The 72,089-nt window shown below is 34.8% G+C and overlaps 1 protein-coding gene across 3 annotated transcripts; it reads right to left on the bottom strand.

The window, feature by feature from the left end:
- Positions 1–22,715: 22,715 nt before the first annotated feature.
- On the bottom strand, positions 22,716–34,434 carry LOC142335867 (uncharacterized). 3 transcript variants are annotated; one of them, XM_075384198.1, is made up of 5 exons: positions 33,796–34,434; positions 30,812–31,274; positions 28,903–29,005; positions 27,826–27,980; positions 22,716–24,719 (listed from the first exon to the last, which is right to left on the bottom strand). In XM_075384198.1, exons 2-5 carry the CDS (start codon positions 31,238–31,240, stop codon positions 22,899–22,901), a joined length of 2,508 nt encoding a protein of 835 aa, XP_075240313.1. In that variant the 5' UTR covers positions 31,241–31,274; positions 33,796–34,434; the 3' UTR covers positions 22,716–22,898. The 3 variants fall into 3 exon arrangements, with proteins under 3 accessions (XP_075240313.1, XP_075240315.1, XP_075240314.1); XM_075384200.1 differs by lacking the exon at positions 33,796–34,434 and adding an exon at positions 32,884–33,457; XM_075384199.1 differs by lacking the exon at positions 33,796–34,434 and having other exon boundaries at positions 30,812–31,428.
- Positions 34,435–72,089: the final 37,655 nt, after the last annotated feature.

Genomic DNA, 72,089 nt, shown 5'->3' on the forward strand with positions numbered 1-72,089 from the left:
GGGATACCCGCCAGAAGTTCCCAAAACAACTTGACTTGATAGTCTCACTGATTTTTTTTGGGAAACATTTAATTTCTCTTTAATCTACAGAAATAACTGAGTTTTGTGTCCTGTGATTTACAAGTACGATCTTAACTGTCCGATAATTGTGTTTATTATTTCGACTGTCGAATCAAACTGTCCAATCATTTAGGTCGGAAATGATTTCTGCCACAAAAAAAAACTTATTTTTTCAAGTTCATTGGACCGTTGATTTTTGGTACTTGTTGTAAATGAATTCTTTTCGCCGAATGGTCTGATGAAATACATTAATGACTCGGTTCGGCGAAAGACAGGTCTAAAATATGCTTGTTTCGAAAAAAAACTCTAAGGTGATATCGTGTGCTTAGATTTATTATCACTATTGGCGTTGTTATCAATTTTGAACTCAAATGTTTACTTTTGGCTTGTTGGTATTTTTATTTTTGCCGTTTTTGGATGGGTGGTTTGTGGTTTGAAGTTGTGCTCGAAGTTGAGGTTAATGTGCAAGTAATTTTCCAAATCGCAGAACTGTGCATCAAAGAAGGTTTCTTTCGTAGATGATGTGAAGGCAATGTTTCGCTGAGGCCATGGAGGTTTTATCTTGTTCAAGATGAACTATATTTAATTAGCCTCAAAGAGATGATGTTATCTATACCCTCGATGTTTCCATTGATTTTCTTCAAATTTTTTGAGAACAGCAAATATATATGCTACGATTGCTTTTTTCTTCAATCAAATTTTCACTTTTTGTTTACGCACCGTAGAGAAAAGAAGGACATCATTTGGTAGCTCTGGTGGTCTAGTTTTGAAAATAATTGCTGAGGAAAATTGAAACAAAGTGCAGTTAGATCTAGGAAAAATTTGAATTTCGTTTAAAAATAGTTTCCTAGCTCAATTTTTTTGTGTTCAATGTTCAGAGGCATTCGGATCCTAGAATATCTTACGGATTTCTTCAACTGAGTTTGGTTAATTTTCCAGCACGGAGAGTTAAGCTATTATGATAGTTTGACCAAAGTAAAATTGTTCTCAAAAGGGTTACAGGCCTGGCCAAGCAAGAAAGAATAAACGAGCGGGGACATAATACTCATTCAAATTTAATAGCGTAGCACAAGTTAGTTGAATTCTTTGAATATTAGGCTTCCAAGTAAGAGATGCGGGTTTTACGACAGCGTTTTTGAAATCAAGTACATCTCCTTGGACTTCTTAAGCGATTGAAGGTGTAATATAACCAAATCTTGATTTTGTCTAATCATGTTTTAATTTTTCAATTTGAAACGTAAATCCACATACATACACCCAAAATAGAAACAGCCTTTTTATCTCGCCCTGTTGTGTAACAATCAAGTCAGAAGTGAATCTTGAAAAAACGTTGACTTTTGTCTTATCGCAGCCAAAACGAGTTGGTATTTCCCGCAACTTAAAACAGATACAAAAACTTGGCAAACTTGAATGTCTAGAACTATGTAATTGAATCCTTATCTTTATTCTCTTAGACGCCCTTGCCCAGACCCCATAAAAAGAAAAAAAATGAGAGATATTTGAACTTTCCAGACAATTGTTGAATTTTAACGGCTGTGTTAATTTTAAACCGCGAAAAGTGGTGTGTTGGCAAGCTTTTTGTTTTTCATCACTCAATTTACGAGTCATATTTGCACCTGACGTTTTTGTTTACATTTTTATCGTAGCTTAATCGGAAATCCGGAAACCCTTTCAGTTATTTGGATAAACTATTGGTTTGTGTTGACGTTATTTCGATACTCTTGTTGTGATTATTTTTTATCGTTGTTGATTATGTGTTGATATTCCACGTATCATTACTTAACAAGAGACTTCAAGAAGTCGGGGCTAAAAGTGCCGACAACATTGCCGTCTTTGTTGACAAGGGTGTCAAGTGTAGTTTGATTTTTGTACAATGTATATTGATGACAATTTGCAAGTATGGCAATGTCAACTTTTAACCGTAACCCTGACGTTGGCGAATTTGTACAGGTCAAAGTGAGAGAACATCCATGTAACCCAAACCTCGTTATTTTTTAGATTTATAAAAAATTATATAATTAAAAAAAATTTAATGTCTAAAATTTAACATTGATAAAAAATTTGGATCAATATTTAAAATACTATATTCTTGTAATTGTATGCATATATGGATCATTCTTTCAACATCATTCCTCAGTTTTGTTTTGTTCAACTTAAATTTTTTAGAAGGAAATTTTTTATCTGTTTACCTATAAAAATTATCAATAGTCGGAAATCAATTTTTGACAGCAAAAAAGGCATTTAATGGTATTCATGTAACTTACCGAACTTTATTCATAACCAAGTAGCTCTGAGAACCTAAGAGTTGGAGATTCAATGTTATCTGACCGAACAGAATGCAAGTAAAATGAAATTTCTAGTTCTGCGGCCATTTAATTGTGTCAGTCTTTTTGTGTGTGCTATCTGACATTGACTCCAATCTTCTTTCTATTTATAAATCGGCGTCTGAAACAGAAAACATTTCAAATTTTGGCACCTGTGTTTTTTTCTCGCGTACTTTCACCGGATCTCACTCTTGGTGGAAATAGCCGAAGAACAAAAATAGTCAAAGCAGAGAAGTAAGTGACCCAAAGAGGTCATGCAATTTTTTTTTAGTTTTTCATCTTTCTGTAGATGATTTTTTTTCAACTAAAATTTGAAATAAATTAATTGTTCAGTGTGTTAGTTCTTTGGTTTGTTCCAATGATGGGTTCTTTTGTTAATATTAATTTCTTTGGATTTCGGTTGTTTACTATGCTCTACAGAAGTCACAAATTTTTCAGAGTTCAATCAAATTTTATACGCATTGTAGTGAATAATGTTGATGGCGAAAGAGCAAAATCAGAAGAGGTGGGATAAATTGATAAACCAAATCATAACATGGAGCAAGCTAAATGATACTAATTTTTTATTTTATAGTTTTCAAATTAGAAGTTGGGACTTCTTTGGGAAGAAAATTGTATGTGAATGTGTGTGTATGTGTGCGTGTTGTTTGGGCGTTTTTGTGTCAGTTTGTGTATCTCTGTGTGTATCTATGTGTTTGCTTTTGTGTGTCTGTGTTTGAGTGCGTGTGTGTGTGTGTGTGTGAGCGCGTGTGTGTGCCCTTGCGTGCGTGTGCTTGTGTGAGTGAGAGAGAGAGAGAGAGTGAATGAGTTTGCTGGCGTGTGAGCGAATGTGAGTAAAGGAGAAACTTTCTATTATCAATTATCTTTTATGTTAGGTAGCCTTTGAGCAAGCAGTCTTCTAAAGCTTCATCAAGATCTTGACCAAATTTTATTCCTAAAGTTTCTTCAAAATTGTTTCCTAGCTCAATTTTTTTGTGTTCAATGTTCAGAGGCATTCGGATCCTAGAATATCTTACGGATTTATTCAACTGAGTTTGGTTAATTTTCCAGAACGGAGAGTTAAGCTAGGAAACAATTTTCATTTCTCGCTAGCGTTTTGTTCACATGCGGCATTTTGACATTGATTTTCAGTTTTTTCTTATTTTTTTGATCTGATTTTTTTTAAAAATGGTTTTTGCAATTCCTTCATAGTCCATTCTAGGTCTAGTTTTTCTGTTTAGTCAATGAAGTTTCTTTGAATTGTACGTCAGGACTTATCCTGCTATGTTTTTTTTAAGATCTGTTCACACATTTTCATGATTTTTGAAGTCAAATTGGAGTAGTGATTTTGGTCACGCCGAAACAGGAAATGGAGCAAAAAAGCGAGTGGTTTTGCGGCGTGAACTTTTTTCGCTCTAATTTTAAAGTAGAGTGTGAAAACGGTGTTTGAACAAAAATTCGGTTTCTCGGTAGTGGTTTTTTGTTCATATGCGGTTTTTTGTTCATTTCACTCTTGTTTTTACTGTTTTTTCGATTTTTTGGATCGGATTTTTTCTAGATGGTTTTCCCAATCCATTCACAGCACATTCTAGGCCTAGTTTTTTGTTTGAAATAAATGTTCATTGTTTTTTGTTCACATGCGGTCTTTTGACTTTCATCTTCTGTTCTTTTTTTATTTTTTTGATCTGATTTTTTAAAATAGTTTTTTCAATTCACTCATAGTCAATTCTAGGTCTAGTTTTTTGTTTAGTCAATGAAAATTCTGTGAATTGTACGTCAGGACTTGCCCTGCTATGTTTTTTATTTTTGTAAGATGTTTTCACACCTGTTTTCATGACTTTGAGCTTTCAAAACGGGATAAACAGGTATGCTCAGCGGGCATCAAGTTTCATTAGAGGCCCCTGTTTAGTAGTCTCTCAAGTACACAGAGTGGTGAAGCTACTGGGAAGGCCGTAATTCAAGGTTGAAAGGTCATTTTTGGGAGTTTTTGAGCCTAAAATAATTAATTTTTTAGCACTTTTTCGTCATTTTTTGGATTTTTTGTTAGACCACTCTGAAATTGAGGTTTATTAAAGTTGATAAAGGTCCTTTGCAAGACGTAATTGCTTTTTTACGGCCACTTTAAGCGCTATATCTGTTGCTACTCCAAACATAAACCCGGTAATTTATACTAATTTTTTCAAATTGTTTGAAAATTTTTGTCATTTTTTGAGTTGTTTTAGATTTTGGTGTCAAAAAAGCTCCTCTGGGGTTTTTTAATAGGTTATTGCATGGTTTCTATTGGTAATGAAGTGGTTTTAAACATTTTAACTTCATAAATTTTACCAATTTTTTAAATCAAAATTGTGTTTTAAAAAGTTTTCTGACATTTATTGTCCTTTTTCTAATTTTCCAGCCCCTGGGGGCAAGAAGCCTCATCTAGGGTTTGCTAACAGTTTACTGAAAATATTTTTTGACCATGGAATGGTATTCAACATTTCTAATATCTTTTACCAATTTTTTGATAAAGTTGCAATTTTTTTCTTTTAGAAATTTTTATTCATTGGCCAGGGAACCTGCTATAGGGTTTGCTAGTATGTTACTACATAGTTTCTAGGGGCAATAAAATTGTTTCCAATTTTTTAATTTTGCAATTGTAGGGAATTTTTTAAATAAAGCTTGCTTTAATATTTTCCATTGATTTCAAATTTTTCAATTTTTTTGTCATTCTCGGAGTTTAACTCTTTACTGGCCAACGAAACTTTTTAAATGTTGTAGACGGTTTACAAAACAGAACTCCAGAGTCAAATAATTTTTTTCACTTTTTATAGCCGTATTTTTGGAAATTTTCTTTAAATTTTCTCTTCTCACTTTCTTGATGCATTTGTCATATTTGTCCAGTTTATCTAATTTTAGTGGCAGATTCATCTCCTTCAAGGCTTTTGCGTGAGTTAATGAGTATTTTGAAATAATTCATATATGGCCTTCAAGTTAAAAGCTTCAAGGGTTTTAGCAATGATCGTTTTTTTGGTTAGTTTGTTTGATTCTTTTAGTTTCTCAACCTTTGAGATTTTTTTGTTGGCTGGGATTGTTCAATTGATCTGCTGGTCAGGTTCATTAGGTCTGTATTTCATTCAATTACTTGGATTGTATTTCTGGACTTGTACTGCTATGTTTTTTTTACTTCGTCGAACTTTTTTTTCGCTTTACCCATTTCGCCGCTTTTTCGACATTTTGCGTGAAATCTTTTTGACTTCTCTAGGCTAGTTTCACTCTTCTGTAATTCTGCTCAAAGTCATTTTAAACAGCAGCTGCTCAGCAAAGCAATTCAAAATGAAGACAGTCAGTATAAAAAAAAAATCAAAGTCAGAAATAGAAACGGGATAAACCCATAAAGCCCATTTTTAGATGCCGGTATTTTAACTTTGTTATCATAAGTTTTAGTTACTATCTATAAAGCTTATTGGTATTAATACTAGACACTGTAGCCTCTCAGTGAGAGACAGGAGTATGTTCATTTACGAAATGACATCAAAATAAATCGCACTTAAAAATGTTATACAAAAATCAATTTTTGTTGATATTTTCTTTTCTTTCAATCCCAGTAGAGTTATGGGAATCAACGGGGGCTTTTTTCCGGCAATCTGCCGGGTATGTTTGATAATTTTTGTTTAAAAAAATTGTAGAGCATTAAAAAATTGCAGCGACCTGTTTGTTCTCGGTTTGTGAGAAAAATGAAACTTAAGCTTCGGAAATTTTCTTATTCGGAAAATTTCTCTGGTTTTTTTCTACTGAGAAATTCCAACTGAGAAATTTCTCTCCTGAGCAAATTTTTTTGTTCCAAACAACGCTTCCTTCTCAGCTATTCATATGCCAGCTTTATTTGATTTCGTCCAGAAAAAGCTGGTTGCTTTCAGAGGAACATCCCTCTGAAAGCGCACTGCTGGAGTTCTGGGGTTCGAAACCCTGTTAGTCGGAAAATTTTGAACCCACAAAAAAATTGTCTATGCTACACCGACCTCTGAATCATATGGCGCCGGTTGTTGTTCGAGAACAATTTTCCCGACATTAGTTGTTGGGTTTTGTTAATAGTCGAGCGAGTTTCTTTTATGGCGAGACTTTACTGCTTTTAGTTTTACGTGGCAGGGTTCCAGTGCTTAATAGCGTGATGTAAATAATTAATAACTTATTGATTTTTTAAGTTTTTTGTTTCTGTTTACCTTTCCTTTGTCGAAAATTTCTGTTAACTCATAGATGATATCTGCAGGTTGCGGTGGTTGAGGTCTATGTTAAAGACGAGTGGTTGCAATTTCTTAGCTGATTTTCATAGCAATTTCTTAGCCGAGATTCTGAGCTCCACGTCAAATTTATCTTTAATTTGTTAATTCTTGGTGAACTTTATTTTGGTATGTCAGAAAAAGACTTTTGTTCGAAATGTGTTGTTAAAAGCCGCCGCCAGGATTTCAAATGCTTTTGTTTAGCCGCTCTCCTTTTTAAATTTCGTTTTAATCTTTGATCGCGTTTTTGGTTTGCACATTTTAATAGCCGCGAAGCGATAGCTGAGGCTATTATTGGCCTTCTCTTGGTTTTTTACAATTCAAAGAATTTGAATTGTATTGGGGCGCTGTCTTTTTAAGATCCGTTCGTGTGAACGGATCTTAATGATTTTCATGATTTTTGAAGTCAAATTGGAGTAGTGATTTTGGTCACGCCGAAACAGGAAGTGGAACGAAAAAGCGATTGGTTTTGCGGTGTGAATTTTTTTTCGCTTCAAATTTAAAGTAGAGTGAGAAAACGGTGTTTGAACAAAAATTCGCTTTCTCGCTATTGGTTTTTTGTTCACATGCGGCAATTTGATTTTGATTTTTACTCTTTTTTCGTTTTTTTTTGGATCGGGTTTTTTCTAAATGGTTTTTCCAATCCATTCATAGTCCGTTTTAGGTCTAGTTTTCTGTTTAGTTAATGAAAATTCTTTGAATTGTACGTCAGGACTTGTCCTGCTATGTTTTTTATTTCGTCATCATGATTTTTGTTACGACCATATGACTTTACAACCACTTCAAATCTGCGTTTAGTTCATTCGTTCATACAGTCTCGACTGATTTGCGTGCGTGACGTCATTTTTGGTCACACGTGACTTACCTCACTCTTAAAAATCACTTCCTCACTCTAAAATTGACTTTTCTTTGCTTTAACTCAAAGAGATAAGGTCAAATGAGTGCTTGCCACTCTAATTGAAGGTTATTTAAGAGCAGCAAATAGAAACAGCAATAAATTATATAGATTTTTAATCAAAATTCAACATCTCAGCTCTTAATGAAAAGAATAAGTTTCTTTTTTGGTCTGTCTTTTTACCGTCTTTTTGAGACTACAGATCTATGAAGCTGTTGCGGCTACTCTCTGATAATTTGCCAGCTATGTTTTTTTTATTTTTCTAGTTATTTTTTGTAAGAGTAATTTGTCATTATTAGCAGCACAATTGTGTTTCTGAGGATGTTAGTTGCGACAACTTTGGCACTTTTGTAAGTTCGCCAAATTTCTGATCTTGTCATTTTTGCTTTTATTTGCCTCTTTTGTCCAACCGGCTTTCTGCTAATCTGAAAGTTAGTTGTTTTTTGGATTTAGTGAGGCAGAATTGATCTTGAAGACACAAGTACGGTGAAATTATTAAGATTTTTTTTAGTCATGTTAGTAAATTCTTTAAATTTTCAAATTTCTGTCCTTTTAAGTTTTCTGAGCTCAATTCATCAATTAAAACGTTATTTGAGCTTGGTGCTGCACTCATGCTTCGATTTTATATTTTCGTTTTGAGGACATTGATACGAAGAACCTAGCGAATACGAACTTACGTTTTTTTGTTGCTAATTTCCAACTTTTTCGTCTGCATCTGCTTCCCTATTACGTCAAGCAATTTTTTTCATTCCATTATTTTGATAAATGCCTGTACATTTTCGATAATTGGTATTCAACACTTTGATCCTAAATTAATCGACAAATTAAATGCTCTTCTTGTTTTTTTCAATATGTGAAATTATGTTAACTGTTTGGCTCGTAATGTCCAATTGGTCTGCTTGTCAAGGTCGAGGAGAATTTAGTTTCTCATTCGTGTCTTTGAATTGTATATTTGATTTTTGTTTTTTTTTCTTTTTTACATAAGTCACCACTTCTGCGTTTCACTTTTCGCATTGCCTCAACCGATGTTTGCACTGAATGGAACCTAGAATTCAAGCTGCAGATTTACGCAAATACCGTCGAGGTCAAGAAGCGAAATAAAAAAAAAACGAGACAAACAAATAAAGATCGGGCACTAAGACTTAATGAATTGAGTTAGAAATTTTTTTCGTAGTTTAATGTTAACTCGTGTTAATCGTTAGCTTATTGTCCTTCAATACAGAAGCTAAAATCACCATATTTGTTTAATCTTATGGTACTACGGACCGAAAAGGAACATTTTTTGACCGTCAGAAGAAATTAGCCATCTTCATTTTTTCTCTAATGTTTTTAATCCTAATGTCGGTCCGCGGCCGCGATTCTGGCAGTTTGCCGTCTATGTTGTTAATAGCTGTAATAGAGAGCTATTTTTGGCGCTCTCGTGCTTTCCTTTCTCAAAATTTCTGTTACGACCATATGACGTCACGATCTTTTCAAATTTGCTTTTGGTTCATTTATTAATGTAAATTCACTGAATTGCTTGTGTGACGTCATTTTAACTTTTATTTGAACTGTTTTTGCAATCCAAAGAATTGGGTTTGTTTGGTGCTCTGTATTTTTTGTATGATGTTTCCACATCTTTTTCCATGACTTTTATCTGTCAAAACGGGATAGAAAAGGTAACGATCCGCGGGCATTAAGTTTCCATAGAGGCCCATAGCTGGTGGTAGTAGTCCTTCAAGTCCTTAGAGTGCTGCAGCTGCTAGGAGAACTTTACTACAAGGTTAAAATGTCGTTTTTAGAAGTTTTGTGGCCAAAATGGTGCTATTTTTAACTTTTTTCGTTGTTTTTCGGTTCTTTTTGTTTCGTCAGTCGAATCTCGTTGTTTTCTAAAGTTCATAAATTCACTTGACATAATTATTTTCAATGACCTTTTTAAGGGCTATGTGTTTTGGTACTGACATTTTTGTTGGTACACTCAAAATGATATCAATTTTTGCTATTTTTCAAGTTTTTGTTAAAAAGTTTTGTCATGTTGCCTCAGGAGCCCAGGAACCTCCTCTTTGGTTTGATAATGGATTACTGCATAGTTTTTGGAAGCACTGCAGATGTTTTTGACTTTTGATTATTAAAATTCCTGCAATTTATTTTAATAAGATTTGCAATTTAAACTTTTTAAATTTTTTGTCATTTTTTGAGTTTGTGTGACGTCCGTCATGTGGGGTTTGATAATAGGTAGGGTTTGATGGTAGGGTTTAACTCCTGTAGAGTTCGGTAGTAGGTTACTGTATAGTTTCTAGTGGCACTGGAACGGCTTTCGACATCTTTATGGCACGAATTCTGAAAATTTTCGTATTTTGTTCTTCGTGCTCAGTGGCAGGATAACCTCCTCTAGGGTTTGGTAGTATTTTACTGAATATTTCCTAGGGGCATTTTAAATGTTTTCAACTCTCTAATATCATGAATTTTTGCAATTTTTTGATAAAATTTGAAATTTTTTCAAATTTACTGAAAATTATTGCCATGTTCCTAGTTTATCGATTTTATGAGCAAATGAAACATTTCAAGGCTGAAAATTGGGTGACTGCATGGCCTCTGGAGACAATAAATTGGCTCTGAAAAACTAATATCACAAGTTTTTGCACCATTTCAATGAAATTTGTCAAATTTTTTGAAAATTGTTTTCTGAAGTTTATTGATCTCTATAGGCCAATGAAACTTTTAAGGTCTTGCAGATAGGTTACTGGACAGATCATTCAAGAGACAAAAAAGTGGTTTTGAACCTTTTAATATTGCGATTTTCTGAAAGGTATTGCAGCTGTCTTCCGACAAGCTACCAACTTTTTATCATTGTTTTCTATCATTAATATTGAAGATTTAAATTTATTAGATTCTGAATGAGAATTTTTTGTTCTGTTTTTTTTTCTATGTGTCAATTTTATACGTTTGGAGGTTGGCTAATCCTCCAATCTCATGTTCACGTGTTTGATTGCTGTTCTTAAATTTTGCAGTGTCTCGGTTTTTTGTCTGTAATTAACACATCCTTCCGATACTACGCAGATGAGATTCTTTAAACGTAACTTCATTTGGTATGAATTTTTAGGCCACGTTTATGACAAGTTTAATTGGCTTTTGCCTCTGAAAAAGTGAATTGTGAACTACTTAATTTAGTTTTCACTGAGAAGTTTCAACGCTAATCGAAATTCAATAGTGGTTGTCTGATATCATAGGGCTCTGTTAATTGAAAACTGGTGCTTGAAATCTGATTTGAAAGTAGGGTTAGAATTGAAACTGAAATATACATTTTTTGAACAGTAGGTCTTTTTGTGTCAGTAGTTTACTTTAAATTGGGGTCTCAGCTGTCTATTTCGTGGGTAATAGGCCATCTGCCGGAATTTTTCACGGTTTTTCTTAAGTGAAGGTTTTCGAGTCGCTTATTATAGTTAGTAAAGTGAATTTCATTGAGCAAATCATTCGTAAACAGTAAATTGCAGATCCTTTAAGAGATCATCTATCTAAAGCTGAGATGTTTTAAGTCAAGGTTGTAAAATGTTGTGGATTTTTTTAACGTGTCAGAAAGTAGTAGTTTGTTATAATTAAAAGATTTGCCTTGAATTAAATTCGCTTACAGATTTCTATTGAGTTCCTTGTTGGCGCAAGTATATATTTAATACATCGATACTGTTTTTGTTTCAAACCTTCATGGAATGAGGCTGGCAACTTTATGCTAGCCGGATTTTTTTTTGAAGTCATTTTTTGGGAATTAAATCAATTGTTTCAAAGAGACGTTTTCAATATTTAGTTATTTTATGTAAGAGTTATGCAGACTTAACGTATAAAAGGTTGAATAATTATATTTAATAATTGCTCCCAAACAAAGTTTGTAGCAATTATATTAGTCCTCTCGGTCTTTTTTATGCGATTTTTCGCTTGACCGATTTTTCGTTGACTTTTCGTCCTCAAAAACGGGATAAACAGGTAGCGCCCAGCGGGCATTAAGTGCTCTTAGAGCCTCTCAGCTCTGTTTCAAGCTCAAAATGCTTTGAAGACTTATGGTGGGAAGGGGGGTTCTTAGAGACGAAGTCACCCCCACTGTTGACTCCCCCACTATTGCCCCCGTGTACAATATTCACGTCTTTCCTGACTCAAGGGCCAGAAAACGTCCTTAAGGGTTTGATAAAATACTGAAAAATTTTTTTTTGCCATGGAATTGCTTTCAATTTGTTAATATGACAAATTTTAACAATATTTTTTGATAAAACTTGCATTTTTCTCAAGTTTTTGAAATGTTAAGTCTGTTTTTAGTTATCCCCAGCCTCAAGAGGGACATAACCTCCTCTGGGGTTTGATTATAGGTTACTGCATAGCTTCTAGATGTAATGGAATGTTTTGCAAGTTTTAAATATGAGCAATTTTTTAAAGTTTTTTTCAATCTGTTTAAATTTTTTATCATGTTTTCCGGCACCAGGTTGCTAGGTTACTTTCTCCAAGGTGTAATGATAAGCTGTTGCATAATTTCTAGAGTTAATGGAATGGGTATCAGTATTTTAATGAATCCAGCTTCATTTTTTTGATAAAATTTTCTTTTCAAATTTTTGGAAAATCATGTTCCAAGTTTATGGATCTTTATGAGACAGTGCAACTATTTAAAGCCTGAAATAGAAATACTGGATAGTCTCTTGAGACAATGAAATGGTTCTGCAGATTTTGATGTCTTGAATTTTAGCAAGATTTTGATAAAATTTTTGATTGTTTTTGAATATTTTTTGTCCTTTTCTGAGTTTAACAGTCATAACTGGCCAGCGAAGCTTGTCAAGTCTTGCAGATGGGTTACTTGACATAACTCAAAAGACAAAAAATGGTTTGCAACATTTTCACTGCGAATTCTGAAAGCTTTTTTAAATTTTACAATATTTTGCAAATCTTCAAAATATCGGTTTTATAATTGGTTTATTTATTAACAAGGCTAGAATTCTAAAGGTTGCAGAGTCGAATCAAGCCAACGCTAGCCTCACTAAACCGTGGCTAGCTACTGACGAAGCCAACCGCTCGACGGTCGTTTGTAAGCAATACGCCCGACTTTTGTCGGTTATGTTTAATAGCTTTGATAGCGAGCTATTATTTGCTTTCTCTTGTTTTTTCTTACTATATAAAGGATTTAGATTGTATAAGTGCGCTGTCTTTTCTATTTGTTCTCGAATGAACTCTATCGCAATTATGGTAAGCATGTGTGTGTCTTTTGTGCGCAAAATTGTCGCTTGATCGTATTGTTTAAAACATTATTTCGTTTTCACTTTTCGAGTAAATTTTTCACGCTTGAATTCCTGATTTTTGTGTGACCTAGATTACTCAGATTCAGAAATTAAGTCAGTTGCTAAGAGAAAATCGATCGTATGATAGTATAACCCTAGAGCATTATTGAGGTAATTTTTCAGTCTGGCACGCCGGAATTTTTGCACCCATGAACAACTATCTAGGCTGCAACCCCTTCTGACTTAAATTGCCAGGCCTGTCCCTGGAGAGCTATTTGTCTGCCAGTTTGTTTTTAAGATCTACTCACTCTTTTTTCGACTGTTTTAACATAACATTGTTTCGGTTTTTTCAAGAGATTTTATTTCACAAGCGACAATTTGACATTATTTTGTTGTTTCTACTTTCTTTAGCTAAGGGTTTCAAACGGTCATGCAGGTTTTCTAGTAATGCTTAGTTGTGTTTTTGAATCTGACTAAATACAGTGAATAGTTTTTATGACTTAGACCACTTTTGTTTCAACCAAATATCAGTAATTTTTGTTTTTACCGTTTTTTAATGTTTTTCTATTTCTAAGTATTATTAATGACTGGTCTCAATGATTCTATCTCTCTCTCAGGAGGCGTAGTATGAGCTATCTAAGATTTTCAATTAATATCTGAAAGTTTAATCTATTTTTTATCAAAGCCAGTTTTCCAAAATACCGATGTTTTTTTAAGTCTTGCCTTGGTGGGTGGTGAGGCTTACAAAAATTCTGTTATTGAATTGAGTTTATAGCAGGGTTTTTAATGATTTTTGCATTGTTTTCTTCAACAAATAACAATTTTTGAGGCTCTCCCGTTCTTGGTGCTTTTCTCCTGCTGTCATTTTTGAGACTTTTCATCTTGAGGCTTCTTTTTTAGCTATCGCTTTCATCAACTTGGTTACCTTTTATTTTTAAAACATTTTGGGTAATTTTTGCGTTTCGCCTCTATTTTTATCTGTTGTGCATTTTCCACCTAACCGAACTGTTAATGATTGTTCTATCATCTCTAAAGTATTTCGTTTTTCTGACTTTGGCGGCACTAAAATGTCAAATTTCTGATTTTTGCCAATTTTTGTATCGTCTGCTACTGAATTCTACAAGTTTGTGGTTTTGTCTACTAATTACGCTCATTTTCAATATTATATAGATGTTGTTTTTGTTGATTTTTTAATATCTGTAGCTTTTGGAAACAATTTTGTCAATTTGTTTTAAGATTTTTTTGTTGAATTTTAAGTTTAGAGGATCATGTCCTTTTTGGCTGCAATGTTTTGTTGAGCCTGGAAAACAAATGGTTGTCAGGTCTTTATTTAAAGCCATTCTTCGGATTGTAATTTAGGACTCGTCTTCTTGTTTTTTTTCAGTCGTCAATATTTTTCATGCGAACATATTACGTCACGATCACTTAGATCTGCTTTTTGCTTCTTCGATAATTTAATTTCAACTGAATTGCGTGCATGACCTGATTTTCCACTCTTAGTGGGGCCGTTAGTGGGGGATTGTTTGGTTACACTTCACCTACCTCGACTTACATAGAAGTTTTTGGCCTGTGGTTTGAGCATTTTTTGAGAAAAGACCGCAGATCTCTTTTTCTAGAAATCTTCCAGCTATGTTTAGATCTCAACTATAAAATGTGAAATGAGTTTGATAAATAGCACTGAATATCTGATTCACTGATTGACGTGTTTGAAGTTGAGACGGGTGACCCACTTTGAAAAAGTGTTCAAAAAATTCTTTAAAGTGGCTCATCTGGACGTTTTATTTGTTTTGTGACGTGTTCATGCTGAACATACTACGTATACTTTGTCGCAATTTTTTTATATTGCTGTACTGTTAATCTTTTCTTCTTAAGTTATTAATGAATTTCATTTAAGAGCATTTTTAAAATCTGAGCTCTATCTAGGAACAGTGTAATCTTTTGAACTTCAGTTTCACTCTTTTACTCTTGGAAATTTACACTTCAATTTCAACTTACTCATGCAAAAAATATTCTCTGAGTTTTTTCCAAATCATCTGAGAAACGAATGTTTGCAATTATTTGACTTTTCGGGGAGGTTACGGTTCAATCAAAATTATGCCAAACTTTTGCAAGTTTTCTAGCCTATACCAGTATGCAGAAGAATGAATATGCACCTTTTTTAATTGTTTAGGCTAGGCTGCTCTAATTTCATTAATCCACTCTGGACCACGAATTTGTCGAAAATTTATTCTCAAGCTTCGTAAGATGTCTTTCAAGCACGTTCTTTGAGATGGCAAATCATTTCAGAGGGCATTTTAACTCTATGATTCTGTAAACAACCTATGCAACTTGAACTTCTTTGCTAACTTTGACTCCGCTGGTGTTTGCTTTTTTGCAGAACAGCCTAAACCTGAATTAATCAATAATTCCGGTTGACTTTTTTGATGGTAGCTGTGGATTAAAAATAATGTGTTAAATCTAAACGCCGGCCGCTCATGCAGACTACTATAAGTTATTAACAACTAAAAAGTAATCGTAAATTAAGTTGATTCGATCATTTTTGTATTTGCTTATTTTTCTCTTAATTTTCATCTTTTGAGCAGAAACTATGTCAAGTCAGTCAGATTAACTAGTTCTTAAGACTTTTCCAGTGGTCAAAACTGAAAATTTATCATTTGGTATCATAAGACAGCTTTTTCTATTTTTTTTTTTTGAAATTTTTATCAGATTGCTTTAGAATTACCAAAATGGGTGATACTTTTTTTCTCCAAAGCTAAGTGTAAGTTCAATAATTTTAGATTCTGTTTTGTTCTTAATTGACGTAAATTTTGACGTCGTGAAAACATAAGTCATGGGACTCGCAAAAATTATTATTTTTAAGAAAATGAAACGATTATTTGGAAAGCAATCTCTCTTTGACAGGATTAGATATAATATATGTGATAGATTGGTAAAATCGGTACATATGCACAGTACTGATTTTTGTTGCTAGTCTTCCGTTTTTTGAATTAGTGTTTACATGGTGATGCAGGTGTTTCAGAATGCTCAATTTTACCTATTATCAAATTTTGATTGAGATTATATTGATTGTTATGTTTAAAAATTTTGATTTTTGTATCGTCTGCTACTGAATTCTACAAGTTTGTTGTTTTGTGTACTCAGTCTGATGACGTTTATGTTCAATATTTATAAAACTTTATTTTTTGTTGATTTTTAAAATCTGCACCTTTTGGAAACAATTTTGTCAATTTGTTTTGAGATTTTTTCTTGAATTTTAAGTTTAAAGCATCATGTCTTTTTGGCTGCAATGTTTTGTTAAGTCTGGAAAACAAATGGTTGTATGGTCTTTAATTAAATCTATTGCTCGGATTCTAATTTAGGACTTGTCCTGCTGTTTTTTCAGTCGTCAAGATTTTTCATATGATCATATGACGTCACGATCACTTCAGATCTGTTTAGTTTAGGCTGCTCTATTTACATTAATCCACGCTGAACCTCGAATTTTTCAAAAGTTTATTCTCAAGTTTCGAAAGATATCTTCCACGTTAATTTTGACGTAAGAAAGTTCTTGACATTAATTTTGACGTCGTGAAAGCTGCTTGTAAGTGCATCTAAAATCTAGAAAACAAAAACCATGGGATTCGCAAAAAAATTTTTATCATTATAGAGAAAATGCAACGATTATAGAGACAGCAAGCTGTCGTTGACAGGATTAGATACTTATTGGTTGAACCGCTCATCAAATAGGAGAAAAACTGTTTTCAAGTGAACAGCTGTAGATTTGCATCTATAGCAATTAGATTTTTTTGTTTTCAAAATTTGTTAAATGACTTATATATGATGGGTTGGTAAAATCGATGAATATAAACAATACTGATTTCTGTTGCTAGTCTTTCAATTCTGAAATTAGTGTTCGATTGGTGATGCGGGTGTTTCAGAAGGTTCAATTTAACATATTGCCATATTTTGATTGAGATTATTTTGTGAGTTTTATTTTTGAAAGTTTTACTCCAAACAATTTTTTGGATACAGTTTACCTACTATGAATCAATCAGAGACATCTGATCAAAGTCAGATTTTGGGTAGGCTATAGGCATGTTGATATAAAGAATTGATATTTAATTTGAAGTTCTAGTGTTCTGTATTCTCAAGTTTATCGGTACCAACGGTAGTTCTTGAAGGTCAAAAGTTTTTAAAAAGTGAAAAGGATGAAGAAGACAAATCAATGTGTTTTGATGATATTATAAACTGACAATCAGAAAGAGTGTTTAACAGTGGTAAGCATTGGTATTGATAAAACTGTATTTTTTGTTGATTTTTAAAATCTGCACCTTTTGGAAACATTTTTGTCAATTTGTTTTAAGATTTTTTCTTGAATTTTAATTTTAAAGCATCATGTCCTTTTTGGCTGCAATGTTTTGTTAAGTCTGGAAAACAAATGGTTGTAAGGTCTTTATTTAAATCGATTCCTCGGATTGTAATTTAAGACTTGACCTGCTGTTTTTTTCAGTCGTCAAGATTTTTCATATGACCATATGACGTCACGATCACTTCAGATCTGTTTAGTTTAGGCTTCTCTATTTACATTAATCCACGCTGAACCTCGAATTTTTCAAAAGTTTATTCTAACGTTTCGAAAGATGACTTCCAAGTTAATTTTGACGCAAAAAAAAGTTCTTGACGTTAATTTTGACGTCGTGAAAGCTGCTTGTAAGTGCATCTAAAATCTAGAAAACAAAAGCCATCGGATTAGCAAAAAAATATTATCTTTTTAAGGAAAATGCAACGATTATTCGGACAGCAAGCTGTCGTTGACAGGATTAGATACTTATTGGTTGCGCCGCTCATCAAATAGGAGAAAAACTGTTTTCAAGTGAACAGCTGTAGATTTGCATCTATGGCAATTAGATTTTTGTGTTTTCAAATTTTGTTAAATGACTTATATATGATGGATTGGTAAAATCGATGCATATACTCAATACTGATTTCTGTTGCTAGTCTTTCGATTCTTAAATTAGTGTTTGCTTGGTGTCTCAGAATGTTCAATTTAACCTATTACCAAATTTTGATTGAGATTAATTTGTGTGTTTTATTTTTGAAAGTTTTACTCAACAATTTTTTGGTTACAGTTTACTTACTATGAATCAATCAGGGACATCTGATGAAAGTCAGATTTTGGGTAGGCTATAGGCATGTTGATTTAAAGAATTGATATTTAATTTGAAGTTCTATTGTTCTGTATTCTCAAGTTTATCGGTACCAACGGTAGTTCTTGAAGGTCAAAAGTTTTTAAAAGTGAAAAGCATGAAGAAGACAAATCAATGTGTTTTGATGGTATTATAAACTGACTATCAGAAAGAGTGGTTAACAATGGTAAGCAATGGTATTGATAAAACTGTATTTTTTGTTGATTTTTAAAATCTGCACCTTTTGGAAACATTTTTGTCAATTTGTTTTAAGATTTTTTTCTTGAATTTTAAGTTTACAGCATCATGTCTTTTTGGCTGCAATGCTTTGTTAAGTCTGGAAAACAAATGGTTGTATGGTCTTTATTTAAATCGATTGCTCGGATTCTAATTTAGGACTTGTCCTGCTGTTTTTTCAGTCGTCAAGATTTTTCATATGATCATATGACGTCACGATCACTTCAGATCTGTTTAGTTTAGGCTGCTCTATTTACATTAATCCACGCTGAACCTCGAATTTTTCAAAATTTTATTCTCAAGTTTCGAAAGATATCTTCCAAGTTAATTTTGACGTAAAAAAAAGTTCTTGACGTTAATTTTGACGTCGTGAAAGCTGCTTGTAAGTGCATCTAAAATCTAGAAAACAAAAGCCATCGGATTCGCAAAAAAATATTATCTTTTTAAGGAAAATGCAACGATTATTCGGACAGCAAGCTGTCGTTGACAGGATTAGATACTTATTGGTTGCGCCGCTCATCAAATAGGAGAAAAACTGTTTTCAAGTGAACAGCTGTAGATTTGCATCTATGGCAATTAGATTTTTGTGTTTTCAAATTTTGTTAAATGACATATATGATGGATTGGTAAAATCGATGCATATACACAATACTGATTTCTGTTGCTAGTCTTTTGAATCTTAAATTAGTGTTTGCTTGGTGTTTCAGAATGTTCAATTTAACCTATTACCAGATTTTGATTGAGATTAATTTGCGTCAGTTTTATTTTCGAAAGTTTTACTCCAAACAATTTTTTGGTTAGTTTACCTACTATGAATCAATCAGGGACATCTGATGACAGTCAGATTTTGGGTAGGCTATAGGCATGTTGATTTAAAGAATTGATATTTAATTTGAAGTTCTATTGTTCTGTATTCTCAAGTTTATCGGTACCAACGGTAGTTCTTGAAGGTCAAAAGTTTTTAAAAATTAAAAGGATGAAGAAGACAAGTCAATGTGTTTTGATGATATTATAAACCGACAATCAGAAACAGTGGTTAACAATTGTAAGCAATGGTTAACAGTAGGTTAGCAGTTCTTTTGAGAAATTTAGTACTTCATTTTAAATCTCCGCTGTGTTCTTTCAGACTGTATTTAAGCATAACTTATTGGCTACATGAATTTCATTCGTTTTGTTGATTAAAAATGGGAAATTTTCGATTTTTCTAATATAAATGCCCGAAACATTTCAAATTTTGCTTATTTAGCAATTCTGAGAAATCTTTTAATTTGATATATTTTTCAGATTTCTTCATAATTTGTTGCATTCACTAGAATCTTCATCGCGTGCCATTGAATCTTTCAAACTGTTATATTTTAAATTTTGTCTAAATTTTGTCATTTTCAGGAAAAGCATTAATTAAATCTCATTGTTTTTTCATAAAACATGTGTACTGCCTAATTAGCCCAATATACGCGATCTATATTTGAAAGTTTTTAATAGCCGCGAAGCGATAGCTGAGGCTATTATTGGCCTTCTCTTGGGTTTTTTTTTATTTCGTCGTTTAGATTTTTGTTACGACCATGTGACGTCACAATCACTTCAAATCTGCATTTTGTTCATTCGTTCATGCAATTTCAATTGAATGGCGTGCGTGACGTCATTTTTCACTCTCAATTGAGCGAGGTTTTTTTTCATTCGCGTGATTAAGTTTTTGTTCACACGTGACTTACCTCACTCTCAAAAATGACTTCCTCATTGTGAAATTGACTTTTCTTCACTTTAATTCAAAGAGATAAGATCAAGCGAATGTGTTTCACTCTAAATGATAGTTATTGAGAGCAGCTAATTGAGGCAGCAATAACTTATACAGATTCTTAATCAAAATTTAGCATCTCAGCCTTTAATGAAAATAACAACTTTCATTTTTGGTATATCTGTTTTCTTTTTTGAGACTTCGGATCTACGAAGCTATTACGGCTGTTTTCTGGTTATGTTTATTATTGTCGTTAGAGTTATGAAGACATCATGTATTTCACGCTACTTCGAAAAAGCTAGTTTTCAAGCCCTTGTTCTTTGAGAACAAACGTTTTTCTAATTGACTTCAATGTTTACCGGCAGGATTTTACTCAAGATATTTTAAGACGGTGAAGTTGGAAAAAGTAAACGGTTTTAATGACAAAAGTTATCTCTCAAAATTTTAAATACTTGTAGTTGATTTTTATACATCTTGTAGTTGATGGAAAACCATATCCACATAAGTAATTATTCCAACATTTTTTCTAAATAAGGAAATATATATGACAGGCTGCCTTTTTTCTTCAGTCAATTTTTTCTAGTTTTGATTTTTATCAGTTTCTAGTTTTGATTTATATAAAAAAGCAGTGGAAAATTGTCATATTCGAAAAAAGGTGAACACAATGAGATTTCGAAGGAAAAATCTAAAAGGAAATCGCCCAGGGGGGGGGGGGGGGTGGGGGGCTGGCAGATTGATGTTTCAAGCCTGAAAATTAACTCTTAACTATTTGACCATAAAAATCAACCATTGTTTTTTTCCTCAAAAATACTATTTTTGCCTTTTATGCGTCTCCCTGTTTTTTGCCAATTGAAAACTATTTTAAGAACCTATGTTTTTCTGTATCGAACAGATTTTTCTTCAAAAATAGAAGGCTTCGGAATTTTAGAGCTCTAAATAGCTAAAAATCAGTTTTGAAAAAGTAAGACTAAATAACTAAATGCAGAGAAAAAATTTATTTCTAAATTCTAGAGGTGCTTTTGCAAACAACTTTTATTTTATCAGAACTAGCCATTTCAGCATTTCAAAACTGTTTAGACGGAAAAATTGTTCAGCATCAAATCAACCAATTTCATTATTGAAAAGTGAAGATCTTTTTTCTTTGTTTGTATTCCTTATGTTCTCAGAGCAGATTGTCCAAACTAACCTCCTCTAGTATAATGCAATGCAGAAAGCACTTGAGAGTCGGAGATTTTAATGATAGGCAGATTGAAAACTTAATGAAAATGTTTACAATTTTCATAAGTAGCAGAAAATTATTTTTCACTTGTGTTTTAAAATTGCATTTGGAATGGACCTTTTCTAGAGTGGGCGTTTCTGATTAATGAAAAACTAGCTAATTCTTTATTTTGAAAACCTTAAAGGTTAGCAGAATTACTTAACAGCTGTTAGAAATTGAGCTTTTAAAACTGTTTTTTAGTTTTAAAACTGTATTTACTAAATTTAGCTGGTAAGACATCTGTGAGATTTTGAAAAAAAACCAAACTGGTGCATTGTGCTCATGACACATCAAAAATTACAAAATTTTTTTGGAAAAAAGTTTTTTAAGTTAATTTCAATTTTTAGTGTCAATTTTACAATTGCTGATGCAATTGCTTCATGAACGATGCGAATTTTGGGTAAAGATCGGTTGCAAAGAATGTTAAAAAAAATTTACTTTAAGTTTTTTTTTAAAAAAAATAATTTATTTGTCTGCTTGTGTGTGTACGTGCGTTTGTGTGGGTATATGTAAGTGAGTGCGTGCGTGTAACCTATGTGGTATGTGTGCATGAGGGAGAGTTAGTATGAGGGAGTTAGTTCCTTTTAATGTTTGACACAAATAGAAGCAGAGTACAAAAACTGTTAGAAATCATAAAACATTGGAAAAACTAAAATGGAGTTTTTAAAATCTCGCTGGTAGCACATCGAAGTTTCAGTCAAATTATAATGCCAAACGTACAAATACCTGATTTAATTGCCTCAATCAGTGCACACCCAGTTATATAGAAAAAACGAACAAGAAGACCTAAATGAACTTGAGTGACGAACCTTGAGTAAAGATCAGTTGCCAAAAAGAGTAAAAATTAAGTTTTTTTATTCGGTGTTGGGGATTGTATTTGTGCAATTTTCCTTGTGTATGTTATATGTTGGTTGTATTTGTCTGTTTTTTCTCTGTCTGTATCTCTCAGATTGTACTACTTTCATCTTTGTAGAATGTTCTAAGGAGCTTTCGTTTTTTTCTGCCGAAAAAAGAGCGCATATTTACTTGTTCAAACCGTACAAGTAACTCTCTACGATGCAGATAAGTTGATTTCGGATACTCCCAACGGTTTTTCTGACAGAAATTAATGGTTGCTTATGTAACCATGAGAGTTATGTTGGAACACTCGGTGCTGCGCACAGACTCGCACGAGCCAGCTTATTGTAGATATTTATCTTGATTAAACCCTTCCTGCTTTTTCAAGTTTCAACTGATTTGGTGTATGACTGGCAAGGAAACTATGCAAACTCGCATCACCGATCCATATTGTCTCCTTTAAATTTTTTCTCATAGAATTTGCCCTTTCTAATTTTCGTCTGTTTTTATAGTGTTTCCTAATGCTTCTAAAGAGGAATCGTTTTTATCCTACTCAACCGATCATTTTCTGGATTGCGAGCTCAATGAATTTATGTCTAACACGAATCCAAATACTTTTTAAACAAGCTTGCATGCTTTAAAAGAGATATCTTTGATTGCGTTACCTACTTTTTATTCCAACAGGTTCATTCAATGCTGCTTTTTTGACTCTTCATTTTTGTCAGCTTGAAGAAAAGATTCCGGAAATAAATATTTCTTTGTTGACCATATTGATATTTAGGTTTGATGCTACCAATGCGATATAAATATTGCACAGCAAAATAAGATTGGATAAATTTATGCATAGATTAAAGAGTTTTTACGCTAAAGGGGAAAGGAGAGAGAGAGAAAGTTGATGTAATACAACAAAGTTTGTCGAGATCAGAACTTGTCGTGATATTTTTTGATGTGTTTTTCTAGAGTTGAGTAAACAGAGAATGGCATTTTGCAGATGTCGCATAGAAATGTTTCCCGACCCTCTCTTCCATGTGTTCGCATGTGTCGTGTCAACTTACTGCTCTGGGCGCAAGCGTAATTGCACAGGGTACAATGGTAAGGTTTTTCGCCCGTGTGGGTTCGTCTGTGAACTGTTAAATTGCTGCAATTTTTGAACACTTTTCCGCAAAATTCGCATGTATCTGTTCGTCGACTTCCGGTGCTTGAGGTAGGAACTGGAGCGGGCGGCAGACCATTCGATCCCGGCTGGAGCCCCCCAAAAATGGGAGATTTTTGGGCGCTCAAGGGCATTTTAGCGGTCGAGTTGTCAATGTTTGAAGCAGAGATCCGATTGGGAAGGCTTGCATTTTGAGGGTTGCTGGAGGCGAACATTGGGTTGTACCCATTAAGCTGAGGTTGTAACATTGATGCTGAGTTTTTGGAGTTGAGTAACCAATTTTTCAAAATTTCGTTTGAAAGCGCCCTTTGAGCGAATTCGGAGTCCATTTCCATCCTGCGTTGACCCATTTTGTCGTTCATATATGACGCGGCGTGACTTAGCCCGGATGATGCAAGTTTACTGAACTGGGCTAAATTTGCTGGGAAGTTGCTGATGGGTGCTTTTGAGGTTGGTGTCTGTGGGAACAAATTGTTTACGTATGCTGCTGGCATGTTTACACTCTGATTGGGAATGTTGTGAATTTTCTTGATATCTGAGCTGTGTTCGCTCAAAGGCGCGAAGTTGAGCTGGCTCTTACCACCAGCTGGAACAGCAGAACTGGACGTACTGGTTGAAATTGGCTGGTAGGACAGTGGTGACCTCTTCACTGAGTTTGAATTTTGCTGTACAGAGTTTGCGTAATTCATAGCATTGGGACCTACGGGCAATGATAAAGAGGCCAAATTTGAGTAGTTCGGAACTGAATGTTGACTCACGACTGGAATCGTGGACGTCGAAGGAACCGAACAAGGAATCGGTTGTGCCAATGGTGTCGGCACATTCAAAGTTGTTGGGTTCAAAAGCCTGCTTTGCTGTTGGTTCAATTGGTTTTGAAGTTGCTGTTGATAAATTTTTGTCAACAACAGAGCGTCCAGACCTAGAGCGTTGGGAATTTGAGGCGCTGAGCCGTTTAGAATTGTTTGCTGTTGAAACAGTTGGTTCAGAGGAATGTTTCCGGCTGCTGCGGCCATCATTGAGCTCAGATTCATCAATTTGCTGTCCACCGTTTTTCCATTGTCAACGTGACCTACTTTGGGTTTTTCACTGACTGACTTGTTGAAAGCGTTGGGTATTTCAGTTTCGGGTTTTGAAACTGGATCTGTTGTTTCTGACTTGTTCTTGGATGGGGTAGAACTCTGCCAGTCCATTTTATTCAGCTCATTTTCTGTTGTTGTTTTTGACTGCGGGGCCGATACAAATTTTTCCTGCCCCTCATCCGCAAACCATCTATGGATTTTACCTGGGGGTGATTTATTGGGCTTGGTGGGTGTTTCAGGCTTTTGGGCTTTGAGAGGGTTTCCAGTTTGGGGTTGCGACTTTGTATTGGGTTGAGGCGACGTTGTATCGATATAAAGTGTGGCATTTTGTAAAGATAGATTGTTTCTGTGTGGTTGTATGATGTTCTGACTTTTGATTGGGTTTTGATTTATCATATTTTGTTGTTGTTGTTGTTGTTGTTGTTGTTGTTGTTGTTGTGACTGTTGTGGTTGTTGATAGTTGATGAGGTTTAGCCTGTGTCTTCTGAGGTGCATTTTGAGTTTCGTTATCTGAAAAAAAACAGTTCATTTCAAATTTAGTTATTTAAAAAAATTTAGTTATCTAAAAGTTACAGGAAAATATTTCATTAATTCGTTAAACAATACTTTTTACATATTGTCTATTGTTGTAATTGACCGCTGTTTAGCATCAAGAAATTCCCTGTAATATGATAATTATCGAATTTTAAATTTTACAAACTTTTTTTTCATCGTTTCATTTACACTTCTTTCTCATCCACTTGGCTGATATTTTGTTATCGGTGTTGAAACCAGATAAACGATTCATTGTTTTTTTTGCAAGAAGAGCAATGAATACTTTAATGTGAACATGCGTTCATTCGTTCATTCTAAAATGGACCCGCTAATGGACTGCGATGTACGTTAACTTATTCGGGGACAGTTCTAGTTGCCAATCATTGTTGAGGAGCTGGTTGTTTAAAATGGCTGCTACTTCTCGAGCCATGCTTGGGGATTATAATTAACGAAAGAAGGCAATTAGCTAGGCAATACTTGAGAGTTCGCTAAATGCAGGCCGACTTGTTAGGTCTCGCTTTGATGTTTCAGCAATATGAATGTATTTATTCAGCCTACCTGTGTTCATTCCCTCAAAAACCTTTTTAACGCTTTCCGCTCATTAAAATTGGGGGATTTTTGCTGGAGATGAATAAATTTGTTGTGGCTTTTTAGTTTTGTTGTTGTTGTTAGTTTTCACTTGTTGTTTTCCACTGACAATGTAGAGGGGCCAATTAAGATGGACTTTCAACAATGACTGACGCAGGAGTCAATTGTTCAAACTACCACAACAAATATTAGCAATAGCTTACAAATAGACAACAACAACAACTTCTACCACCTTTTTTGACTACTGTTGTTATTATTGCGACTACTGCTAATTGTGAAAAAGGGAATACTAACAAAGACTTGTCAAGTTTGTGGAAGATAAGAGAGAGAGCATCAGTGGTAGTGATTAGTGGCCGCAACTTTCCATTTTTGTAAACTTGGTTTAGCTTTTCATTTCTTATTTTTCTGATAATTCAAAACTGAATTTGCGCCCTTTTGTGCCCTAATCTATCTGTTTATCTCAAGAGATGTAGAATTCGAAATGGCTGTGAGTGAATGTTGTGCTAATGTACGTTCATTTAGAACTTTATCAAATAGGCAACTTTTTGGTACTCGAGCCGAACGGACAATCGGCCCTAAGGGGGGGGGGGGTAATCAAAAAGCAAAATCTGACAACAAACTCAGTCATAACTATGCAGTTATCTGATAAATTTTTAGCAAAACGGCTATTAATAAAGATAAGGTTAACTTTTGACTTTTTGCTCATTTTTTGTAACTATTACAAATTGGAGTGATTTGAAAAAAAAATACATGTTTAATTGGTATTCGTGCAATTTTTCTCGCTAAAAGTTGCCTTTTTCTTTTTATCTGTTTTCTGACTTTTATTCTGCATTTTTTGCTCAGTTTTGTTTTTATTTACGTGTGTGTATCGATGCCATGTGTTTACTGTAATCTAGCCGTCCCTTAGAATTAAATTAAAGCCCCATCTGTTCATAATTGTTCATTTCCCACTTTCTTAATAGATGTCCGCCACATTCACCACAGAGGCCATTAGGACCAAAAAATGTGTGCGTCACTGTTGTCAAGTTTAACTGTGTGTCAACTTATGACAGTTTTGTTCTTGTTGTGACAAATTGACTTTTAATTAGTCCTAAGATAAGTTTAATTGCGTCAATTAGACCGGAGCTTATTCCATCAAACGTGCAATTTTGGTTGCCAAGATAAGGAGCTTCAATTTTCGGGTCTTTCCCATTATACCCCCCCCCCCCATTGAAATTATAGCCCCCTCCCATTATGGTATGTTTACCATGAGGGGGGATATAGGTTATCTGATCGGTAAGCCGGGACTATAATGGGGGACTTCAACAAAAAAAACACACTTATTTGAACCTCTAATAAATGAGCAAAAACTTTTGATTCCGAATCAAAGTTTGATAACAAAGATTTGTATTAATTCACATTATTAGAGAAAAAAATAATGGGAAAGACCCCCAATTTTTTATGATGCCAGATGGCTATGTTGATATGATTCTTCTGTCGAGATATAGTACATTTTGGGTTAGCACTGTTGATATGATTCTTCTGTCGAGATATAGTACATTTTGGGTTAGCACTCACGGTCGGAATAACATTTAATTTAAAGATTCTTTTAGTTACGTAGAAACGTAAATTAGTTCATACTACAGCGTTCAATGAAATGAGTGCTACCCAAAATTTTAATAAAAACAACGTTAAAGAGTTTAAAATGAGAATAAAAACCAATTTAAGAATAAAAAAGAGAATTTAAAGAATTTTTTTGCCGTTAAAAACATCAAAAAGGCTCTTTGAAGGTCACAATATTTTCGCTACTGAAATAATAAAAATTTGTCATCCCTATATGATTAAAAATTCTGTAAGTCCTTAATAGGGGTGTCTGAAATTAAGTAATGAAGCCAATGGGGTTTAATGGGGGGGGGGGGGGTGGGGTAGTTGAGCGTGAAGCTGAATAGTCATTATGATGGTCCCCTTTTGCGTCAATGGGTGTCAGATTTCGATGCCTAATGGACTGAGGGGCTGGCTGGGAGGGGACAGGGCAGAGAAAGTGAACAATTAAGTTGTTGTCTCTTGTGTCAACTCCCTTCCGCTTCGTGGCTAAATTGTCCGTTCCTACAACAGGACCCATCGGATCCCATAACCCTATCTACCCGCGGACGATTGAAGAATACCTCATCAATTTAAGAGTTCCAACCCATTTAACTCAACACTTAGTTGTGCCTAGCAAACTGGGCGATTGGTTTCGGTTAAATTTAGAGTAATTTTTGTGATTTTTACTGTTTCTCGATCAGTAATTTACGTCCAAGAATAACGGATCTAAAAATGAAATGATCCGGAGTGAGGTTGTATGGTGTATGCACCAAAATTAGGAGTAGTTAATGTGGTAACTAATTTATTGTAACTCATAAGTGATAACTCATAAATGTTTACTCATGAGTTTTTAAACCTAGTATTTGTTATAGCCAGATATATTTGGTCTGGATTTCTGCTTCAATTTTAAAAGTGTGGTGACTGTTCTTACCGAGGTTACTGTCTGGTCGCATTTGTTGCAGTTGAAACAGTTCTCCGATTGTTGTTGTTGTTGTTGTTGTTGACGGGTGGCTTGAAGTGTACGGTACTTTGCAATTGTCGACATTCCCTTCATCTGTATGAGGTTTAGATTCTTCTTCACAAGCACTGAAATGAAACAAAACGTGTAATTGTTGAAAACATCACATTTGAGATAATCGATTTTGAGAATATCATATCCTTCAGATTTCGCATTGTTCAGATTTCAACTTTTTGACATTTTTTTTCGCAATATCTTTCGAATTTTTCTCTTAGATTTCGAATAGGGTCAAAGGATAACGTTGTCAACTTTTAAAAATTTGCTCTTTATTTTGCAATTGTGAATATAAATAGCATTTGGTTGAGTTTAGTTAGGAACACTTAAAAAGTAAGCATTATGTTAATTTTTATCATGATGACGGTCATTGTAATTAGTTTTGGCAAAAATCAGAAGCGAAATTTAAACATTAGAATTTTTCATTCAATACAAAATTTGCATAAGTGACAATTCGAAATTTAGTCATTGAAGTCTCACTCAATAAATTGAGAAATCAAATCAGCGGAGAAATCCCAGGGCAAAATTGGAAATGATACTGCTAGATTCCTTTTAATCAGAAAAAGATTGATTCGATCGATGAATTAAACCAGCCGTTATCTTTTTTTCCGGTAGCTTTTTCCCCGAAAACATTTATTATTACTTTTTCTTTTTTTCTCATAAACGTATTTAAATCTTGATTGCAAGTTTAGTGTCTCACTGGGGCAGGATTTGCGGGTACTAGTACCCCGTTACCTGTCCTCGTTGGTTGTAGTAAAGAATTATTTTGTTTATTATTAGATGTTAGATTTGTATTACTTTGTATTACCTGATCAAAGAAATATATTCTTTCTTTTAATTGAAGACTATGATGCTTTCGGCAAAAAATGTCCATTTTTCCCTCAAAAAGTCAGACCTTTCAATTGAACCAGAGTACTTTAAATGAAATGACGTTAAGCTTGTAATAAATTTTCTGGTAATGATAAATGATCAAAGCAGAAAGTAAGGACTACTCACGTTTCTTCATTCTGCGTGGTGTGATGGTGGATGTTGATGTCGCAGCTGTTTGTAATCTTCGACCCATGAGTGAAAGTGCTTTCGAATGTAGAGATCTACCCTTCTGAAACAGAAATGTATCCTTAATTACAAATCCTGTATCTGGCTGATGCTAAGATATTTTGGATCTTCTCCGTTTGTGCCCCCCCCCCCCCCCCCAGTACGTTATACAGCCCCCGGTTACGGAGAACGTGCCATTACATGGCAAATTGTTATGCAAAATATTACACGAGCGTCTGGGGGGTGCAAATAATATGCTCACACTAAGCGGGGGGGGGGGCACAAAAAATAAAAGATCCGATATTTTTATGTTATTGATGGGCTGTATCGGACTTCTTAAATTCCATGGCAAAAATAAGAGAAAAATTGGATCCATGTTTGTCCCACAAGCACACGGGATGTATTAAGATTGTGCTTGGCTAGGTAACAAGGCACAACGTGCTGGGGCATGGCGACAATACCGGGAAAAATCCTTACATTTTTGTTTTTTTTTGCATGGAGAAGGAAGTGATTTTAGGGTATTGGAGTATTAATATTTGTTGACGGTTGGGTTGTTGAGTATGTGTCATTTTTTGTGGGTATCGTATGTTGTTTATTTAACAGTCTACTCCGACAGATGTGTTTGTTTGTCTGTTTGTACTTTCTGTACCTCAAGACAGTTTCTGTTGACCTTAGGACCTAAGTCTCAATTAGTCAAAGACAAGTCCTCAGTTATCCCACAAAACTTCCTATTTTTGCACGAGTCGGGAATACAAATTGGGTTCTTGAAATACGACCGACTTGTTCTGTTGAGACAAGAATGACAGGATTTCATGAGTTAACTGCTCAAATATAAAATGTAAAAATTTTCTTATTTGATAGTAGATTAGATCCGAGTAAATTGGGCCTATATTTTTTCGGCCTCCCTCCCTACTTTAGTGAGTCTCAAAAAATTTTCAAACTCCTCGATCTCCGGGCTTTTTGAAAACACTAGCGTGCCATATATTAATTCAATGAGGGGGGGGGGGGGGGGTGTTGTAGAATAAAGTAATAGTCATTTAATCATTTTCTTCCAATAGATTTCCAAGATCATTGTTTAGAATTATATACGAGATTTTCAACCTTCATTGAAATTGTGCAGAATTTGCAGTAAATTATAAATAGCTGGGGTTTCTAGTTAATGAAATTGGAATTAAGAAATAATGGAAGTTAAAAGTGGGGAATGAAATGAGGGGAGGTAAGGGAGACAGAAGTGCAATGGTAGTTGTAGTAGTAGTAGGGGCACTGGATGACTTTGAAATGGGGTCCAGAAGTAGCCTGGCAGTGACAGATGGCCACCGGAGCAAAGGGGTCTTTAATCTTGCCACTAGACCTCTCATTGGCTATCAGCGCTACCTCGAGTACCAAGGCAACAGACCCAAATAGTGTATGTTAGCGTTGTGTATTCGTTAACATTGCTAGATATTTCAATTTTTTTTGGGGGGGGGGGGGGCTGGATTCTTCGTTTTAAAATCATTTTAAGTTGGACAAGGGGGTCCGTTGACGTAAGGAAAATTAGGGGATAATTTTTAAACTTCTTGCATCGAAGCCCCCCCCCCCCCTCCCCCTCCCCCTCCAATTAAAAGTACACAGCGCTACTACTGCGGCAATTAGGATAGTAAAATTATAACAGTAATATCCTATTAGTTATCGTGAAATTCATATAAACAAACTGTTTTTAGCCTTTTTGCACTTATAGTTGATTTCGGAAGCCTATTAAGAGCTACTTTTAGCCATTGTGAGCCTTCTTATGTGCCTGGAGCTTAGGAAATATCAATTTTAGATGATCAGTTTGTGTTCTGCGGATGAAGTAGGTTGAGGAGTGAGGTAAAAAGTAATCTATATGACTTACAGTTAAGGTGAATGGTTTCGTAATTTTCGTTGATTGTGTTTCTGAAGCAACTGCCTTGTCATTTTGAACCCCGTTACTAACTGGCCCACCTCCGATTTCAGGTGTGAAATGATTGGCAAAACCGACTGCTGTCGTGCCCCCGTTAGCCCCGGGTGCGTATATCTGGCTATGGAAATTGCTGAAATGTTGGACAAGATCCCACGCACTGGAACACATTTTGCCGCAGTGAAAGCACAACAAAACAGTCGGTTCCAGGTTCGGTTTTGGATTCAATTCTGTTGAAGGTGACATTTGTTGCAGATTTGTGACCTGATGACCTTGAGAAGGTACCAATTGCTGCTCTTTTAGTGGGCTGCTGTTGATTGAGGTCAATTGAGGGTTGTTTTGGAATAGAGTTTGAGTAGCCGATACCAGCATCGTTGTGTTCATGTTTAGAGATTATTGCACAGTTTATAATTTACACCTGAACAAAATGTTGCGATGCAATGCATGCTATGGTCGATTGAGTGGTTCAACTCAAATGAAATTTGAGCTATTAGCTTGGGGGAAATATTTGATCAATTATTTTGTCTCCGTAATTAAAAACGGACGTTTCATGAATCACGGCTAAAATTTAACATTCGATTGTACAGATAGATATCGTTTTTCAATATTCTTAATTGTCTAACAGGATGCTGCAAATTTCAATAGAAAATTCTAAATTTTTTAGTGCTGTTACAATTTCGGGGAAACTTTCTAGGAAAGTTAGAAAAGAAATTGATCCATCCAGCGTAATGTTATTGCGATTTCTGGCATTGGTATCAGCTTCTGTTATTAATATAAGTTACCAATTATTTAAATGGAATTTTCTATTTGTGATGAGTAATAATTGCTCTCAACGTTTCACTATAAAATAGTTTTAAAAGTTTTGGTTTAGAAAACTTTTGCTTTAAAGTAAAATTTATTTAACGCAAATTTTCAAAAATAATATTGGAAAGTTACTCGGGCGTGACTATTCTGCAATTGTTTTTGTTTTTCCAGACGGTTTGCATCGAGTTTATCACTGAATAGCTCAGTGGGTGATTACAAATATGAATTTATTTCTTTACAATGGGAGGGAGTAGTTCCAAAAAACCTAGAAAAGTTATTGAAATCTGTTTTTACACAATTATTTTATTTCTCAGACTTGTTTTTATTGAAAAACAGCACTATGGGTTTCTGAAAATTACTATTTCTCACCGGGAGAACACATCTGAGGAAGAAAATAAAGATAGAATTTAAATTGCATGATTTTTTTCTGGTTACGAAGAAAATTGAAATATGTGGCGTAGCCCGTTTTGCCTAGTCGGACAGACTAATTTGGGCTCATTTTAAATTCTGATCACCCCGCAGAACTGGGCTACACGGAAGTGACCCGTCTAAGGGGCGAGGGGGTTGAGTCTGCAGAACTGCTGAAAACTGATTAAAAAAATGGTGTGCCCCAATGCAATACAGTACCGATTGTTCCAGTAACTACAACAAAAAGGGGGGTGATGGGGGGGGGGGGGGCTTGTGTGTAATAGTTACCAATGTTTCTTGCTGAGTGCTGGTTAAGAGGGTTAGGAGATGGTGATTTTGGAGGGGGTGGGGGTTGTAATTTAGTGGCCCATAATTTGGGAGATAGCCCAGAATTGAGGAGGCTACTAAGGGGGTCAGCTTGATTTATGACACGTGTAACACTGTCCAAATTTAATTGCAACTGCCGCTCTTAACTGGGTCGAGCCACAACCTCCCTCGGGCAAAACAGACACCCCACCACCTCGCCACAACCCCCTATCCCCCTCACTCCAACATTACCACTGCACCCCCCCCCCCCCCCCCCCGTCTCGCCAGACGAACTGAAAATTATTTTTTTAAAAAAAAAAATTGAAAACAACTAACTATAGATGCAGCAAAAATAGAATTTTTAATGAACTCTGAGTACTTTTACTTATTTGGGCTATTGAATTTTTCTTTTGAAAATTCTTAATGCACTATTTTTTGTCAATTATGAACTTTTGAAAATTTAGTCTTAAGACTGTAAATTAATTGGTTTTGCGTTTTTAAAAACTCACCGTTCTCGAAACAAGATCTATTACCAGATCTATTCTGAGTCGCTTTTTCGCAGAGAAAGCTCAAAATGTTCAAAACTAAATTTAACGATTAAGCTGTAAAAATGAATGAAAATGTAGTGCAAAATTAATTAACCAATAGGAATGATGGCTAAAAACTGTGAGCAAATAAAACCGTTTTTTGTTCACATGCGCCGAAAATCTTACTCGAAGAAAAGAATAAGTCGTTCAATGAACCCAAATTGCAGTTCAGTAAAATCTACCCTACCCAGACAATCAAGGGTTGGGCTCGGCGGTGCTGGGTGACCGCGGGCGAGAGACAAGTCTGGTGTTCGGCCGATTTAGCCCACCGCAATTGAGATCTCGCGACTAGCCAATAATTAAAATGGCTTCAGGAGAACCAATGAAATAGTGGGGAGGGGACAGTTATAGTGGTGTAAGTTTTTTAAATGGCTATTTATTGCAATATCCTGATTTTGTAAGATAAAGGCAAAAGTTTAACTTGTCTGGCTTGTTGGGGAATTTTTTTTGGCCCCAAGTTATCACCAAACTTTGCTGTTAGAGATTTGGAAGTCTGGATAAATATTTGTTGATGTAAAAGATAAAACTTGCCGACTATTAGTTTATTTTGTCTACAAGAATTGAAGGTAATAGCCCACGTGAAGTAATTAGGGTTTCTTTCATTGGTCCCCTCTGGGCAGTGGTGGGTTTCTATCCCACTGGAAGTACCCTTCAAAGTTGAACCCAATCCAAGCTATAAACAGTTATAAACAGCCTGGTTAATTTGGCCCCTTTCGGCCCAGTTGTTGTGTTTAGTTAATAAACCAGAAATCCGGAAGGACCGGTTCTCGTGGCCTGTTTGTTGACTGGGGCCTGATCACGATTACAATCGTAAATATTAGTTTTAGCACTTACCTGTAAAATGGGTGGAAAAATGCTCAAATAGCTGCCACGCCGACCACAAATTAACTCACGCAGCTATCCTCTAATCTTCTTCAGACTAAAAGAAGAGGTTTCTGACAATCTCAAACTGAAGAGGTTTCTGGCAAACGTTGTAATTAGAAAAAATTAACAAATGTGCAAAATTTATGTAAATTTTGATGAAAGTGAGATATTATAGTTGTTAATTCATAAAATGGCTTAAAGTCGGCTGGAATTAAGAATTGTTTGGTTTTGAAATTGAGCGGTTAGTTTCGCCGCTGTTTTGAAGTTATAATCTGAAGATGTAAATTACAATGTTGTTCTCCTTGGAAGTTTTGGGAGGAAGAGGAGCTTAGGGATGTTGGATTAGTAGAGTGGAATTTGTTTGTTTATTGTTTATTTGTTTATTATTACTAGCAAGCTAAGCTGAAGTGCGAAAGTGTAGCGAGCATGAATAAATAAATGTACTTTTTAATTGTCTACTCACTGCTTTCTTAACTGCTCCGTGACTTGAAAAAATTTAGTAAAAATTCAGCTTCAATCGGAATCGAGCGCTGTGATTGGTTAAAAATATCGCCAAATGAGTGGCTAGAAAATGTGTGAAAATGACTGGAGCAAAATTAAGGATAACGGCGATTATTTAAACTGGGAATTAAATCGGATATTTATTAAGCTATTATTAGATATATCACTAGAAATATTGAGTTAATGATTGTTTCTTTTCAAATTTTAATTGGATAATGATCAGTGTAGAAGAACAGCAATTATTAATTAAAGATTTAAGATTTTTGTCAATGTGGTCATTGTTAGTAGATTGATCGATGACCTGAAGTTGAGCGAGGTGGGACTGGGACTCGGGACTTTTGCAGAAAATGTGATGAGGTCATCCAGACGATATGATTACGTAACGGTTAAAAGAAAGAACTTTCTCTAAGTTCTCTCTTTTAACCGTATCCCTGAAGTTGGCGAATTTTTGCAGGTCAAAGTGAGAGAACATCCATGTAACCTAAACCTCGTTCTTTTATAGATCATTTAAAAAATTACGTAAATAAAAAAGTTTAACATATCTAAAATTTACGATTGATAAAAATTATATCAATATTTAAAATCATATTTGTTTGCAATTGTATGCATATATGAGTCATTATTTCAAGATCATTTTTCAACTTTGTTTTTTGTTCAACTATTATTTTTTGGAAGAAAATTTTTTATTATCTGTTTACCTAAAAAATTATCAATAATCAGAAATCAATTTGAGAATGGCTGTATAATGGTATTTATGTAACTTACCGCATTTTATTCATAATCAAGTAGCTCTGAGAACCTAAGAGATGGAGATTCAATTTTATCTGACCGAACAGAATGGAAGTAAAATGAAATTTCTAGTTCTGTGGCCATTTAATTGTGTCAGTCCTGTTCTGTGTACTATCTGACATTGAGCTCAATCTTCTTTCTATTTATAAACCTGCGTCTGAAACAGAAAAAAGATCCGAATTTTGATACCTGGTTTTTTACGCTTACTTTTTATCAAATCTCACTCCAGGTGGAAATAGACGAAGAGCAAAAATCGTCAAAGCAGAGAATTAAATTACCCAAAGAGGTCATGCAATTTTTTTGAATTTTTCATCTTTCTGTAGATGATTTTTTTTCAACTAAAATTTGAACTAAATTAATTGTTCAGTGTTTTTAGTTCTTCGGTTTGTTGCAATGATGGTTGTGCATCCCTTTTAGATTTCAGTGTAGAAATTTTATTCAGCTAGAAAATCGTCTAATCGAACTGAACTGAACAAAAATAGAACTTGTTTTGGAAAATTTTTGTTTGTATGTGTGTGTGTGTGCGTGCGAACGCGCGTTTGTTGGCGTGTCTGTCTGTGCGTGTATGTGTGTGTGTGTGTGTATGTGTTTGTGTGTGCGTAAATGTGAAACTGTCTTTTTTTATCAATTATTCGTTATATTAGTTAGCTTTTGAGCAAACATTCTTTCTAAAGCTTCATCAAGATCTTGACCAAAGTTTATTCCTAAAGTTTCTTTTCAAAATTTTTTCCTAGCTCAATTTTTCGTGTTCAATGTTAAGAGTCATTCGGAACCTAGAATATTATACAGATTTCGGTAGCTGAGTTTGGTTATTTTTTCATTACGGAAAGATAATCTATTATGATAGTTTGACCAAAATAAAATCGTTCTCAAAAGTATAACGGGCCTAGAAAAGCAAAAGAGAATAAACGAGCGGGGACATAAAACACATTCTAATTTAATAGCGTAGCACGAGTTTGTTCAATTCTGTGAACATTAGGCTTCCAAGTAGGAGATGCGGGTTTCACAGCAGAGTTTTTGACATCAAGTACATCTCCTTGAACTTCTTAAGCCATTGAAAGTGTGATTTAAACAAATCTTTATTTTGTCTAATCTTAATGTTATAAGTTTTCAATTTGAGTGGTAGATCCTCAAACATACGCCCAAAATAGAAACCAGCCTTTTTTTATCTCGCCCTGTTGTGTAACAATCAAGTCAGAAGTGAATCTTAAAAAAACGACTGGTCAAACGACTGTGATGTGTTGTTGGCCCCCTTTTCCCCTGAAGAATGTTGTATAACAATCAAGTCAGAAGTGAATCTTGAAAAAACGTTGACTTTTGTCCTTATCGCAGCCAAAACGAGTTGGTTGTTCCCGCAACTTAAAACAGATACACAAACTAGGAAAACTTGAATGTCTAGAACTATTTATTTGAATCTTTATCTACACTCTTACATAGCGCTTGATCCAGGCCGCGAAACGCACTCTTTTGATCTTTCCAGGCTCCAGAAGAATGTCGCTTGATGTGTTCAGGACAATTTTGGTCGAGACAGAAGCTATATTGAACGCCAGACCACTAACGATTGTCACTGACCTTCCAGAAATTGACATGCCCATCACGCGAAACCATTTTCTGATCAACAGACGTTCAACTCCCCCCCACCAGGAAAGTTCGACAGCCAAGATCCCACCAGCTTTAAGTCTTGGAAGAATGTGCAGCAAATGGTCAACCATTTCTAGAAACGACTCGTCAAGGAGTATCTTCCGAAACTGTTAAAGATGTCCAAATGGAGCCATAGTGATCAAACAATACTCAGAGTCAATGACATCGTTTGGATTCGGAAAGATATGACTCCACGTGGAATTTTGCCCCTCGGACCTGTTCTCGGAGTCTACCGTGGACGAGAAAGACAACACCGTGCCTGTGGTGAAGGTGAAAAGGGCTCACGACACGTACGTTCGCCCGGTCTCCGCCCTCGCACGCGCTTTGGTTGATTACACCATTTTTTTCTTGAATTTTTCGGAACGGTTCTCTAGACGAGTTGGGTTATACTTGAGTTGGGTTTTACTTGGAGATATTTGAACTTTTCAGACAATTGTTGAATTTTAATGGCTGTGTTAATTTTAAACCGCGAAAAGTGATGTGTCGGCAAGCTTTTGTTTTTCATCACTCAATTTACGAGTCATATTTGTACCTGACGTTCTTGTTTACGTTTTATCGTAGCTTAATCGGAAATCCGGAAACCGTTTCAGTTATTTGGTTAAACTATTGGTTTGTGTTGACGTTATTTCGATACTCACTGTTGTGGTTTTTATTTTTATCGTTGTTGATTATGTGTTGATATTCCACGTATCATTACTTAACAAGAGCCTTCAAGAAGTTGGGGCTAAAAGTGCCGACAACATTGCCGTCTTTGTTGACAAGGGTGTCAAGTGTAGTTTGATTTTTGTACAGTGTATATTGATGACAATTTGCAAAATAACAGGATCCTTTGTTTAAGGAGGCTAAAAACAGAACAAATCGATTCCTCAGTCTTTGAGCCTTTCTCTTTTCCTGTATTATAATTGCTGTTTCCTCCTATCATAGCTTTGGCCGGGGCCCGCACGTGAACAGATTTTCCCCTTTGTACATAGAACCGGTGCAATGCTAGAGAGAGGTAGATAGTTCAAAGTTAATCAAAATTCAAAACTGCTCACTTCGCTGCTACTCGATTAAATTGAACCAATTAGTGCTAGTGTGTTGCGAATTCCAATCAATGTGTTTTTAGTTGATATTCTCAAGTTCCGATATTGTTTTGATTTTCTCGCTCTCTCTCATCAGCAACTGTCGATTGATTCTATTGCATACTTGGCCAGGTCCGTCTCTTACTCCTGCTCAACTTAGTCGAAAGGTCTCAAAGCCGACGACTGATGGGGGTACTTTGTAAAAGTGATTACCTTTCTGATTAAAATAATTTCTCTTGTCATTTTTGACTAGACTTTTAGGCTTGAATTTGATTGGTCAGCTGCCTTACTGCCACATAAAGAATTTTTTTTCAAGTTACTTTGTTTTTTCTAAACATATCAATTTTTTCTTTCGTTTTTATCTTTTTTTTGCATTTTTTTAAATCTGTTAAGTGTCCGACATTTAATTTGCAAACCATGTTGCGTTTTTTCGTTCAATAATAATTTTAGCGACAGCTTTTGAATTCAATTGTGAAAATATTCTTTTGCGTGTTTTTTCTTTTAGGTGTGTTCTTCCAGCTTTGTAAATTTTTAATGATAAATTGTGGTCAGGTTTTCGACTTGGCAGGAATTCTTCTAGTTGTAGCGGCCGATCACTTGCATATCAATTAAGCAGTGATCATTATTGTGAAATGAAAGTGATACTGCAAGTCGATTTTCCATCCACAAACAACAACAAAATAACACTTAAATGGATTTGAAGTGAGGAATACAAATTATGAGGGCCGCTTCCCTTTCTTTTCTTTTTTCTTTTTTTTCATAGTTTTCCTTATTTGTTCACTTCAGTTGCTTACTATTTTCATCTTTTTCACTGTGGAGTGTGAAAAACTTAAAACAAAAACTGAAAATTAATTTATTCAACTCTCTCTTTCGCTTCTTTTCACGCTTTAATCTAACAAGTTTTCCCCAATTAATTACAGTATTTTTCCACAAATGGATTTCCCCTCAGAGCTATGATCAATCAAAATATTTGTCAACAGTACAAAACACACATTGTTGATTTCTCTCAAATCAAAGCGGCAACTTTTCCATCGATAAAAAGTTGCACACGCTGATAAAAAGAACCCAAGACAAGTTATTAAAGATAATGGGAGTTAATTGATAGTTAACACTTGCAACCCCGCATAGCTAGTGGAATTGTTTGCGTCATTAACTAAGCACCGTTTGTGTTCATTATTTCTAATGTGACTTTCCTAGTGTTTTTACGAAGATCTGATTGTTCCTAATTGGTGACCTGGAGCAGTAATGTTACTAATAGTATAAAACAATCTGTCTTTTTTCAACTGTACAACCTACAGTTAATCAGAATGTCGCCTCTATTTAGCAGATAGACCCATCTATACAGCCTGTATGACTATTTCCTGTACAATTTTTGAAAGTTTTCCCAATTTTTATTTAAATTTATTTTTGAGCTGTCCCTTGATTCTGTTTGCGATTATTAAAATTTTATCGTTTTTGAAAATTTAAGTTGAATTTAATGTCGAAAATGGAACCAAAACACAAATTAACAAATTTATAACAAAGAATTAACAACAGGCAAATCACAACAAAAATTAAAAATTGTTAAATTTTTTTGTTGTTAAAAATTTTGTTTTATATTGTGTTATTTTATATAATGGTCTTTGTTGACGCATAAGTTTTATCTAAATATTCTTGTTTCAGATGATATCTCACACAGTATACAACTGTCAAAATAATGAAATACAGAAAAATATTCACTTTATCTCGTTTCCGAAATCCTTTATAGTCCATGTGAAATTTTGTACAAAAAATGTAAAAATCAGTACCAAAAAAGTGTCGATTATTTTAAAAATTAAATTCAAAATCAGCCGAGCTGGTCATGGGAAATCCTGTTGTCAAAAATGACAATGAACAGCATTTTTCATTTTTGTGATTTCTCATGGTAAATTTTTAAAAGTTTTTAAGTTTTAATTTTTCTAAATTTCTTTTTATTTTGGAAGTTTTTAAAAATTGAGCTGAGCGAAAAAGTTAGGCTGGGTGGATATTGAATTGATACTTGGTTATTTGTTTGTTTACAAGTTTAAGTTGCTAATTGGACTTGATTAGGCGTGAGCAGTATAGTTGCCGTAGGCTGGGATAAACTTTACTCCATCCCTCCTTCCTGCTAATTGCCTCGCCTTAGAATGAGAAGGGAAAAGTTGCGTTTAATCCAGAAATTAATTGAATCCCAGCACTGTCCCGATTATTTGTGGAGCCCAACGTCAATTTGCTACCTGACATTCTCTCTCTTCCTCTCATTATCACAAACTCACTTGCAGGCAAGCGAGAGCCTTCTACTGGTTTGAGGCGAAAACAAAATTTGGAAAGTTTGTTTTTCTCTCTTTTGATTAGTCGCAGAGCGGCTAATAATGCGGTGGATTTTTTCAGTAGCTCGTGATGTTGTAAATTAAGTCTTTGAATTTTTGAGCAACTTTTATAACTGAGGCTCTGGGCTTAGCGCGGCTTGCGATTTGCCCCGCTCTTTCGATTCTTTAATGTGAGGAAACTTTGATATAATACAAGTAATCAGTTGCAATCATCAAGCTAAATTGGCTGTTTCAACTGTTTTTATATTACCGCTGCTGCCGCTCAAAGTGGATTTAATATCATTCTGTAGACCTTTGCGTCACGCTGGGCTTCATAGCTTGTGTGTATGGAAAAATTTTCAAATTAGGAAGTAAAAGCATAAATGAGAATGTTTGAAACAACTCGAAACGTCCAGTAAAAGCACAGTACTGAAATACATGTTATCGCTAATTATTTGAAAAAAAAACAAAAAATATGGGCTCGCAAAACCTCGAGAAAATTTGGGCTCGCAGACGCAAATTTATCTGTCACCATCGGCGTTTGAAAAGGTGTGACTCTGATTGGTGGTTTCTAGCCCCTGCCATCTGCCCAGTCTTTTTAGCGGATATTTCAAATGCGACAACTTCTTTGATCCAGAACACAAACGCAGACTCTGGGAACCATATAAGTGGCTTTTCAAAATCCGGTACAATGAATCTGATCCGTGCACTTGGTGCGTTTTATGTGGCTAAAGCAAATAGAGATCTAGAAACTCAGTTTTGCTTAATAAAATTAGAAACCATAACTAAACCCGTTGTTATTATTGATGTTCCCACCCGACAAATACTTGACATTGTATGATTGAAAACTTGGGTTCGTAAAAACTGGTTATTCTTGATTCGTGTTCTAAGATAGTCATGTGCCTGAGCATAGTCATGCTGCTACTAAAAGACTAAGTTGACAAAAAAAATTATGTCAATGGTCTCGAGTGACCGCATTACATTTTGTTTCAGAACATAAAGATAAAATGAAAGCTTAAGTATCAGTCAATTTTTGCCCTGTGGCCGTTTTGTTTTCAATATCCTCAGCTCTTTATTAACAGCTCTGAAGGAAAGGGTGGACAAAATTGTTGAAAAAAAAATGTTTTCGCTTTAGTTGTCGTCGTAGAACAAAGGATGAAAAGATTTTGAAAAATTGAAACTTTTGGTTGGCGTAAGGATTATGTAAATTATTTTGTTACAGCTGACAAAATCTGCCGACTTTTAAGATTGAAATAAACCAATAATTGCATCCAATGGTCAAAATGCCAAAAACTCAAAATTGGCTAACAAAAAGCACGCTGGCAGACCAGACCGTCAAATAATTTTGGCTTGTTGAATAACAGAGTCAAAAGTTATCTGTCATGTAAATCTGATGTTTGTCAAGAAAGAAGCATAAATGAATTTAAAAATGGCGCGTCATAATGACCCACAAAAATATAGCCTCGTGAAATCACCAAATGCGCAATTAGTTGTGCTGAGCAGAATTTTCACAAATCCTCATCATTCGAACTAAAAAAACAGTTGTATTCACAGAAATTAGTCCTAAATTTTCACGCTAGAATTATAAAAAACGACACGAAAAATGAAGTATGAAACTTGCAGTTTAACTTTTCAGACTCAATCTTTTTAAGAGCTAAAATTTAATAGCTTAAGTTACAGATAAAATCAATCAATTTGAGTTCACGAGAGTTATAGAGCAACTACTGCTCTCAAATGTATCTATGCAATAACAATTATAGTGGTTTGTTATCCATTTTTTAACATATTTTTGATTTACGAACTTTTGGCCAACTGTTTTTTATATCAGTCCATCATTGTGATCAACAAAAAATGGTAAAAATGAAAATCAAAAGTCTGAAGAATGCAAAAAAATTTTCTCGCTTGTTGCCCCTTTTTTGTTCGTAAACTTGCTTAGAAGTTCCGGTATTTATTTCATGCTTTGAATTTGTCAAATTCGGCAGATGAAGTTGCAATGTTATAAAAACCATTGTATGCACCTCAGAATTACCATGTAAATATTTTGACTATTTTTGAGCTAGCTGATTTTTTTCCGACTTGGGATTTTATTGTAAGTTTTTGTCTCTGGTATTTGTGGCATATTGAATTTAGCTGGATGGGAAGTAGCTTGAGAGGTTGCGTTGTGAAACTCAATCTGATGTAGTTACGTAATATGTTTGATATTTCAGCTAAACAGCTTAATTAAGGTTTTAATGAACATTAAGTTTCATAAAGTTTCATAGCAGTGCTCAAGTACTAGGAGAACCTTCTATTGTCAGGGTTCCTTTGCTTTGAATTCGATAACCTGCCAAATTCTTTGCAACGTCGAGAAAAAAATTTTTCTGCTCCTCGCGCGCTCGCCGTCGCTTAATAATTTGGTGATAGTTTTTGGTTGGGAGTGGGGGGGGGGGGGGGTGACCGCCAAGAATGGATCCCGTCAAGAATAGATCCCATTGGAGACAGGAAATCACGCGACGATTTAGCGTACAAATTTTTTGTTTAGTTTAATTGCAATTTGGTTAATTACACAGACTTTTCCAGGGCGGGGAACAACAAAACTATCAATATATACATCAATATGTAATTATGTACGTCAATATGGAATACAGGAGATAAAAAGGGTTGGATTTTGCTAATGAAGGCCTTCAATTTTGTTTTTCAGTTTGATTTTAACTTCTCGATTTCAAAAACAACTTTGGCTCCATAAATTGCATGGCTGTATCGGCCTACCTGAGCAGAGCTGAAGATAATCAAAGAAGGGACCGATGTTATCGATGGGATGTTTGAACCGCCCCGTTTTGAAGTCACTCTTAATTGGTGATAGCTCTTTTTTAGTCACTTATAACTTTTTAGTTATAACTATTCTCAGTCGAGATGTAGCGATTTTCTTTTCGCCTGGTGATTAGACAATTTTATGCGGCCTTTTTAATCTTCAAGGCTTGAATTTCCAACTATTGACGCATCAGAATTTAGTTGTTACGCAACCAAACCCCCCCCCCACACACACACACACACACACACACACACACACACACACACTACGCCGCCCCTCCCCTTCATCTCAACTGAATTTGCTTCAGTTTCTATTTTCAGGGGAAACTTTGATACAATCAAATGTGATATTTTTGATTTCAGAGTTATTACAAAGATGTGAACAAAAATTTCTTCAGATACTTTTTGTGAAGTTTGTGCCGTTTTGTTTGTCAATATCTGTTATTCTACGACTAAAGAGTCTGAATTTTATTGCATAAAATTTGTCATCAGTAAATTTAAGGCGCGATGGGGAATTTGTGATGAACTATTTTTTCTTGGGTTGTCTATAAAAAAACTTTATTGATCATTAAATTGTGTTGCGGATAATTTCTGCAATTTTTCTGCTATCTAAAATTTTCGAAAATAAGCTTCTTTAAGTGTTTTCTCAACAGTGCTTACGTCGTTGGCGTTTTTTTATATCAACTTTTGTGGTTCAAATAAAGGATCTTTTCCGTTTGCCCCCCCCCCCCCAGTACGTTATGCTCCCCCAAGTTATAGAGTACGTACCATTACATAGTAATTCATTATCTAAAAATATGGCACGTGGGTCGAAGGGGAGGAAATATTATGCACCCACTAAGCTAGGGGGGGGGGCACAAATGGAAAAGATCCCATATGAAATATAAATAATCAATTGGGGAGTCAATAGTTGCACTGAATACCCGATTGTGTCGGGTAAACTTCTGGTTTAGTCTCGTGAAATAATTCCCCGAACTGTTATGGTCTGTATAATTGACCAAGATTCCCAAAACGGTCATGATTCGGAACCATGAAATGTTAGTAAACAAGCTTTGAAAAAAAGTTTTCAATTTTTTAAAAAAAATTTCGGTTCATGAACAGGATTTTCACATTATTTGAAAACAAATATGTTTAAGTCATTATAATTGCAAACTTTTTAGAAGTTCATTTTAAAAGGCGTGGAAATAGTTCGATGAGAAAAGCTAGAATCCTTAGCCAGTTTTAATCATCACTTAAACTAGTCAGACATTCATATGAAAAGGTCGGGAAATTGCCCGCTATCGGGACGACGTCCTAGATAGACGAAGAAATCACTTTTATGACTTGTGAAAAGATTTATGACTTGTGAAAAGATTTGTGAAAAGATTTGATCACATCTGCTCACTGTAACATATTTGTAGTCAGCTTTATTCCCAAATGGCCCAATGTTCCCTGCCAGACAGACTATTGTCATCTAATTTAAAAGTAACCATTGTGTGTGTGAACAACTAGTGCTAATATCACTTTTGTTATCCTCAAACTCCCTTCTTGTTCAACCCATTGTTTGTTGTTTAGATGTTGTCGACTTCGAAAGGTGTCTGATCCTATGTTATTGTTGTCTCTTTACTCTCTATACTAGAACAGGGTCTTTACGGAAATATTCTTCTGTTTAATTTCATTTAGTTATAACTCCTCGAGCAATTATAAGTTTTCGAGTATTTTAGATCGATTTACAATCGGGGCGATTATGATATGGGCATCTTTCTTGTGTTAAAAAATAGTAGATTTGATTTTCGAGAGAAAACAACACTGTTAAAGAAGATATATTGTCTCTTTTTATAGTAAAAAGTTATAGAGAAATCTTTTTTGTTGTAGTTGAACTAGCGAGAAATGAGTTGATGTCTAGACTAGTAAGAAACTTTACACAGAACGTGAACTAAATAATAAATGAGAAAAGTATGGACTAAAAATCCAGACATATTTTGACCTGATTCGTTGCGCCTTTCCGCCCATTTAACTATTTGTCCATTGCTATAAGTTACAATGTTTTTGACAGTTTTTAAATAAAATAGCCATCTGGGTCTTGTAAAGTTGTGTTTAACAAATTAGAATCTGCTAATTTATTGTTGACATTGCCTGCTGTATGGAAGAATTGTTTATTCTACAAAAATGCGTAGATTGCAAACTCAAACTATAGTATACGTGATCCAACAAAAGTGATTTTTTCAGTAGACGTGTCTGCATACGGTGAAAGTATTGATTGTCTGATTTGTTTTAGTTGGGCAATCGCGCGATCTTGTACCGCTCAAATATCCTGCATGCCGTTTGTATTGGAAATTTCAAAGATCAGTTATTTCTCTCCTTCTAAATTCTATTTAAAGTTTGACGATAGAATGTTCAGAAAGAAAGTGCTAATGAAAGTTTCAGAACATAAATAATAATAATAAAAGTCATTTATAGCGTTATATATATCAGGCTGGCGTTTTGAATCTTTTGAGAATCTGATTTTTGAGAATCTTTTTCAATGGTTTTTGATGATTTTCAGAATATAATTGTTGTGTGAAAACAACTTTTTTCCGTAGTTTGCAATGCCGTTCATGTGTTTTTCTTGAATTGCAGACAAGAATTAGACAGCGTTCGAACCTTATTAATTGCTCTCGACCAAAGTTTAAAGCAATTATATTAGTTCTGCGGTTTTAATGCGATAATTCGTTTGACCTATTTTTCGCCAAATCATTTAGACTTTTCGTCTTCAAAAACGGGATAAACAGGTAACGCCCGGAGGGCATGAAGTTCTGTTTCATGATTTGAATGGCTGTTCTTAGATTTTAACCCCCCCCCCCCCCCCGTCACCACATCCCACCACATCAGCCACCAATCCCCATCTGCTGGACATCATTCCACCCGTATCCCAGTGCGCATATAATTGATTTATGTGGCCATATGTCAGTGCTCCGCAAGATTAGATAGAAAACCATCGCAACCAAAACCAAACAAAGATAAAAATAACAGTGTTGAATGAGTATGATGATAATGTTGAAAGGAGCCTAAAATGTCACTAGGGAACTCATAATTGGAATTTTAAGAAATTGGATTCAGTGTGTAGTTTACTTGCTTGTGCATATGTTTTTCTGCTAATCAGTCATATAAATTGTGTCTACTGTTTTGAGTTGAAATCAGATCTCTAGTAACGCGTCATTACGCTTTAGCGTTTTCAACATCTAGTAAACGGTGTGTATCGTTTTCTGACAAGATTGTTGTGACATATGCATCAATTTTGTTCCAAATTTCCAGCATTTCTCTCCTTTTGTTTGATGAAATAAATTGAACGATAACTTTTTCTTTACGCGCTGGAGTATTATCTTATTGAAAACTAAGTTCTTGAAACTTTATACGTTTTTTGGAATTTCTCTAAATGTGATAATGAGATTTTTTTAATATTTTTTTATTTTACTTAGTTATTGTTATTATATTCATAGTAATTTTTAATATTCAGGGTAAAATTTAGAGTTTAGTTTATTTGGGCTCCTAACAAAAAATGTTGATCGTATTGCTCCCCAAAACATTATTGATCATTGGTCTGAACTCAGATGATCTTGTAGAGCATATTTATTCACCCTTACCTACCTTTCAGCTTCAATTTGACTTCGACCATGGGATGTGCTTTTGTATTTTTGTTCATATCGTAACAACTTGTCAAATAAAGGAAGAACAAAGCTGCTTTACGATATTTTCTGTTTAACTGGAGAAAACTAGCATATGACAATTTTTACATAAAATAGCCATCTGGGTCTTTCAAAGCTGTGTTTAACAAATTAGAGTCTGCTAATTTATTGTTGACATTGCCTGCTGTATGGAAGAATTGTTTATTCTACAAAAATGCGTACATTGCAAACTTACTTCCGAAAACTCAAACTATAGTATACGTGATCCAACAAAAGTGATTTTTGTTTCAGTAGACGTGTCTGCATACGGTGAAAGTATTGATTGTCTGATTAGTTTTAGTTGGGCAATCGCGCCATCTTGTACCGCTCAAATATCCTGCATACCGTTTGTATTGGAAATTTCAAAGATCAGTAATTTCTCTCCTTCTAAATTCTATTTAAAGTTTGAAGATAGAATGTTCAGAAAGAAAGTGCTAATGAAAGTTTCAGAACATAAATAATAATAATAATAATAAAAGTCATTTATAGCGTTATATATATCAGGCTAGCGTTTTGAATCTTTTGAGAATCTGATTTTTGAGAATCTTTTTCAATGGTTTTTGATGATTTTCAGAATATAATTGTTGTGTGAAAACAACTTTTTTCCGTAGTTTGCAATGCCGTTCATGTGTTTTTCTTGAATTGCAGACAAGAATTAGACAGCGTTCGAACCTTATTAATTGCTCTCGACCAAAGTTTAAAGCAATTATATTAGTTCTGCGGTTTTAATGCGATAATTCGTTTGACCTATTCGCCAAATCATTTAGACTTTTCGTCTTCAAAAACGGGATAAACAGGTAACGCCCGGAGGGCATGAAGTTCTGTTTCTTGATTTGAATGGCTGTTCTAAGATTTTAAACCCCCCGTCACCGCTTCCCACCACATCAGCCACCAATCCCCATCTGCTGTACATCATTCCACCCGTATCCCAGTGCGCATATAATTGATTTATGTGGCCGTATGTCAGTGCTCCGCGAGATTAGATAGAAAACCATCGCAACCAAAAACAAACAAAGATAAAAATAACCGTGTTGAATGAGTATGATGATAATGTTGAAACGAGCCTAAAATGTCACTAGGGAGCTCATAATTGGAATTTTAAGAAATTAGATTCAGTATGTAGTTTACTTGCTGGTGCATATGTTTTTCTGCTAATCAGTCATATAGATTGTGTCTACTGTTTTGAGTTGAAATCAGATCTCTAGTAACGCGTCATTACGCTTTAGCGTTTTCAACATCTAGTAAACGGTGTGTATCGTTTCCTTACAAGATTGTTGTGACATATGCATCAATTTTGTTCCAAATTTCCAGCATTTCTCTTCTCCTTTTGTTTGATGAAATCGACGATAACTTTTTATTTACGCGCTGGAGTATTTTCTTATTGAAAACTAAGTTCGTAAAAATGTATACGTTCTTTGGAATTTCTCTAAATGTTGTAATAATGAGATTTTTTAATATTTTTTTATTTTACTTAAGTATAGTTATCATATTCATAGTAATTTTTAATATTCAGGGTAAAATTTAGAGTTCAGTTTATTTGGGCACCTAACAAAAAATGTTGTCCATTTCGATCTTGGACAATGATCGTTGGACAATGAGAACTAGAATGAGATCGTATTGCTCCCCAAAACATTATTGATCGTTGGTCTGAACTCAGATGATCTTGTAGAGCATATTTATTCACCCTTACGAACCTTTCAGCTTCAATTTGACTTCGACCATGGGATGTGATTTTGTGTTTTTGTTCATATCGTAACAACTTGTCAAATACCAGAAGAACAAAGCTGCTTTACGATATTTTCTGTTTAACTGGAGAAAACTAGAATGAGATGTCCTTTTCACGCTTATGTTGACTTTTGTTAAATTCTTTTATACATTCTTTTTATTTTCTTCAAAAAAATTTCTTCAGATGATTGAATATATCGCTAATAAACAGTAATAGTTTTAATAACTAGAGTAGGAAAAGCTAGGCAGAAGAGTTATTAACTTAATAGCTATAAAAGTTAGATTTTAATTTGTGCTTTGACCCCCATTTCGCTCGTGATTATGCTCGTTTGATTATTTTTGATACACTGAATGCGGATTACGACTTTGTAAGGCTGAATGGCTAAGCGAGCTGGTGGTCATTTAAATCGCTTCGCTTACCTCACAAACTTTTGATCATCGATACTCTCAAAATTGACTAGTTAATTACACCCAATTTATATCATCAAGTTAACCACTCGTAAACACAAAGAACGCCGAGGCCTCTGGACATTAAAAGTATAATTGTAATGAGGCTTCAAAGTTCCGCCGTTTCAGCCAGTGAATAGTTTTGTATTGGTGCTGTTGGCATATTGTCTTACATTAAAATTGGTTTTTGTATCAAGCCATTTGGATTTACAAAGATAGATCATTGGTAAGATTTCATCATACAACTCTGTCTCTCTCGCTTATTGGATGTTTCTGCTGTTTTACTTCTTTACGATCACGTGCGACTTAATCGTGTGTTAAATTAGCCGAAACTGCATTCGGACGATTTTTCCGATGATTGTATCAATACTGTGTAGTATCAGCCATTTAGTTAAAAAAAGCCAAAAATTTTGATTTTTTAAGGAGTTTGTATTAAAAACAGAAAACAAATTATCTACATGCGAAAAGCTGCAAATGTGGAAATTATAATGCTTGAAAATTATAAGAGCGAATGATGAAGTTCAAAGTTTTAAAAGTAAAAACAAGAAAAAATATTGGAAATTATTTTAATTTCGATTATGATCTGATTAATATGCTTACTAAAAATCAAAATAATTTGATACCTGGCCTGTTTATAAACAAAATCAGGTTTCTGAGATCGGCATAGTCTCATAATGTATAAGTGTTTCTTGCACATCTTAGAAAAGTTCAATTCAGTTTGATGTGTTAGAGTAGTATAGTCAAGCGATAAAAATCACAATTCAAAGAGCGCAAAAAGACAGAGTTAACTGATTATACTAGTGGTACGTCAATGAGCTTAACCACTGAAAGATTCCGACATTAAATTTTTTAAAGGTCAAATCAGAGAGTGATTAGACTAGGTTAACAGTCGGCTACTTGAATGTCAATAGGTGTCAAGGGGTTCGACTACCGGAGAATCGCGACGTAAGCGAACCTGACCTTTTGGACATTGGGGAAGTTTATTCCTCGAAAAAAGTGGGCAAATTCTAGGGTGACTGCGCTAGTGCCAATGTCAATGAGCTTAACCAGAGAAGCATCCCTCCTAAAATATCATGGAATCCGTTTTTAGCTCCCAAGTTCAAGTCTTTTTAGTCCAACATGATCTTAGCTTTTGGATTCGCTAGAGCTAGAGGCAAGCTGTGGAATTGAGTGATTAGGCTAATTTAACAGTCGACTTGGTGAGTGCTGTTGAGATTTAATTTGACCAATAAAGGATTGCGGCTGAGTAGCCCCAAGGGATGGTCAGCACTATCAGTTGTTACTCGGTGTGTTTTGGCGTGTGTTTGTATCTGCGTATGATGATGATGATGATGATAATAATAATACTACTAGAGAGAACAACTCTATCAATAGTTCTATCGTGCACACATGAGCTGTTCTTGAGTCGTATCAGTGGCCAAAACAGCTCAATCAAGAAGCACCTCAAGTCCTAATCGTTGTTCCGGTCAAGCGCGAAATCAAAAAACAATTATCATAAACATACACAACACCACCACCACTACCACCACTAACATCTATCGCATCTACTTAGTATAGCTTGTTGAGCTTCTTTTCAATTTTGTCGATGAGATTTATTGCTTCTGCTCTTTTTAGATTGTATTTAATATCTGGTCTGTAATGGCGGTGGAACAGAGGTATTCTAGCGGCAATTAATATGACACAAACACGATAATTGTATTATAGTTAGCGAATAAATAAGAATCGCTAATTTCGCTTGGCTAATGTGATGCCAGGCCATTATTAATATGCGCTCTGGTCATTCGGTTGATTAAAGTGACTTGATCCGAGAGAAACTGAGATGCGCTTACTTTCTTTCTTAATAATTAGCTAGTTAATTTTATGTCATGCTATTACCAATAAAAAATTGGTGAAAAACTGAAATGTCAAGCAAGAAAGTGTGCGAGTTATGCGTTCCTGATCTCAGACTGAGAGACGAGAGAGAAATTGATGATAATATATTTTAAAAATAATGTCCGTACTGTTTTTTTCAAAGAAAATTGAAGGAAAAAAATGAAGAGAATTGAGTTGGGGCCGTCTAGTTTGACCAGTTTTTCCGATAGCTGGGCCGAGCCATTATTTCCTTTCTCTCTGCTTTGAAGTTTTTAAGTCGTCATCCTTTCATTGGTGATCCTCGACAACATGTTTTGTTCAATTACTAATGTCGTTTCAACTGACTGTCATTTTTGCAATCAAAGAGTTCAAAATGGAAGAGTTTTAAATCACCGCATAGAGAAACCCAAAATTGTTCTTTACAAAAAATGATAATCAAAGTGCAATGCAGTTTAAGAAAGTTTACCTGTCCAAATAACACTTGCCTCTCATATTTTATACCAAACTGTTTCGAAAAATCTTTTCTTTGAAAATTGACAGCCTCGCTTGCATATGAAATTCTGCTGCTGCAATTATTACCAAATTTTTGCGCCTATACCTACGCAAATTCCTTTGTTTGATAGTGATCTGTCGTCGTTTTTTTTTTAATTTTCAAGATTCATTTGACCATCTATTGTAAATACCACTATATCACGTTTTTGAGGCTACAAATTGGAGTCGTATGCTTCAATCAAAAACTTAATCAAACTTGAATTTTCTGTCAGTTTATCAGTTTTATTTCGTTTTTGAGTGTCATTTCTGTATCCTTGATGGTTTAAGTGATTACTTGGAACCATAAATGAAAAAAAAGTTTTGTAGTTACATCAGGATACAGTTTTCAAGGGCCTGGAAATGGAGAGAAGCCCTCATTGACAATTTGCCGACAAAATTCGTTTCAAATTGCTCATTTTCAGTGTCATGAGAGCCAATTTTGTGCTCGTATTATAGGTCAGTGCATAAGAAACAAAATAGATGCCAAATTGCTTACAATTTCGTTTTTTATATAAAAATATTTCAAAACCGAACCGTTGGGAGATCAAACATTTTGAAAAGGCGTTTTTGTCTCAAAAGTACGGGGGTTACAGTAACCTTCTAGGAGAAAAACGCAGAAAGCTAAAAAATGACACTATCGGTCACAATGGGTCAGTTTGATTACTTTTTTTTGAAAAAGGGAGCCAAATAACCCAAAAATTTTAGTTTTAAATTACTAATCTATTCACCCCGTTTGTTTTTTAGGCACCCGGTTACAAATTATGTGCTATTATACAGCACGTTACTATGTATAAAAACGTGCGCGTGGCGGTGTAAAAGATGGGACAGAAATCCATTTTTTGGTACTTATAAACATAAATTTTTGCAAAAACGAAAATCCTTAAGCCTGGATTTTGTTAATTGTTGATCGAGCGATAAGTGTGGAATAAAAGCAAAAGGACGTCAGCCAGGCACACAACCGACCCGCGTCTCAGAAATTTTCCACCAACCGTGTATTGAATAGTTTTTTTGCAATTATCTCAAAAACTAACATTCGGTACACCAATTTTTGCCCTCATTTATACTCTATTTCAACGCAATATTTTACAAATTAAAAATAATCCCTGAGAGGGAAAAATTTGTGAATGACCATATTGTTATAGAAAATGCCAGGAAATAACTTTCATTTTTAAAAAAAATTCACACAGTTTGCTATCGTCCCTTAATATTGAACCAAATTTTTGCACGCGATTTTCGCGGCTTGCCAAAGCAACTTAAAACTAGAAAATGATTTTAAAATTTTCAAATTTTTAAGCTTTTTCCAAAAAGCATTAAATTTTGTTTTCCCACAAATTCTATTATATTTAGATTAAACAAAAAATTTTCCTCAAACCGAATTTTGATTGTTTTTCACTTTGTTTTTACAAATTTCTGTTTTGCTGCGCACATTGCACAAATATTATTTGCCATCTTTTCTGAGGTTAAACATTGAAAAGTGAAATATTTTGAAACATTTAAGATGTTTTTATTTCTGATGAAATTTCAACTGTTTCTGCAAGCAAGTATCAAAAATAGCTTAGAGTTTTTCAAAACAATTGTTAAAGCATCGTTAACGTTGGTTTATATAAACAGAAGATACATTTTACTGTGGATCTTCGTGACATAAAATTGCCAAATCTTTAATTTAATTTTTTTTGCGTTTTTATCTCGTCCACCTAAATGTGGTTATCCGTCAGCTAACTCGATATTTGGTTAGTGGCTGATAGGCATCTAAATTGACAAAAATATCTTTTGAAGATTTGAGCAGTTACCTATTTTCCTTAATTTTTTCAGGAGAAAGGGAATAAAAAAGTACTTTTTTAAATGTTACTTGGGTCATGAACAGTTGAGTTGAGTCCTCTAAAATGGCACATGGTTCCAGTTTTTCAAAAACCTTCCTGTTTCTTCACTCCAAACTGCCAAACTCGACTTTGAGTTGTTTCTTTTAAAAAAAATCTGAATCCTATGTTGTTAAACTAAACTGCTCTCTTAAAATTTTTCTTAGATAGTCTTTTTTCAAGGTGTTGTAGTTGTCACTCAGCGATTGTCGGCGACTTCTTTTGCTTGACCTAACCTGATTTCGCGTAGAATTTGAAGCGCCTATAGTCAATTGGGCACGCGACGCGGTGGCAGGTTACTACAAAAAGTCAAATAATAAAATAACCGAATCTATCTTTGCGGCTCAGATTTAGTCGAGTGAGCGGCTAATAGTGCATCGTAATTATTTTATTTTTCAAATTATTCGCTCCCGCAAAGGTCATTTAACTCAATTTTAATGTGGCGAATCATCGGTGTTATATTAATCGTTATCGCTTGGAAATTACGACGCCTTGAAAAATGAAAGGCGTTTTCTCAACTGGTTTTAACGGTAAATAATTTTTTGCAAAAAAATTTTGAATTCAAAAATTTTCATTTTTTATCTGATTAAATTGAGTGCTATTAATATAAAATTTACCGCTACGATTAATTGATGAAAAATAATATTAACAACATTTTGAACCTATTTAAGGTCAATTTAAAGGTTTACCATGTCATAATTTTTGTTTTCTGATTTAATTCTCAAATTCCCTGGTTTTGAAAGTTAGTGGACATCTTAAGGCATACGCGAAGGTCTGTACTCAAACTATATGTTCTTTCCATTTGTTGTTGATTTTGTTGCTTCCTGTTTGTTCTTGTGGAAATTTGTTCAGCGATTTTTTATGACGCAGTGGAAGATTTGCTGACTGTGATATTTATGACCAGCGTTTGTGTTGTGCTGTTTAGTGTTACATTTTTAATTTTTCCTTCCGATTTTCACACCGCAAAGACAGTTTAAAAGGCCATAACCGAGTTGTTTATGACCCGCAAGCTGATATTAACTCAACTTCGTGTCCATAATTTGCACTTTGGGATGCTAACTTGTCTTAATTATTTATGAGGGAAAGCTTACAGCTTGTATACGTTTTTACTGACGATTGTAAAATGTTTAATGTTTCGCGTTTTTTCTTCGTGTTCAATCTATCGCTCAAATACTAATCAATTCTGTATGTGAATAGTGGAATTAACCGTGTTGAAGATTGAAGAATTAAAAATGCTCGCCTGATTTTTGTTCAAGCGTCATAAGTATATCTCAATTTAGATCAATTATTCATTATTTTTAACACTCTTCTTTTACAAGAAGTGACTTTAAATTACCGTAAACAAATAATGCTGATATCAAATTGTCCCGTTATGTAATAGTGAAAATATTATAAGTTTAGTGATGTTAGAAAAAAAGTGGGTAAAAAAAGTTGGTTTGTTATTTTTTTGGTCAAACTTTTCCGGGAAAATTTTCTGCAAGTTGAAGTTTCCTGTTTATCCTCTAAAAAGGAAGCAAAAAGGAAAGCGAAAGCTAACCTGTATCACCTGCTGGTTGTCATAAATTGATACTTTTTGTTTTTTGTTAGTTTTTATTTATAATATACAGATTCTGCCAAATTTATTAGCCCAAGTTGGGTTATAAACAAATGTTTTCTGAAACTTCCGCTTAAGCATACAGAAACTCAATTTTTAATCATTGTTTATGGTTCCTGTTAGATCAACATATCGCCTCCCATTTTCCGCTTTCGAATCTTGTAAATAGCGAAAAATAGATCCCTGAAAATTGTTAAAATTAAGACATAAAATATACACACAGTAGAGTAATTCATTTGAAAGATGTGTTTGGCACATTTCAAAATTTTCAAGATTTGGCAAAGAACCAAATCAACGAGAAAACAATTCAAAAAATTCGATAAGAGATTTAACTTTGGGATAACTTTTTTTGCATGGGTTTCTAGGATTTCTGAGTTTTGACAATTTTTAGTCCAAAAAGAACATTTGATTATGAAGATGCTTTTGAACTTTTTGAGTACACTCATTGTTTTTATTTTTGAAATAACTCGTTGCTGAAAATAGAAACATTTTAATGGTAATTTGGACTCCTGGAAAGTTTTCCATTTTGTGATAGCGGTGGATTTTTCAATTCTATTTTTCCATGATCATTTGCGACATTTGGGAATCATTCGAGTCCTTTGACAACTTTCCAGTGGATCGCAACTTGAAAGCTAATTCAATAAGAGCAGGTCCAAAGTTTTGAACGTTGATTTTAATTTTGCGAGTGGGAATAATTCTTCGCTTGGGTCGCCAATACAAGGTAGGGGCTGGCTGTACTATCCCCTGCGAAAAACTTTAGGACCCGATGCTTACTCGGGGGGGGGGGGGGGGGTATGGTTGAGATTGAGGGGAGGGTTATGGTCTCTGATTGACCGGGGAATAACCACTGATTAGTGGATGAAAGGTGAGAGGGTGGCGGGATGATGCTAATGAAATTGGGGAGCTTTTTCGACGCAATGTGTGAGGGCGACTGCACAAGGAGTGAAAGTGGATGTGTCCTAATTGTGGCATTGTCATGCTAAAATTATCCACCCCCTTTGAAGTTTCGCCGGCTCAATCGCCGCTCTATTACTCCTATTACTGCTCAATCAATCGATCGTCATCGCGCCTGTAAATAAATGGCCTGTATTTCTTTTGCAAGGTGCAACTTGGACTGAAATCTCGTCGAGCAAAATTTAAAGTTGATGAGTTTGTTTTCAGGTTCTAAACTGCGATGTTAAAATATAAAAAATTTGAAAGTTAACCGTACTGATTAAGAATATGGCTATGATGAATATTTAATTAGAATTATTGTCGCTGATGATTCATAAAAATGGGACCCTTTCAAGAGTTAGATGATTTGATTGATCTTTGCAATCAGCAATTTTCCAAAATTTTAAAAACCCAATTCTAAAGTTTAAATAGTTGCGACAATGTAAAAATACTTGAAAAAAATGAGGTGAATAGAAAGACACGAAATGGATCTAATATCAGAATTAATATCTCGAGTAGATTTTTGTTTAAATTTCATCTATTGTGTTGAAGTTCATTTCCATTCTGGCTATTCAACGTAAACAAAGGCGACCGTAGATTAAAGCGAATGCCCATTTAAAAAGTTGCAACTGGGCGGAACTGGTGGCCGGAGTTGGGAAGGGGTGATTGAGGTAGGGTTCGAGAGATCCTTCAATACCTTTGGCTTCTGTGAGGATCAAAGGATAGCCCGTGAATGGACTACCGTCAAGAACTTCCCTCTATTCAAAGTCATCTCATCATTCATCTATTTAGCTAAACCCTGCTCAACCCCCCCCCCCCCCCCCCACCCCCTCCCTCATCCCACCCCAGACCCTCCAACTTAAAACCTATCTGTCCTGCTCGATTCTTGTCCCTTTGAAATGGTCCCCTGACGCTTGTTTGGGATCTCATCCTCTCTTAGCTTTTGCAACTGCAGCCTCACTCATTCACACTTATCCTCAAAATAACCAACCCCCCCCCCCCCCTCACCTATCTTCAATCTCGCTCGGACCGTGTGAAAATAAAAGTGACTATATTGATTTGTCTCTGTGTAGTGGTACTTGTATGGACACGCCCTAACGCTAGTTCAAATTATTACTGAACTTAGAAAGTTTATTTAGAAAGAATTATCTAATCAATTTTGAAGCTGAAGGCATTTCTTTATTGAGCACTGAATGTGGTGGCTAGCCCTGGCATCTAAAATTAGGATTTTTGGGTAACCATTTAATGATAGATCGATTTTTAGATCCATTTTTTCTCTGCACGCAGGTTAAAATATAGATTGAATGCTTTAATTTGTTCACTAGCTAATTTGCACAGCCAATAATATTTTCTTGTTGCGACTGATAATTAAATGCAAATTAAGTTATGAATAAGAGTTTATAATAATGTGAATGAAAAGAGTCTCAATTGACGTATTCCTTTTACGTAAATAATGTCAACAATCTCTTTCCTTGGGGTGATGAAACAATAAAGGGTGTTCTGACCAGATAACGGCTCTTCAATAAGTTTCCGAAGTTATAACTAATACTAACTAGTTTAAACCACACCCCTTTTTAACTCCTATCTAATCACTCGTCGCGTGTGGGGACCTCTTATGTCAGATATCTGTCCATCTGCGATTCTCGAATTGACTGATATTTTGTGGAAAATTTGTGATAAATTGAGCACTATTGTACTTGAGTTTATCACAAGTGACTCCTTGCTTTGGGGTGGGGTGAAGTTAGCTGCATAATAAGTTAGAGTTGTAAATTAAGACGAGGGGGAGGGGGGCTTAGTGCCCGTAAATACTTGAAATTTAAGTGGGGATTACAAAAATCTTTCTCCTTCACTCTCCCTAAACAAATCCCAAATTCGTCCCAGCATCGATTGCCAAATTGCTCACGCAGCTCTGGCTCAAATTGATTTTGGAATCTGGATGGGAGAGAGGGAGAGAATGGGTGTGGTGGATAATCTGGAAATTCACCTGGAAAAGAGAGAGCGACTAATTTGAGCTGAGCTAATTGTACACTAATAGGACTTCACTACCTCTAAACACACCCCCCCCCCCCCCCCCCCCACTACCACCCTCATTGGCCTCTACCCCTGCATAAAAAGAAAATCTATTAGAAAGAGGTGAAAAGAAGTAACTAAATTACTACTATGGCCTAATTGTAAAAATAAACATGAAAACAACATGAGTCCGAATTGATGAGTTTATTTACTATCAAAAGCGAAGTTGATTTCGTGCGCAATGATAAAATTTTTAAATACTTGTTTGAAAATTTGATTTTTTTCGGATTAGTGGCACTTGCTTTGATATTGAAAGGCTAAGCTACAATCAATTGTCTTTCGACCCGAGTAAAAGTTTTCCAGACCCGATTACCAATGTTTCGAAATGTGCGATAAAATTAAAATGTGATGAAAATTCCAATTTGTCATTCACTTAATTGGTTTCCTCAAAAAATCAACACTTCTGATAGAGGATGACAGTCGATTAATTGCATAAAATTGAAAAGTTTTGCTCTGCAGTTTCTCAATGACAAAAGAGCTTTGAACAGAATTTTTGGCTATTTGACCAGGCTTCATAGTACTTTTATTTAGATGCAGAAAGTTTATATAACCAATTTGTCTCAGAGGAGATTGATTTGTGGTAATCATTTGCAAACTGTGTTAACTTTTTTGGACTTTCAATACTGTTGGCTTTTTTCCGATTGGGACTTTGGATACTGTTTGTTTTTTCACGCAGTTTTGATCATACTGCCTTTTCGTGTGTCATACTTAACTTCTAGTTTTGCATTACATTTTCATACGTGCCTTTTTCAGGATTTCTGTGAAACAGTTTCATACTGTAAGTCCCATAAAGTTGCAACGCAAGCGAATATTCGAAAAGCTCGGGGCATGCAAATAGGCAGTGTTTTGCTATATATCTGCATGTTTTAAGTCTGAACTTTGACCTTTGAAACGTTCGATAGCGTTGCAACTTTGCTACATAGTTTTAGTCGAAGAATATAATTTCCCTCGCGGGGCACTAGTGCCCTCATTTAAAGCCAACCCACCCACCCCCCCCCCCCCGCCCAATTCATTGAAAGACTTCTCTTGCCACACTTTAGGTAGAGAATAATCAACATATCAGTTGTTAAAAGGAAATTCTCCAACGATTATCAATTGTGTTAATTATTTTGGTTAAAAATTGTTATAAAAGGCACAAACTAGCTTATTAGGGCTACTGCAATAATAAATAAAGTGCAAAAATTAAGTCTTGCTTGAAAAAGAGGGAAACAACAAAACTACGCTTCACAGTTACTGCATATATAGCGAGTGAGCCAAATATTGGATTTGAATGTCCTTCCTAATTAGGAAAAATTGCGCATTGAGGTCAACCAATTTTTTTTTTTTTGATAATGGCCTCCATAACATTTTGAGATGGAAACTCTCAAGCTGAAAAGCATCTGTATCATCCTTAAAGCGTCTTTGAGTCTTGAAAAAAGAGGATTTTTTTTCCTATTTTCTGTATCTAGTCACCTTTAAAAAAGATTGAGAACATTAGCTCGATTTTCCTGTGTTTGTAAATGTTAGGCAGTTATTACTAAATGGCAGTGGCTGTAAATTACACCCCATTGCACGCCATGCCAGTTTTAAAAAAATGTTTAGTCCGCGGTTCCGATTCGTTGAGGTCATATTCGCTTCTCACTATCTTGTTACTGCTGTGCAACTATCATTACGAAAGGCGGCCACGTGAATTTTGTTTACATTTTCATTGACTGAATTAGAAGGTTTCCTATCAAAATATACTCTCTATTGATTTGAAGTGAACGTCGTTTGCTACTTTTAAATAGAGATGATTGAAAAATTCGCTTTAGCACAGATTGATTGGTGGTTAAGTTTAGGTCTATCCAACTACCTTATATCTATTAAAGCAGCTACTGTAACGATCGATTAAACCAGAATAAGTTATTTAACTTACTAGTGTAATGAGACTTAACAAGTTATTACAAAAACGGGTCCCAGCATCCTCGAGGCTCGCTGCTCAAAAGCCTCAGTTACTAACATTGTCATATCTTTTGTTTTGGTTTTGATTTAATTGGTTCCTAGTAATTTTTCAACGCTTACAATGTTATTTGGTTTTTTTAAAAAAGCCGCCGAAACAATATTTAGCAAAAGTTTTATTGGCGACTGATTTGAAAGCGTTACCTGTTTTTTTGCGGCCAAGCTATAAGGAAATGTGTGATGAGCCGAATTTTAGATTCATGCTTTCTGCTATTTTCTTTTGAACAGATAAATCAGTGTTTTGCAATTTTCTCAAATCCCGATAAAGCTATAATTGTAGCAATATGGTAGGTGACATGGCCAAGTCGAACTCAAGGTTTCGAAAAATTTACCCCCATGTCCCATAGCCAACCGTTGGCAGCCAGTGACGGTCTGAAAAATTCGTTCGTAAAAAATAGAGCAGCAACGTTTTTTTTTGCTTTTTATTAGACAAAACAGCAAAAATTTGCTGTTATTAACATTTTGTTCCAGTTGAGCTACTTTCTGTCTATTATCAAGTGAAAAGCATTCTGATCTCAAAGACAGTGCCAAGAGAGAAAAAAAATTAGTTGAAATAATTTTTTTGCTTTGCTGTTCGAAATTTCAGTATACCACTACAGTGTATGAAACGCTGTTTTCTGAAGCACTAGCAAGTTTTCGATTAATTGACCCAGTTCAAGATAATGCATTGGTAGTCAATAATTGTGGACATTTATTTCAAGAGAAGCTCAAATAATGACTTTTAAATTGACAAAAACAAGTCAAACGCGTATTTTAAAAGAGTTGAGCGAAAGTTTTTCTCAGTTTTTTCTGTTTGTTTTTTGATGCGGTTGAAGAAAAATTTCCGATAGAACAATTTTATGATGTGTTATGTTTTTTTGTTAAATTTATCGTTAATCAATTGACAGAAGTTTTCAAAGGTTTTAGAAACCCAGCAGAAAAACAAACTAAATGCAACCTTGTTTGGAACTAATTATTGGAGAATATTTGTATTGGTTGACATCATGATGTAAAAATAATGGTTTGAATAAATTGTAATTTTTTAAAACTGCTTTTTTGTTTTCGAGTTTAAATAAACTGGCCGAGTTTAAATTTAATCTGTTCAGAGAAAGCTTGTTTGTATCTTTATCGAGCCAGATCGCGACAATTTGTCTCAGAACTGATATCGGAAGAGGTCAAAACTCTCACAAAGAGCTGTATTAAATTTGTTATTGGCTGTTTCATTGGCCGTTATTGCTAGATAGTGTGTACAGTAATCCATTTAGAGCATCTAAGATTCCTATGATTCCTATTAATGAAGTAAACATCATCAGAAATCGCCAACCATTGAAAAAATGGTCAAATTAGATAAGCTAACCAGTTGATGGTCAACAATGCAGGCTTATGCAGAACCTAAATTGGATTCCTAGTAACAAGCTCTGTACACTTGAAAATATTTCTGCCTACGGGTTAACGCTTCTTTACAATTTTCAGAGCACAAAAATATCCCTGGTTTTTTTGCTTTATCAATTTCGTTCATATTGACTTTGTATCTCTTTGAGTTAAACGTATTTTAATTATAGCGAATCAATATATCAGATATATAGCGAATCAGAAGTTTTAAAAAAATAACGCTCGAAAGAATTTCTATTAGTTTTAGTTTAAAAATTAGTCGGCGAACAAACATTCCAGCAAATTAACACAGATATTCAAGCGAAAGTTTGGCAAATAACTTAGTTGGTGCTGGAAGTAAAGCTGACAAAATGCAGACTTTCGACGAGTAAATTCAAGTTTTTTCTCCAATCCAACTGTATTCAATAACGCATTAAGGCCAAAGGCCCCTCTCAATGGCCCGGCAAATCTAGCTTGATCTTTTTTAGCAGGTATTTTGTCTGAGTCGATTTTCGACTCAGATTGGTCACCGATACGTTTTCGAAACATAAAAATATTAAGCCTAAAAAGAGCGCAATCGATTCAGTATATTAGTAGGCTCAACGAAAATTATGTTTAACGAACTTTTTCCGAGCTTTCTATGCCAAATAGAACGTATTTTGTGTGCATTTAATCTTTTTGTAAGGCTTACATGGTTAAGAGATTATGACGTAATAAAGTTTCTCGCTGGGTAGATTCTCGCTTTATTTAAATAGCTCTTTAAATAGACTGCTCATTTAGTTTACTCGGTAACAGGAAGAAATTGGTGTTTAGGGTTAGCAATGTCCAAGAGACAGAATTTTTTGGTGCTTTTGTAACTTCATGTTTTTCATCTCGATAAGTTTCTTTCGGGTTTTTCCCCAAAAAATCGGGAGCAGTCAAACACTTATAGACCGCTCTCAATTGAATTTCGTCTTCGTTCTGAAGTTCTGAAAAAGACATATTGAAAGCTTCCGTATTCTTTTTATGCATTCGGATTCTAGGTAGAGCTTTGAAACGGTACATTTTTTGATGCCCCCAAAATGGTCAAAAATTGAATTAAAAAATAGGTTAGATTTTAATTCAATTTGATTAAAAAAACGGGTTAGCATTAAATTCTGCTCTCTACGCGAAATGTGTGAGCAGAAAATTTCCTCAAATTCCAAAAAAATAAATTCTAGCTGTAAACAGTTTGAGAGCTCCCCACAATTTTTTTTGTTTATCTATGCCATAGATGAGATAAGTGGCGCTAAAGAATCCAAATACAGTCGATTGGTAGCAACTAAGAGATCGGAGAACGGGTGATTGACTTGTGTGAAATGAATGCAAACATTGATACTTATGTCATTTTATCAATTTCGAGATACAGCGAAAGAGAGGGAGAGAGAGTTAATTACGGCCATGGGCATTTCGACGTCACTCTCTTGTCACACTACACACAATTATCCAAATTGGACCATCCGAAAGCTAACTTTCATCGTCACACTTTTGATCAAAAATCGAGACAGCAAACAAACGACTTCTCACGATGATAGTCTAAATTTAACAAATACAATTTATTGCCTGCATTGATTTTATGTCAAAAGTGAAAACAATCTAATCTAATTACGGTTTCATGTTTTCCACAATTAGTGGGTTTGAACAGAAATCGGTTAGTTGCTAAAGTGAAGTTTTTCCTATCGAAGCAGGACAGAAAAAAACGTAAAAAAGGTGCGTTTTTGAGTTTTTATGAAAAAGGAGTTGTTGATTGTTGTTAGTAGTCCTAATTGTTCACAGCTCGCGCTTGAGTCTTTTTTAAAGCATGTCCTTTCCTAAGGGACATATTAGTTATAGTTATAATAGTAATAATATCCACTATTAGCCTTTCCATTGTAAGGTAGACTTCATTAGACTGCTCGGGGGACATTTAAAAGAGCCCCTTTCAAACTCGCGTCTTTCTCTCTTTTCTAATTTTCGACTTATTAGTTGTGGAATTATTGTTTGTGTGTGCTTCAAGTGATGGACTCGTTAAACGAGGAGAGAGAGAATAGAAGTGCGAGTTAACTGCTTTAGATCTGGCCAGCTAATTAGCGACCCAAGTTAGTGAGAAACAAAGGAAAAATGAAAGAGAGGGAATTGGACCTGTTTGACAATTAAAGCCCACCTTATTAACAAAGTGAAAATTGTGCGGACGTTTTCTACCCTTTCGATAACGGTAATTTTGGTTTACTTTTAAAACTAGAACAAATCTCGAGCTTCTTAATGACATGTCTTAAGCTTGAAATGTGGTTTGGGTAAAATCGATGCTTCGACTTGCATGTAATGGTTTTAGGCTTGCGTGGGTTGTATTATAAAGCCAAAGAATTGTGTTTTCTTGATGATAATTATGGCCAAACCGTATTTGAAAAACTTATGAAAAGTGTGCAACGTCGATTTTCATAGAGCTTTCGGTTATTTTGACCTGTTGTTTGTCCTGCGCAACCCTAATTTTTCAATCCTAATTTTAGCAAGATTTTAAATTTGAATAGTTAATTCAATTAGACATTTCAAACGATCATATCCAAATACAATCTAATTTAGACTCAAAATGAGCATAATTGCTCTTCAAGTCTGTGCCCATTTATGCGACAAACAATAACCCGAGAGGAGTTACAAACCAAAATATATTGATGTCACTTTGTTCAAACACATTTTTAAAAAGAATAGTAATAGAGAGTAAAAACATCCTTATCTTTACCGTTAATCTCAGTTTTTTTTATATATGTGCCTTAACATGTTGGTAAATAAAATTTTGAACACTTTCAGGTAATAAATTTGTTCACGTGATATGACACGGATTCCTTCAGCGACTTCTATTTAGTTCACAAATGACAGGGGGACGCAGGTTGGACTCTGTCTGGAAATTTAACCTCAAGTCTTTCTTGTAGAGATCTGTCTCGTTTCTATGAATGGATAGAACAACTTAAATTTTCAAAGATTTTTTTGTTGTTCTGGCGAAAGAATGAGAATAGAGGATGTCGGAGTGTAGTACATGTACTTGGCGATTTAGAAGTGAAATGTGTGGCTTCTATTGGACACCAATAGATGTAGACTGGCTCTTTGTTATTAACCAGCACTAACCACTGATAACTATTGTCATAACGAAACTTGCGCTCCCATTCTATCTGTCCTGTGATGTCTGCGAGTCATAACTACTTATAACTAATATTTATAACTAGCCATAACCATTGTGTATCCTGCTATCTGCCCGTTACAACTTCACGCTGTTCAGTGCACATGTTATAAGATCGACTGTGCTTGTCCCCCGATTTGTGATAACTAGTTAGTAGTTATAAACTGGAGAGTTGGTTATGGAACTAACTAATTTTAGCAGCGTGATGTCCATCCATGTGCTATCTATCAGGCACCACTCAATGACAAATTTTCAAGTGCCGCAAAATATTTATTCAGAGATTTTGTTTTGTAAAATGAAAAACAATGTAACGCTGCAGGCAAAAATTGTCAAGTTTGTCCACTGCAAATTGGGAGTAGCAATTGTAAAAAAAATGAAATTTCGTTTGCATGAAAATTATCCGAGACCAGCAAGAGATACTTTATTTTTGATTTTTTTTTGTAATTTTGACCTTTTTGAAGAGTAAATTATTTTTATAACCACAAGTCTACATGTCAAAAATAATATTTATTACATGCTTTCACTAAACTTTTGCGCAATTTTTGCAATCGTCCGTGCATCGTGGCGTGGAAGTCACCCTCGGCTATATAAATGATGACATCTTTTTAAACCTGTCGGATCATTGAACCTTCTCAACTTCTCCCTCCCCCCCCCCCCCCCCCACACACACATTTCCAATTAAAAAAATTGAAAGATAGCTGAAAAAAGACAGTTCTATCAATATAATTTGGATTCCTTACACATGTTAGTTTTGATCATGGCCAGTTTTGTAATAACTAATTGTTGTCTCAGGTGATTTGAATGATTGTTTACATTAGAAATTAGTCGCCAGTTATGACAACAAACAGTTTCACTGACTCGTAATTAATTTGTTTGTCTGTTGGTCGCTGTTATGTTGTGCTCTAATGTCTCATTACTTTGACTGAATGCCTGAATGCTTTTGCAAATAAAGTGTCTTTAAGGCAACCTATCTTCCCGCCTCTCTTTTCCTTCTCTTTTCCTCTTCTTTCTCCTGGTTCTGTTTGCTTTACTTTTGTTGATTGCATGTTTTTGGATCACTCTGGCCTAGTAAGCTTGCCTGCTCTTTCCACCCCATCGCCCCTTTTTCTGGACATAGAATCCAGTACCTGTACACACCTTCAAAAATGTATCTAGAAACCGCCTTTTGAAGATATTTGACCGAAATGGTGGCTGGCCGAAATATCACTCTTTCTTAGGCAGAAAGAGTGAATAAAAATTAATTTGGGGCTATTTTGGGATGTTGTCTTTCTTCGTGTATGTAGTACCAAGATTTCATCAGAATTGGATTTCATATTCATCATTTCATTGAAATTTTATTTCATTTCACACAAGATTTCATTGAAATTGGACAAAATTTGAAATGCACGTATTTTAAAAAATAATAGTAAATGTGACTGTTGGGACTGTCCTTATTTTGCCCAGAGACCTTTATATTAGTTTTTTTAAAATGGAAACTTTGCTTCTTATATCAATTTTTTACAAACTGTTTCGTCTAATGCACCCCATTCTTTAGTTCAAGTAAAATCAATTGAAATAAAATGGTGAAATTTTCCTGCTTTTGGCACTTTTTGTGTATGTTGCTTTAATTGCTTTGTGATTAATTGGCCTCGTCAATTTTTCTGCGTTGCTGAAAAAGATTAGGGATTCAAAAAATTACAACGATCAGTATCTTAGAAGGATTCGGCTATGTGAGCTTTCGGCTGCGTGGAATGATGTGGATGAGTGGTGTGTGTGTTATCAAGGTGTGATTCCGGATCAGAGCCAATTTGGCACATTTAGTCTGTCCCTTCTCCCTAAGTGGCAACTCCCCTCTCGATAGCCGGATCCCACATGTTGGTGGCCGCCACTAGCCGGCGCTGCTACTGGTCACAATCCCACCCTTTTGGTCTCATTTTAGTCTGACTATATATATAATATTTATTTTATTATATTTAAATGCATATTTATATATTGACCTCTCCTGAATTTTTATGCTCACCCAGTTGGTGGGAAGCATATTCAGAAACTCTGACACCCAATGAGAGGGGACAATTTGTCAGAGACATTTCTTTTTGACGGACCCAGTGAGCGGGGAGATTAAACTCCCCGGAAAAGACCAGGATCAATAAAGGACAAATACTGTAAACCAAGCTCAATCTTGAACAAGCCATGTAATTTAAATGGATCAATTGATAATGGGCCGTGGAATTGTTGCTTATTATAACTCAGAGATGAGGAAAACATTCTCTTTTTTTGTAAAGAGTGCCGTTGAAAACCTGATCCAGTTATTGATCAAGAAAATGTATACCTAAACTTGACCTGCAAAACTGGTGCTTCAATTTTAAGAAGTCATTTCATTCAAACCCCACAATGTCTTCGATTAAGAGATTTTTAGATCTCAGTTGATCTTGATTGAAAAATTGAGGACGTTTTTGCATTCCTAAATTATATTGAATGAAGCGGAATCATAAAAACCCAGATTTTAATACACTTTATAACGATTTATAAAGTTGTTTGGATGCATTGTTGGTATACAACTAGCTCCCTCTTGAACAAATAGCTCTATGTTACCATTTTAATCACTTCAAGCCTATAATCTTTCGATTTTTACTCTGCGTTTTTTAGTCGTCTTATTGTCTAATTGATATCTGGTAAGAAAGCAATTTGAAATAACCATTATATTTGTTAGACACGTTTCATTGTAATAGTAAACATATATTATTTAAGTAAAATTAGTAAGCATATATGGATAATTTTAGGATTTGATTTCAGATGACAGAAGATAAAAACAATTATTACCGAACATTAATTGATTTCACTACCCTAAACACCAAATTAAAATGACTTCAAATTAAAATTGAATTGTTTGTTAAAGTTTTCCTAGTCTGTTTTGGATTTCAATTGCAGATCGATATAAAAGAGACTTTTGTCAGATTCGACAATTGTTAACGAAATGTTACTGGAGAGTTAAATTGATTTACCTTGAAAAACATGGAGCTGTATTATCGAGCAAAAATTTGCGCAGAAAAGTTTTTTTGTTGTTTTCTGGTTTGTATCAGTGAGAGAGAGAGAGAGAGGAGAGAGGAGAGAGACAGAGAGAGAGAGAGAGGGAGCGAGAGCGAGAGTGAGAGTAAATTTCTCTGTTTTAGTATATATACAAAAGCAATTAATGAAAATATAACAACTGTTTATGACTGGTGAAGGAGAAACAGAGAGGACAACGTGCGGACCCATTCGGATCACCGCGCGTTGCCCTGTAAGATTGTCCCGTCTATATATTTGCCTGAAATTTTGTTTTCAAAGGAAATTTTGTTTTTGAGAAGAAAGATAGATTTGAGAAGATAGATTGCTCTGCGGTTCATTTCGTGGGCCAGCTAATAATTTTTGGGAATATTAACAAAAAAATCGAATCTGGATTTTGAGGCAATACTTGAGAGTTAACCAAAACATTATTGTTCTTTGTTTCGAAAGGAAGAAAATATATAGAGAACTTTGAGGTGGAAAAAAAATGAATTTACTGCTGAGATGTCCATATCACAGTAGTTTGAATCCGAGCTTCCTTGAGCAAAAAAATTACTGGCATGTAATTTAATTCTAGTTGACACTATTAAATATTCGAGCAAAAATGTTGATCTTCCTGGGGCTTCGTGCCCTGACATGGGGTGCTTGAGCCCGAGTGGTGACACAAGGCCCGAGAAGAGCGGAAAATCCAGGGGGAAAATCGGCGTTTTTGTTACCACTCTAGAAAAATTTAAATTTTGTTAGCGCGAGACCAATTAAGTAGGGCGAGAAACTTAGAATATTGAGAGGTAAAATCATATTTTTTGTTTGTCATTTTTATTATTTGTCGTTTTCAGCATGCGTGTCTAATGATTTAGTTACGAACAGTTGACTAAGTTGAGCTGCCTCTCGAGTTTTCAATGCTTATTTTTCACCAATGTTGGTTCTCTTTTTTTAAACTCTTCAGTGGCTTATTTAGTTTTTATACTAAGTGGTAATGTATGCTATTTGCATAAAATTCTTTGACTCGTGGTTGTGTCAAATTTGTGGTGCTATTTAAACTTGTTGTTATTAGACGCTTCACTGCTCAAATAGGAGGGAAGTCATTTTATGCCAAGTGAACAACCTCGCCCCCTCCCTAACCACACAACCAACCAACAATCTGCAAATAATCACCACTACTTTTACCACTTACACCACTAGTACCACGCCTTTGTATCTTACAAACACTTTCCGCTGTTCCGATCAGCTTGAATGGGTTGTAAAATTGGTCACACTATTTTGTGATAGTAATACTGAAGTTATATCCACAACTAGTTATGACAATATATGTAGTTATGCTGATTTTTATGACTATTGGGTACTTTTTCAGGTGGGTGGGGTACTTTTTCTCATACCCCGCTGATTAGTAAATAGTGGAATGGTGATTGGCTAATTGGATCGCTAACTGGGAGGTGCGGGTAAGTGTTCACACCTCGTTTGCCCCGCTAATTAACTAATTTGGATAATGCCCGCCCAGTTAGACAGATCAATGCCGGATTCTGTAACCCAGAGATTGTCTTACAACTTTTCTAACCTCTCCAGAAGTTATTTCACCAAAAATTGTGGCTATTTATGGACAGAGTTATTAAATACTTTTATTTAACGGTGAAGAAATATGCACGATACATTAAATAGTTGAAAACTACCACCGTCCGAAGTGGGTCAGAAATATTGATGATGTCGATAAGAACTAATTATGGAAATGGAGAGCTGTTCCAATTCTGTGTAAAATATCACATCATAACAAGAAAACTCGACGCTTTCATAACGCTAGTTTAAAAAATGTAAAGGATATTTTAAGCCTTCTTGCAACAATGTATAAATGCATTATTCTGTTCACACGGTATATAAACAGCTTGGAACCAGATATATGATATAAGTTCTGAAAAAGAGGGGAATTAAAAGTCAATTGGAATTCGAACTCAGTTTTCGGATCTTGTTTGCTGTCCGAATAAATATGAAAAGAGAGTTCAATCGGTAAAAAAAAGAACTGTGGCTTGACTCCTCAATTCTTACGATAACTCAACCAAAAACGATACTTTGTCTTGTAAAATGTCTTGCTAAACAGACAAATCAGAATACAACTGATGGAGTTATTAGTTACAAAACCAAAAAAAAAACGAAAATCTGTGAAAAAATTGTTTGTTTCTGTGAATTTTTGAAAAAGCCTGCAAATAGTAATAAATAGATGGCAGAGTGATGAATGTATAGGTAGTGGGTGGTCCTATTTATTTATGATAATATTTGTTAAAAATTGTCCATTTTTTTTAATTGTCCATTTTCAAATGATAGCACCCACTACTACCCTTTTGGTCTTCGAGAGCTCCTTTCATAGACATTTCTGTGATCGTCAGCATCTTTGTTCGTTTCAGATAATTTCTATGATTCAAAATTGTTATGAGTAGAGATAACGTGATTGACTCTGGATTCGACTACTTAAAGTCATCCCTGGACAAATTCCAGAAATTTAGTCCAGGTGGTCACTTGGCAACTGGCATATTTCTGGGTTTTGTCATTAGAAGTATGTCCCCCCTCTACTTCACTATTGGACTTGGGTCTGGCATCTATGCCCAACAGAATTACGATCTGCCCAGAGTTAAACCCAAGTTAGAGAGGGCAGCTAGCTGGATGGTCGATTATTTGGACTCATTGCGCAAATAGAAATTGCTGAATAAACTTCGTAAATACCTTAAAGAATTTTGCTGTAATAAAATTGTGGCTGACTATTGTGAAAGTATATTTTTCAAATAAATTTTTTACAAGCGTTTTTAAACTGTTTGTGGTTGGATTTGGATAGAGCTGAACAGTTGTCTTTTGTTTGAGAAAAGTGATCAAAAGGAAAACTTTGTAATTCTGACTTATGACATCTAGAATGTTAAACTCTAGAGCTAAACTTGATGTGACTGTAGTGTTGGTGTATTCAAAGACGACTGGCCAAGAACATGCCTAAAATACCTGTTGTTATCAAACCATATTTTTTTTTAAAAATAACGTTGCATAAAACTAGATGAAGAAAACGACGACTGAATTTCGCAAAACACTGTTTGCCTCTTTTCTGCAATGTTGGAAAAGGATCATTTAATGCAGAGAGTCACTTTGCTTAAAGTTCAGTATTTCGCCAACTACTTGCGCCTAAAATAATGCACTCTCGAACACAGTAATTTTAAACATAGTATTTTCAAAATTAACAGTAATCGAGTAATAGTTATGAAAAAATAATATTTGCAGGCTTGATTACTCAAAAGTATGATGAAATTAGATATTTTATGAGAATCTTCTAGCCTTAAATGCCTCATTCTGAGCATGCACAGTAAGCATAGAACATTCGGAGAGCGAGTCATAATAAGGAGAGCGAGCCCATATCCTTGGCATAGATGTATGGAGCCTGTAAACTACTGCTCCTGTTGAATATCTATCAGTATAAGTGACCTTGAGGCAAAATACAATGTTATGCCAAAAAAAAACGCCCATTCGTGATGGAGGCAGAACCAAAGGGAAGACCGTAAAATATAGTGATGCATGTCCCTCACATAGAAACTTTTTCATTCATTTAGTCATTAGAGTATATGGTAGGCTCGGCAAAGTGGTAAGTTTTTAGGTGAATTGCCCGAAATAATAATTAAATTGAAAGAAGCTATGCCTCAAGTCTGAACGATGCTCCGATTTCGCTCAACCAAGTTTTTGATTTCATTGTCCAGTAAATGAGGAAGCAAAAGAACACTTTCAAAAAACCGTTTTTGTTTGAAAATAATTGGTGTATCCAGTTAAAAAATTGCAAGAAATTTAATTTTAAAAGTCAAAATAGCGTCAGACAAAAAGTAAGCTGAACCAAATGACTTCCATTTCAACAGAAAAGATATAGGACCTTTGTCTTTATTGCGAATAATTAAGAATTAAATTTATTTCAACTTGTAGTATCAACGAGCCAAACCCATTTTTTAAACAAAAAACAGCAATGAAGACTACTTTAAGACGCATTTTAAAAAAGCAGCTTCTGTTTTTGGTGAAAACGCTGAAAAGTCACAGAAACAAGACTGAAGTTGGCAAAACTCAAATCACCATTTTTGTTTATTGAAAAGAACTTTTTTTAAAGCGTAAGGCCTAACAGGCAGAACTCATAATTTCTCTAACATTTTTTTGCAAATATTGTTGAAGCCAAAAACGCTTTTCGCAAACATGTTTCCGCAGAAATTATTTTCTATTTGGCATTCTAATGCACGCAAATTTTACCTGTCAAAAAATGAGGTTTGAATTGAAATAATTTTGGTCTGTAATTTTGTTCTGTGGTCATAAGAAAAATCGAAAAAGGCAAAAGCATTTCGAAGAAATACCTACAGCGTTCCCTTACAATTCAGTTAGTTTTGAATTAATAAATTCCACAATTAAACTGGTTCTGCCCCTGCTGCTTCTCTATTATAACAAGAATGTCCCAACTGTTACCGAAATAGGTAAATTGACCAAAAAGTCATATCAAAAATAAATAATGAATTTTGGATACTTATTGAGTTATATTACCCAAAAAAAACAAAATTGTGTCTTTTGGGAGCACTAGATTGTTTTTAAATAGTTCCCTCAAGACCAAATTAAACATTTAATTAATTTGTTCTAGTCATAAGACAAAAAAGAGCATCAAATTTCGTGTAAATCTCAGGAATTAGGTAATACTTTTGAAAGCATTTTGTGTGAACCAAAAAACCATGAGTTTCAGTTTTACCCATAAAACAGAATTTTGTTGCATTGGGCGTATTTGGAACACAACGGTTCCTCTAGCTAATTGAACCGTGAATTGAAAGAAAGAATTTTAATTAGGATGAAAAAAGGCAAAAAAATTACAAAAATCAACGATGAGACAAAAACTGGCCTTGCTATTTCTACATGTCTTGTTAATTCTCATTTGTTCAAAAAAAAATCCAAAATAGCTTTGTTACAAACGAAAATGTTAAAATAT

The sequence above is a fragment of the Convolutriloba macropyga genome, chromosome 3 (genome assembly GCF_964194025.1).
Source record: "Convolutriloba macropyga chromosome 3, txConMacr16.3, whole genome shotgun sequence".
NCBI classification, from domain to species: Eukaryota; Metazoa; Xenacoelomorpha; order Acoela; family Convolutidae; genus Convolutriloba; species Convolutriloba macropyga.

Excerpts from the sequence above, each read along its gene's own strand:
- LOC142335867 (XM_075384198.1), bottom strand. The coding sequence starts at position 31,240 with ATGAACACAACGATGCTGGTATCGGCTACTCAAACTCTATTCCAAAAC. Across the intron at positions 29,006-30,811 it reads CGAAACCATTCACCTTAACT|AAGGGTAGATCTCTACATTC; the intron begins GTAAGTCATATA and ends TTTCTGTTTCAG. Across the intron at positions 24,720-27,825 it reads GCGACCAGACAGTAACCTCG|ATAACGAAACTCAAAATGCA; the intron begins GTAAGAACAGTC and ends GTTTTTTTTCAG.